The 72,089-nt window shown below is 42.8% G+C and overlaps 2 pseudogenes; both read left to right on the plus strand.

The window, feature by feature from the left end:
* The first annotated feature begins 23,787 nt into the window (after positions 1-23,787).
* On the plus strand, positions 23,788-27,087 carry LOC136454282 (probable LRR receptor-like serine/threonine-protein kinase At3g47570; annotated as a pseudogene).
* Positions 27,088-33,326: 6,239 nt separating this feature from the next.
* On the plus strand, positions 33,327-48,764 carry LOC136451586 (receptor kinase-like protein Xa21; annotated as a pseudogene).
* The last annotated feature ends 23,325 nt before the right edge of the window (positions 48,765-72,089 follow it).

Genomic DNA, 72,089 nt, shown 5'->3' on the forward strand with positions numbered 1-72,089 from the left:
GTTATGAGCTTGAAAATGAAAAAATGATTGGGGCTGGGCTAAAACTGGCAGTGAAGGACCACATCACTGCCAGTTTGTTGCTTGAACCGGCAGTGTTTTGGCGGGCACTCATCACTGCCGGTTTAAGCCAAGAGCCGATAGTGATAGGGCTCTATCACTGTCGGTTCTAGCCAAGAAGCGACGGTGATAAGCCTACAACACAAAAGGCTGCAGCCGTCCTCTCCTTTCTCCTCTCTTCCATCCCGAGAACAGAGGCACGCGTTTGGACCCTTCCCTCCATTGTTGCGGCTGCTCTTCACCATGAAGCTAGTGCTTGGATTTTGAAGAATGGCTTGATCTTTTTGCTTTATGGTTAGTAACAAACATCGACTCCTTTGATTTTGTTGCTTAATTAGCTTCGTTTTGATGGCTACATTGCTTGATTCTCATTCTAATTCTTTCTCCATTCTAGAGAGCACTTTTCCAATTGGACATTTGTGCCAGGCTCAAATTGTGGTGAATCCATCATCCAAAAGGTTGGTGTCTATGAACACATTTAAATTCCTAGCTAATTATTCCATGTTGGTCAAGATCATCATTGTTAGTATGTGATGCTATAATTAGTTCTTAGAAGTAGAGTAGAATAGTTGTTCTTCAATATTGTGCAATAATTGTTTTTTACTATGATTTTCAATTTACAGGGCCGTGGCTACCAATTTCAATTTTTCAATAATTAGTGTACAATAATGTTTTCCAAAAATGGTACTTTCGAGCTACAATTGTTGTTCATGAAGCTCGATTTCTTATTAATTCTTTGTAATTACTGTCTCAGTATTTTTTTGTGCAGAGATGGATCGAGAGTGGATGTATCTGTCCCGAACGGACAAGCGGTACATGCATGGCGTCAGCCAGTTTATCACCGATGCCAAAGCCCATGCTGGGAATGGGAACCCTGTCTTCTAGCCATGCAAAGATTGCAAGAATTATAGGAACTTTCGTCAAATTGAGTCTATACGATCGCACTTGATTACCAGGGGGTTCATGCCAAACTATACAATATGGACTATGCATGGCGAGGTTGGTGTGAATGTTCTGTGGAAAAACGATGATGATGTGGACATGCCTAACGTAGCCATCCACGATGCTGACGAGGAACCCGGTGTCAACACGAAACCTATGGGCATAGTTAATAATGTGTTTAGGAACACGCTAGCTGATGACACCGAGGATAACGATGGCATTTCTTAGCTGCTACGTAATGTAGAGATCGAATGTCTTAGTGAAAGACAGCTGAGAAAGCTAGAGAAAATGAGACAAGATGGCAAAACACCATTGTATAGAAATTGTCCAATGAGCAAACTGGAAGCTGACATCATGCTGTTAGAGTTTAAATCGACAAACGGATTGAGCGATAAAGGCTTCGATCAGTTGTTAGGTATAATAAGGAAAATGCTCTTAGAAAAAAACAAGTTGCCAGAAAAGACATACTTGGCCAAGCAAATGATCTGCCCCATCGACCTCGAGGTTGAAAAAATCCACGCGTGTTCCAATGATTGCATATTGTACCGTGGAGAAAAATACAAAGACTTGGACAAGTGCCCCAAGTGTGAAGCTCCACGGTACAAGGAAGGGCTGTCAGATGAGGGTACCAAGACCAGAGGAGGTCCCATAAAGGTCGTTTGGTATTTTCCTATAGCTCCCCGGGTGCATAGACTGGTTGCATGTGCAAAGTTAGCCAAGCTATTGAGCTGGCATGGCGAAGAGCGTAAGAAAGATACAATGATGAGGTGCCCCGCCGATGGGCATGACTGGAGGACTGTCAATACTATGTTCTATAAGGACATCAGTGGAGAGGTAAGGCACCTTTGGTTTGCTTTGAGCACAGATGGGATGAATCCTTTTGACCAAGTTAGAAGCAATCATAGCACCTAACCAGTGACGCTCTGTATATACAACCTTCCACCTTGGGTCTATATGAAACGGTCGTACATCCAGATGCCACTACTGATCCAAGGGCCAAGACAGCCTGGGAATGACATCGATGTGTTTCTGGAACCAGTGATCGATGAACTAGTGGAGATGTTTGAAAAGGGTGTGCCGGATGTTTGGGACGAGTACAAAAAGGAACATGTCATGATCAAGGGAGTACTTATCGCTACAATCACCGACCTGCCAGGTCGAGGTTCATTGTCCGGAGAGAAGACAAAAGGCTATATTGGATGTGTCGAGTGCTTGGACGACACCGATGCGGTAAATCTGCCAAATAACTTAAAGATAGTTTATATGGGACACCGTAGGTTCCTACCTAAGGATCACCCTTACCGTAGGAACAGAAAAGATTTCAATGGTACTATTGAGAAACGTCTTAGCTCCAAAATATCAAGACAGGCCTACGATACTTCGAGAACTCAACAAACTGGAGGTTGTCCTTGGGAAGGGGGACAATATAGTAGCAGCGCCTGATGGGAGCGTTTGGAAGAAAAAATCAGTTTTCTGGAAACTACCTTACTGGCCATTTCTGAGTGTACGCCACTGTCTTGATCCCATGCACATCACTAAAAACCTGTGCGCTAACACTCTTAACACCTTGATGGACACCGGGGGGACATCGAAGGATTCACTAGCCACACGCCTGGACATGCAACATTTGGGAATCAGGATGGAGCTGCATCCCGTGGAGCTAGAGAATGGCCAGTTTGAACTTTTGGTTGCGTCATGGACATTGAAGAAGGAAGAAAAGTGTGCGCTTATTTCTTTCTTCAATGAACTCAAAGTCCCAACGGGCTACTGTGCGAACCCGAAGAGGCTAGTGAACATGAGAGAACTCAAGTTCAACTATGGCCCTATGAAGGCCCATGACTGTCATGTCATTATGACTCAGCTACTCCCTGTTGCCCTGTGTGGTATCCTTCCCCAAAGGTCCGCGCCCCAATCATAAAGCTTTGCTCGTTCTTCAACGCGATCTCAAAAAAGGTCATTGATGTGTCCACGCTAGAGCAGCTGCAGTGGGACATAGCCGAAACTCTCATTAGGCTTGAGATGTATTTCCTGTCGACTTACTTTGATATCTCATTACATCTGCTCATTCATCTTGTTGACTAAATTAGAGCCCTTGGCCCAATGTACCTGCATCAGATGTTTCCTTTCAAAAGATTGATGAAAGTTTTCAGGAGGTAAGTTAGGAACAGATTCAGGTTAGAAGGGGGCATGGTTGAAGGATGATCAATGGAGGAGGCCATTGAGTTCTACACATATTATCTAGACATCAAAAGGGTCGGAGTTCCAGAATCTCATCATGAGGGAAGACTACGTGGCAAAGGAACGATCGGGGAGAAATCTGTTACAGTAGACGACCCTGTTTCTTTTAGACAGGCATATTTCGCTGTTCTCCAGCAAGCCGAGGGTGTGATGCCATACATTGATGAGCACAGGCAATCGCTGCAAACTCTGTATCCGAGCAGGTCACGGGCTTGGCTGGATAAAAAACATAAGGAGGAATTTGTCAGCTAGTTGCGACGTCACTTGCTTGGAATAAAGTTGGGTAATCAACTGGATGACTTAGCCAAGGGACCTTCGAGTACATATCTTAAGTACCAAGGGTATGAGATCAATGGATTCACATTTTACACAAAAAAGCAAGATAGAAAGAGCACATACCAAAATTGTGGTGTTTGTTTTGATGCTCACTACGAGAATGGCAACGTGCAGGCGACATACTACGGTTTCATAGAGGAGATATGGGAGCTAGCCTACGGTCCGTTGAAGGCAGCTCTTTTTCGCTACCAGTGGGTCCGGCTCGAGGAAATCAACACTAACAGTGAAGGGTTCACTACCGTTGATCTCACTAAGACCGCATACAGAGATGACCCCTTCGTCCTTGCAAGAGATGTTATGCAAGTCTTCTATGCAAGGGACAACAAGACAAAAGGAAGGCTAAAAGTAGTCCTAGAAGGGAAAAGGAAGATTGTCGATGTCGATGGAGTGACGGACGAAGAAGACTACAAGGGCTATCAGGAAATGCCTCCATTTGGGGTGAACGTACCCCTACCTATCCTTCAAGAGGGTGACGAACCTGCTTACGTACGAATTGATCACAATGAGGCCCTCATTGTTGATGGACCTAAAGATAGTTAGATTATTGTTAACTATGTAATCATTATGCAGACATTGTATCAGTAATTCGCACTGAATATTTAATTTATATTTTGTGCGCATCTCTACAATTTAATTATTGACTATGTAATCAAATATTAAGATGATGTTCACAAATACTATTATTTGATAATTATAGACCATTTATTCATTATCATAGAATTAAATAATTAAGACACAATTTTTTGTGTTATTTTAGAATATAAACTAATTGCATTATTTCTATTAATAAATAAAGAAAGAAAAGCAAAATAAGTGAACTCCCTATTCTAGCTCAGCAGTTAAGGCCACGCACTCTGTACTCTGAGACCCACGCTCGAATCCTAGGCGGGCCAAACTTTTTTGATTTTGCATTTATTATTTAGTAGTGCATTACAATGGGATAAAAGAAAAAATAAAACCATTCTAACCGAACTCCCTATCCTAACTCAGTGGTTAAGGCCCTGCACTCTCGACCCCGTGACCCGCGCTCGAATCTCAGGCGGGCCAAACTTTTTTATATTTTTTACAAAAGGCTGCAATGGTAGGCTCCAAACCGACACTGTTTTTTTTATATTTTTTTACCTAAAGTTGGCGGCAGGGACCTTCACTGCCAGTTTTGGTTTTAAAACCGGCAGTGATAATTTCTATCACAGTCGGTTGCTCAAACCGACACGGAAGGACCCATTCACTGTCGGTTTTTAAACTAAAACCGACAGTGATATGTAGATGCTCCTCACATGCCAACAGTGCTCCCATGACCACAACCACGACTGCTAGCCCCTATAAAATGGCTCTCGGCCAAGAGCTAGCCTCTCCATGCATGTTGGTTTCAGCCAGGCCTTATCAGCCATGATACAATGTTTTCCTCTCACAATAAACCACAGATATCATTATGCATCGTAGTCCACCAAAATGGTGCACACATGAGGTACTAGAAGAATGCTACTGAAAATAGAGCAACGCCAAAGATTGGAGATGCCACGAGGTTCACAAAGCCATCCGCTGTGGTGCCGAGCTAAATCCGATGTGCTCTGGACTGTACCAAGAAAAAGGCCATGTTCAGCAGAGGCATGGATTCATCGATACCACTTATCATCTCCAACTGGTATAGCTCATAGACCACCTCGATGTTGTCGTTTGACCCTAGTTAGTGCTAGAAGAATGCTACTGAGGTGGTTAAATTATAATGTGTTGATACACATTGATGGTAACATTGACCTGTATGCAAATAGGTCTTTGTTATCGTATATGTAATTTTAGTGTAAGGTCTTTGTTATCGTATATGTAACTTATTTCTAATTTTTTGATGTATTTCATTACTATCTAAATAAATATATTGTTGTTGTTAAAACTTTCCCACTGTAGTATCTAAATAAATATATCCTTCACATATATGCACCTTCACTGTCGGTTCTATTTAGAAACTGGCAGTGATAGTCACCTTCACTGTCGGTTCTATTTAAAAACCGGCAGTGATAGTAACTTTCAGTGTCGGTTCTGTTTAAAAACCGGCAGTGATGTCCATGTCTCCCTATATAAAACAAACTGCCGGACACATACATCGATCCCACCCACCCACAAACTCTCTCAGTCTCATTTCTCACATTTCACTCTCACTTCTCAAGACATCCACTCTCTCTCTACGCGATTTGGTCATGGCTCCTGCATTTTTCAATGGTATTGATATGTTGTCTTCTCCAATATTCTATCTATATTCATTTGATCTATATTTATATTCATGTTTCTTTGCATTCTACATTTATATATATTCTTATTCCTTGCATTCGATCTATATTTAATTATGTTGCCACATTTTACTTGGAAGAATTTTTTGTGCATATATTTTATGTTCATATTTTTTTTGCATTTTATCGATCAGGTGGTATGAACAACGGACCTCCCCCACCACAAGAACCAGGTTTCCACCCTGGCGATGAGCCATTCGCTCCTAATGTGGCCATTCCACGGTTCCCTGTTCCAGCTATTGTATTAAATATTTTCCAACATCTTTTATTTTTTGATGCTAACAAATAACTGTAATTAGTTTAATATCATTGTTGCATGCATATATGTCGCAGACTATACCCCCAATAGATTGGCTGCGAACAGCACTTAGTTGGTTCTTTATCTCGGATATCGTCGAGAACACGGCATCTAATGCAAGTAGTCGGCTATGGACATGTGAACTCAGTTTTTTCATCCCTGTGAGGGATTCAAATCATCGGAACCATATCCATGGGACAGGAATATAGAGCCCGGACGTGATAAGCGCCCAATTAAGTGCCATGCGCATTTGTTTAGAGGCACTTCGACGTATTTGCTATGATGTGCCTGATTTCTCGCACTTCAAGGCACTTGCTTTGCTGGTGATATTCCCGTCCCGCAAGCAAGCGAATGGTTTGCGAGCTACAACCATGCGGAAGTGGTAAAATGGTCACTTATACCTGAGTCGTGGTTATTTGTTGTTTATTATTGTAATAACATTCTCCAATTTTTTTCTTTTTCTCCACATGCAGATTGCGCTATAGGACCTTACCTATGCTGCATGTGGCTTGTGGGCCGTTCTAGACCAAGCTACTGAGCAACTCGGGTATGATTGGAACTTCTGCAATGGAAACCTCGGCCAGCTCACTATAGAAGGACGCCAGTACTGCATAAGAATTACTAACAGGGGCAGTGGTCGTTCAGAAGATTACATCTATGGCCAACCATTCTTTCGGTATTGTGAGGCACGAGAGAGTGCACTCATTAGGGCATTGGACTTCATCGATACAAGCGGATACATAATCCGTGACATCAATTACCATATATGGCTATAGAGGCATGTTAGTGTGCGTGGCCCGATCGATCCCGGTAGTGTTTCCGACAGTAATTAATGTTTATTTAGCTAGGTTTTCAAGGTCGTAGTTTAATTGAGTTCTAATTTTAATATGTACGGCTTTGTGTGTTTAATTATTGTCATGCATGTAATTCGTGTAACATTCCGGTGTCGTATTGGTCTCAAACTTTTTCTCAGGCTTGCACTTGCCACGTGTGAAGGAAACACCAAGTTTGGGATTTTCCGGAGATGGTTTGCTACTTTCTAAGGTTTAATTGAATTTCCGCGCGACAAAACCGTTTAATTATAGGTTGAACTGAGTCTACCCATGAAAAGATCCGGAATGGTGCCAATCTTTTACACAGGCTCTAATGTGCCCTAGGGATAAGAGTTTTGTGGAGGTGGATGGAAAAATCTATTGGTTCCAAGATGAAATTCACCCTCTTTTGTCTTATTTGGCACGGAGAAAAATATAATAAATAAAAAAATGAACAGAAAAAACCTAAGATCATGTGTGGGGTCTTAATTTGGGTGTACATGCTTGCCAAAAAAATTTCAAGCCATTTCGACATAGGCGGAGTATACATGCTTCACAGAGGTACACGTGCCGTTTCATCGAACCATGACTATACACATAGATTATCAAGGTTTCTGTGGTTCATAGGCATTCCGATGTCGTATTGGTCTCAAACTTTTTCTCAGGCTTGCACTTGCCACGTGTGAAGGAAAGACCAAGTTTGGGATTTTCCGGAGATGGTTTGCTACTTTCTGAGGTTTAATTGAATTTCCACGCGACGAGACCGTTTAATTATAGGTTGAACTGAGTCTACCTATGAAAAGATCCAGAATGGTGCCAAACTTTTACATAGGCTCTAATGTACCCTAGGGATAAGAATTTTGTGGAGGTGGATGGAAAAATCTATTGGGTCCAAGATGAAATCACCCTCTTTTGTCTCATTTGGCATGGAGAAAAATATAATAAATAAAAAATGAATAGAAAAACCTAAGATCATATGTGGGGTCTTAATTTGGGTGTACATGCTTACCAAAAAAATTTCAAGCCATTTCAACATAGGCGGAGTATACATGCTTCACAGAGGTACCTGTGCCCTTTCATCGAACCATGACTATACACATAGGTTATCAAGGTTTCTGTGGTTCATAGGTATTCCGGTGTCGTATTGGCCTCAAACTTTTTCTCAGGCTTGCACTTGCCACATGTGAAGGAAACACCAAGTTTGAAATTTTCCGAAGATGGTTTGCTACTTTCTGAGGTTTAATTGAATTTCCACGCGATGAGACCGTTTAATTATAGGTTGAACTGAGTCTACCCACGAAAAGATCCGGAATGGTGCCAAACTTTGACACAGACTCTAATGTGCCCTAGGGATAAGAATTTTGTGGAGGTGGATGGAAAAATCTATTGGGTCCAAGATGAAATTCACCCTCTTTTGTCTCATTTGGCACGGAGAAAAATATAATAAATAAAAAAATGAATAGAAAAACCTAAGATCCTGTGTGGGGTCTTAATTTGGGTGTACATGCTTGCCAAAAACATTTCAAGCCATTTCGACATAGGCGGAGTATACATGCTTCACAGAGGTACATGTGCCCTTTCATCGAACCATGACTATACACATAGGTTATCAAGGTTTCTGTGGTTCATAGGCATTCCGGTGTCGTATTGGTCTCAAACTTTTTCTCAGGCTTGCACTTGCCACGTGTGAAGGAAACACCAAGTTTGGGATTTTCCAGAGATGGTTTGCTACTTTCTGAGGTTTAATTGAATTTCCGCGCGACGAGACCGTTTAATTATAGGTTGAACTGAGTCTACCCACGAAAAGATCTGGAATGGTGCCAAACTTTTACACAGGCTCTAATGTGCCCTAGGGATAAGAATTTTGTGGAGGTGGATGGAAAAATCTATTGGGTCCAAGATGAAATTCACCCTCTTTTATCTCATTTGGCACGGAGAAAAATATAATAAATAAAAAAATGAACAACAAAACCTAAGATCCTGTGTGGGGTCTTAATTTGGGTCTACATGCTTGCCAAAAACATTTCAAGCCATTTCGACATAGGCGGAGTATACATGCTTCACAGAGGTACATGTACCCTTTCATCGAACCATGACTATACACATAGGTTATCAAGGTTTCTGTGGTTCATAGGCATTCCGGTGTCGTATTTCTCTCAAACTTTTTCTTAGGCTTGCACTTACCACGAGTGAAGGAAACACCAAGTTTGGGATTTTCCGGAGATGGTTTGCTACTTTCTGAGGTTTAATTGAATTTCCGCGTGACGAGACCGTTTAATTATAGGTTGAACTGAGTCTACCCACGAAAAGATCTGGAATGGTGCCAAACTTTTACATAGGCTCTAATGTGCCCTAAGGATAAAAATCTTGTAGAGGTGGATAGAAAAATCTATTGGGTCCAAGATGAAATTCAGCCTCTTTTGTCTTATTTGGCACGGAGAAAAATATAATAAATAAAAAAATGAACAGAAAACCCTAAGATCTTATGTGGGGTCTTAATTTGGGTGTATATGCTTGCCAAAAAATTTTCAAGCTATTTCGACATAGGCGGAGTATACATGCTTCACAGAGGTACATGTGCTCTTTCATCGAACCATGACTATACACATAGGTTATCAAGGTTTCTGTGGTTCATAGGCATTCTTGTGTCGTATTGGTCTCAAACTTTTTCTCAGCTTGCACTTGTCATGTGTGAAGGAAACACCAAGTTTAGGATTTGTCTGGAGATGGTTTGCTACTTTCTGAGGTTTAATTGAATTTCCGCGCGACGAGACCGTTTATTTATAGGTTGAACCGAGTCTACCTACGAAAAGATCCGGAATTGTTCCAAACTTTTACACTGGCTCTAATGTGCCCTAGGGATAAGAATTTTGTGGAGGTGGATGGAAAAATCTATTGGGTCCAAGATGAAATTCACCCTCTTTTATCTCATTTGGCACGAAGAAAAATATAATAAATAAAAAATGAACAGAAAAACCTAAGATCCTAAGTGGGGTCTTAATTTGGGTGTACATGTTTGCCAAAAAAATTTCAAGCCATTTCGACATAGGCGGAGTATACATGCTTCACAGAGATACATGTGCCCTTTCATCGAACTATGACTATACACATAGGTTATCAAGGTTTCTATGGTTCATAGGCATTCCGGTGTCGTATTGGTCTCAAACTTTTTCTCTGGCTTGCACTTGCCACGTGTGAAGGAAACACCAAGTTTGGGATTTTCCAGAGATGGTTTGCTACTTTCTGAGGTTTAATTGAATTTTCGCGCGATGAGACTGTTTAATTATATGTTGAACTGAGTCTATCCACGAAAAGATCCAGAATGGTGCCAAACTTTTACACAGGCTCTAATGTGCCCTAGGGATAAGAATTTTGTGGAGGTGGATGGAAAAATCTATTGGGTCCAAGATGAAATTCACCCTCTTTTGTCTCATTCAGCACACAGAAAAATATAATTAATAAAAAAATGATTAGAAAAACCTAAGATCCTGTGTGGGATCTTAATTTGGGTGTACACGCTTGTCAAAAACAATTTAAGCCATTTCGACATAGGAATACATATGCTTCTATTTATTCAGTATATAAAAGATTTTTTTAATATATATAAACATCACTGTTGGTTTCAAGAAACCGACAGTGATGAGAAGAAACCGAGAGTGATGCTTGTTATCACTGTTGGTTTATTTTGAAAACCGGCAGTGATATATAAAAAATTAAAAAAAATTGTGCCAGCCCTCGGGTTTGAGCTTGGGTCTCGGGCTACAGAGTTTAGACTCTTAACCGCTGCACTAGTATAGGATGTGTGCCATGGTTTATTTATTTTATCATTTTGACCTTTAGACCGCTTAATAAATTATAAAATTAAACCAAAAAAATTGGGTCGCCCGGGATTCGAACACGGGTATCGGGGGCTAAGTTGCGGGGTCTTAACCGTTGAGCCAATAGGAGGTGTTTGAAAGATGTGGAAAAGATAATTTACTTATGCTGTAACCACACACGGAAATCACTGTCGGTTTAAAGAATGGCCCCGCAATGATGTGACAGATGACAGACATGCTGCAACACGGTATTATCTATAAGAGCAACAGTCCTGTTGGCCCCCTCGATCTCTGGTACGTAGCATATCATATACTACGATCTTCGTGACAACGAGGTAAGCAAAATGAGGTCATACAAAATGCAACATCCAATATGTAAGCAAATAAAATGAGAGGTCATATGCAATGCAAAGTATCAACCCAAGGTGATGATGATCAAACAAAGGATTTGACGACACGGTTTTTTTCAGCACCAGTAAATTATTACATCGACCTAACGCATTGATTAATCAGTAGTGCTACTACTAATTACTACCGGTGCTGCCGCATGCGTCGTCCCCCTACTGCCGGTCCTCTTCACGCTTCTTGCGCTCAGCCCTGCGCCGGCGCCGTTCCGCGTCCATCGCGAGACGCCGCTCGGTCTCCTCCTGGCGGCGGCGCTCTTCCTCCTCGTGGTGGCGCTTCTCCTCCTCCTCGCGGTGGCGCTCCTCCTCCTTGGAGATCTCGACGACACGCTTCACGATGCAGTCGTCGGTCTCCTTCTATGTGATGGCGCGGAGGTGCCGGTCCTCCTCCTCCTTTCGAACCGTCTCCAACGAGTTGAAGACAACCTCCTCCACTAGAAGAGGTTCTGGTTCCTCCTCCAATGCGGTCTCACGGTCCGGATCGTCCTCGAGGTTCACCTCGAGGTCCGATTCGGACGACGGCGTCGGTGGAGGCGTCAGGGGGCGATGTGAGGACGATGGGTTCAGCTTCGCCCATCTTGTCTTCAAGCAGCGAGGCATTATGCGTGGCGGTGGGTCGACGGCCAGGGCGAGGTGTGTGTGGGAAGGGCGGCGGTGCTTCGCTTTCTTGATGTGCGGTGGTGTGGCGGCCGACTGTGTGCATGGGGGGGCTTATATAGGCGTGTCGGTGGTGGAACTAATCATGGTGCAATAACTTGCACCCCTCGGAAGACGGAGCGCGTCTGCGTTAGGAACAGTTGAACCGCCATTGCACCTGCGTTAGGAAGATGGAGCGCGCCTATGTTGGGAAGACGGAGCGTGCCTACGTTTAGGAACCGGCGCGAGCAGCTACCCGATGGACGGGTAAATGTGGCGTCTCTTCATGGGGAACTGAAGGGCTCTTCGTGGGAACCGCGCTTCATGGACCGGGTAATTAAAATAGCGGCTCTTCATATGGGAACCGCGCGACCAGCGTGGCCGGGGAGTTGAAGGGCCTACGCGCAAAACAGGGATAGATAATCACTCAAAGGAATAAATTCCTTCAAACTTTCCAAAATCAGGTGATAGCTCAATGGTGAGTGCGTGGCTCACTGCCCGCTACGTGTCTGATGAAATGCCCCACAGCTGCTTACTTGAATCAGTTTGATCATGCAGTGTGTGCTGTCATACAGTTTGATCATGCAGCTGTGAATGCTAGAACCTAGGTTTGCCACACAGTGTGTGCTATCTGTTTCTTTGTGTTTCTGGACGCATTGCTAGTAAGTATTACATTGTTACTTAGTAGCACATTGCTCAGCTCTATTCATCAGTATACTGATAAGAACAAAAGCGTAATTTTATTTTTGGTTACCAGGACAAACATAGCAGGGACTCGTAATACTTGACAGAAATTGCTCTCTGAATGTTAATGGTAGTTTGTTTTCGGAGTAGTTGCATTTTCTCTGTGAAACAAACTTACGTTTTCTCTATGAAACCATCTTGTGCATCATTGGAGCTTGGCCAGATACATATGTGAAACCAATGGCTAGCCTCACCTCGTAGCTTGCAATTGCAACTGTGCTCCCATCAGGCAGGTACTCAATGTTTTTGGAACTATGCCACCGATGCTCGATGTTTTTGGATGTGAGGATGGAGTATATATACTTTAGACCTATAGAACTAATATATGTCCAAACTAATATAGCGTATTTATCCATGTCGTAAATATATTAAATTGTATAAGAATACATCATGTTTGAATGACAACCTAATTTACTTAAATGTATAGGCAACCATGGCATGGTATGTAGTGCATGTTGGTCACATGCCTGGGATTTATCGAACCTAGGAAGATTGCTATGCTCAAGTCAATCGCTACCCTGGTAATTTGCACAAAAAATACAACACAGAAGCTAAAGCTTTGAGGGCCTACTATAGTCATCCAGCCTACCTTGCAAACCATGGGCAACTGGCCTACTATGGTCCAATGAATGCAAACCATGGCCATCCGCTAGCACTGGAGATCGAAGAGAAGCCACCCGCCGGAGATGTGAAGATTAGGAGAATTGCTCCTTGGTCTTGGAAAGATGTCATGCTTTTATTTATGGCTATGGTCATCGCTTTTCTTATTTGGAAGTTGATGTAGGCTTAGTTTCGTAGAAGAGTAGGTGGACTTTGTTGTATGTGGTCAATCAAACAATGAATTTGTTCTAGGTGAACATATGCTATTATTTGACTTTGTTGTATGTGGACTTATTATTAGACTTTGCATTAAACATATTATATATATGAACATATGCTATTAGTAGTTGTCCGCAGCAAAAACTAACCACGATCGTGTCACAGCCATGACTCATCGTCGCCTGTTACCCCGTCGCCGAAGAACTGATCGGCAACAAGAAGCGGCTGATATCGCTGGGATGGGAGAGCCGCATGATCCGACAAACGGTGACGGTGTCAATCAGGTCGGTGAGAACGAGCAGCCATGGACCCTGTCCGGCCTGCTCGATCTAGGTCAAAATGACCAAGATGGTCAGGTAACTTTGGTATCATGTCACTATGTAGCCACACACGCTAATCAATTGAGATTGTCATAGCTTACTTAGTGTCTCTAGCAGGAGCCTCCGCCGGTCGAGGAGCCAGAGGGTTCGGGTAGCAGGAAGGCCAGATCCAAGCGAGGCATGTCAAAGATTCCTGTTGGTAGGAATGCACACTGGCACATTACTGAGTTCGATGAATTCGGGGATCCACTCTCACCACCTATAGCTTTAACCAAATACAAGACTATCCTCAGGTTACTTGTTAGGGACTTCATCCCGATTAAGTACAGGAAGTGGATTGGGAAAGATGATGACCGATGGAGGGTTCTCGAAAGCGAGAAGGATTACATATGGGATGTCAAGATCCTAGAGTATTTCACTTTCCTAGCTGAGTATGACAGGGAGTTAGTTAAGAAAAAAGCAAAAGAAATCATGGGGACATGCTTCAAGAATTTCAAGGGGACATTGTACAAGAATTTTGTCCTCTAAAATAAAGAGCCAGATTTCGATGGTGGACAGTTTAGCAAGTAGAAGGACTTCTGATAGGATTTCAAGGAATACAGGTTATCCGAGGAGTACTTAGAACTGAGCAGGAAGAATAAGGAGAATTCGCAGAAAGCGATGAATCCTCATCATCTCGGCTCTCGTGGCTACGCCAAAAAGATGCCAGAATTTGAAGCAGAACTTCCATGATGATGAGGACGACTGCGAGTCTTCGCCCACCCCCGATGATCACTCACCATCTCCCAATAGATATCACTTCCCTCCTCATTCGGAGCCATCACCCCTGAGAAGACAGAGGTCTCCTTCTATTCCTCCTCGTCCGACTCCATCTTCATCAGCCCCGAGAAAAGAGACTCCTCCTCCTCCTCCTCCCCCTCCTCCTCCATCTTCATCAGCGCTGGGAAAATAGAATTCTCATCGTCATCCTCCTCCTCCACCTCAGCCCAAAACAAGATCAAGGATATCCTCGCAGTCGCAGAAAAGGTCCTTGGATTCGATCGCTAACGCTCCCAAAGTGGACCAACAGAAAAGAAAAAGGCCGTTCAGTGGTAGCGTTACCACCTTGATGAAAGAAAAATTTACAGCACACATCTTAAAGGAAGATTGTGTTAGTTTCTTCAATCTCTGTGCCTCACTGCCTTCGTATATGTTGAAGTCTAAATTCGAAAGGCAAACACAGAATAAATACGCTACAACAAGAGATGAAGAAATACACAATAAAGATTTAAGGAACATACAGAAGTACTTCGAAGACAACCCAGGATTAACCATGGAAGAGGCCACGAACATCTATTATGATGTACAAGGGATGGGAACACCGGCAATGAAGTATGAAAGGGGCAATCTTTTGGTTCCCGATGACGAGTATAAAAATCTGACAACATATATGCGCCAGTTGCATGAATATTATATGGCTCTAGCAACAAAGATGGACGACTTTGGTTTTGAGGTTATTATCCATTCGCCACATGTTTTCCATTATCCCGAAGAAGAGAAGTTCGATGTCGAGTGGGAGTGCTTGTTCCAGCTATACCAGAAACGCGATCTCGATGTTCAAATGTTGACGCTGTGGACTATGTAAGTACCCTACACGCGCGATATTACAATTAACTACTCTCCCGAGACAAATTGTTGACTTTTGAGCACTTCCCATAATTTTATGTAGGTGTATATCAAAATTTTGCATTGTAAAAAGCAAATGGGATTACATAGGCTTCTTGGACCCCTTGCGAGTCAATGAGAGGACATGTCTAGGCCTCTATGGATGTGACGTGGAAGACCTGAAACAGAGATTGATTGCTATTTTCGACGAATTCACGATGAAGAAGAAAACCCACATACTTCTAGCCTACAACTGCGAGTATGTGTTTTTGGCTTTTAATTTTATGCTTCTTTTTCGTTAAGATTATTCGATAATTAGGATTCTGTGATTGCAGCAACCATTTCGTCTTCATTTGTGTCAATGTTGCCAAAAATCTAATCGAGGTGTGGGACTCGAAGAAAAAACCATTTCATCATCTGGATGCACTGGTGGCAGTGCTGAATTAGTAAGCGATCCTAATAACTATTATTTTCTAGTCACACATACCACTTTCTAATGTTTCTCCTTTTAATGTTGCTCAGTGTCCGAAGAAGACATATCGGTGGGACGCCGGTCCCATTCAAGGTTGTCAAAATGGAGGGGAAGTACCTATCACAGCCGGCGGAAAACAATGAATGCTGGTTTTATGTAATGTGGGCAATGCTTCGCTACATCGGCGGGAAATCGGAAGAAGCCGATAAGTTGGTGTGTATAATCTCCATTTCATTTATGTCTGTTAATAATTCAACAAAATGATTTACTGTTCCTCTTTGGATATCATCTTTTTTGAACGACAGCGCAAGAAATTTAAGCACGAAAGGCTGCTAGACATGGAGATCGTCGCACTACAATCGGAGCTCACAAAATTCATCTTAGCCGAGGTATTGGAAAAAGATGGAGTATTTTTCATTGCACAATCCGTGAGGTACAAGGACCAGTATGGCCCAGAGCGGCTTGCCAGATTATTGTAGGAAGTCCGAGAAGCATGTGTGAAGTCCAAGAACATTTCTTTTTTATTTTGAGGGATCGAGATGTGGATAAGAACATTTGAATTGTAATCGTAACATTTGTAATGTTTAATATTGATGGACCTGTCGTCTACGTAGCGTATATAAAACGAAACCCGATTCCATGAAAAAATATAAATTAAAATAAATTATAAAACAATAAAATATGAACGGGCCATCTCCGCCGGTTAGCAACAAACCGGCAGTGTTGTCGTAACTATCACTGCCGGTTAGAAGGAAACCGACAGTGTTGGCTTGCTCAACACTGCCGGCTTTAACCATGAACCGACACTGATAGTTATGAGAACACTGCCGGTTTGATCCATGAACCGACACTGATATTTACTACAACACTGCCAGTTTGAACCATGAACCGATAGTGTTGGCTTGCTCAACACTACCGGCTTGGACCATGAACCGACACTGATAGTTACGAGAACACTGCCGGTTTGATCCATGAACCGACACTAATATTTACTACAACACTGCCGGTTTGATCCATGAACCGACAATGTAGGCTTGCTCAACACTGCTGGCTTGAGCCAAGAACCGACACTCTTGAAGCAACAGTCACTGTCGGTTGGCTCTACAAACTGGCAGTGTTGTTCAACTGGACACTGCCGGGTGGAGCCAGGAACCAACACTGTTTCCTGTAGATCAGTGTCGGTTTTTAAGGACCGACAGTGATGTCAACCCCTCATCACTGTCGGTATGCCACTGTCGGTTCAAAATCCGGCAGTGAAGTGGGTTTTTGAACCGGCAGTGATGTCCAGATCTGGGGTAGTGAAAGTCTACAGACCAGCAGTAGAAGATGACTAAGTCCTTTTGTGCTTTTGTGTAGTCCTTCTGTGCTTTTGTTCAGCACCAGCATAAGGCTTTAGATTGTGTTGTACAATCTTTTGTAAAGCTTATCATGGCCCCAGAACAATGTTTGAGATGGTGGCAATAGTCTTTTGTTTAGATCATCACATGAATCACTGACCAAAACAATGTATGTGCACATGGATGCTATTACTGCTATCAGGTGAACTATGAAATAGATGGAAAATTGAGATAAAAATGATGGTTTCCATTGCTTTTGATGTTCACATTACACAATGAGTACTCTTACACAGTTGTGACTGAGTTTATTTACACAACTGAACAACCACAACTAACACAAGTGTTAACACTGTACACACATAGAGAACACATATCACATTTAGCAAACGAACTACGTCTTGGTCCTTCCCTTGATTTCCTTGAGCTTTGTTGGCCACTGCATTGTCTATCATGCCAGCATAGGGACGTAGGTTTGATTCTCTTTCGGACTGGGCTTCACATGTGCCATTGTCGCCTTCCTTCAGCATCTTTAAGATGTGCTTGATGTAGTCTGCTTCCCAGTAGAAAAATGGACACCCTCTGCCATCCCTCTGCCAAGATAACCAAATCCAACTCAATTGCAACAAGGACACAGCAATCCAAGTGCCAAAGATTTGAATCATCAAACCCTAACTCACCTTATGGTCTGGGCAACAGTAGAATACCTTCCCTGCACCCCATGGCTGCGTGGAAACATGCCTCACTGCCATTCGACCGCCGCATTCAGTGCACAGGATGAGGGGAAGGCCGCCCGCATGCCTATTGGAGCATGACGTGCTCCCTGATGGCGCCATGGAGTAGATCGACAAGGCGGCGGCAACGGTGGCTTGGAGAGTGAGTTCGGGCAGAGAGACGGAGACAGAGTAGAGAGGAGGGGAAATGGAGGATATGAAAAGAACCGGGTGGCATCTATGCTTATTTGCACGCCCCAAATCAGGCTCATGTGTGACTCACGTGCGCTTGGACACAGTCAGCGCCACGCTGTCCACGCCACATCGGCCAAAACCTTGTTCCGATGAGTTATAGACCTAAGTGGCATACTTAAACAATATTAGGATGCCATAAGTACGATTTGAGAGTTTGTGAATCTAAGTGGCACCCTAAGACAAGTTCAAGGACCTACGATGCATTTAACACATCCTGCAATATGCCACGCGGCTGTCTTTACTAACGCCGGGATCGATATGATCCGACAGGTTCAATTACGGTGAACTACTAGTACTCCAGTGCTAGGCCAAGCACACCGCACAGCAGCGGTAGGGGAAGGGAGATTTGCTGCGGTCTGTCGAGAATGTTTGCTTGGTTTGGGGACGGACAGCAGCCGAAGCCTAGGACGACGACACCACACCACAGACACAGAGGCACACAGATGACAGACCACACACCATCGGAGTCGAAGCAGAGTATGCAGGCCAGCAACATGTTCGTTTGACTTATAAGCTGTATTTTTTCAACCAATAAATAATATTTTTTTCTTACACCAAATTAGTCATTTATATTTTCAGCCATGGCTTATCAGTCAAATGAATAGTGCATGCGTTCACGTCCCCTGGTACACATGTATGCACGCCCTGTCACGTTTTTACTGCCCGCACGCGGCAGCTTGCAGCAGCAGAGCCGTGTGATGCCGTGTGTCACTGTAATAGTGTGCGTCGTCCGACGTCCGGGCTGGGCATCTGTTTGACTTGGGAGCCCCGGCATTGATCGCCTCCTAATTTTACGGTGAAACTAAACCGTGGTGTTTGGATCACTGGTCCAAGGATCAGTTCTGCTGGGCTGTTTGGATCTATAAGCTAAACTTTAGTCTCTAATTTACAATGACTGATTTACCCCCATTTAACTATCCATGCACAACCATGCATGTGAGCGGCAAGGGGTATGGGGCGTCTAACGCCCGCCCCGAGGGAGTTTAGCCCAGTTTAGAGCCTCTTTGGGAGCAAAAGTTTTAGCCTAGTTTTTAGCCACCTACTCACTTTTAGCCCCCCTATTTGATCCCCATAGCAAAAAAAAAAAAAAAAAAGAGGAGGCTAAAAGTGCAGGGCTAAAGTTTTGCCATGGATCCAACACAGGACCTAAATTAATTCCTTGCCCCTGCCCTTTGCCCCTTGCCACCAGAATGCAGACACACTCCTATGATACTCGTAGGAGGTTACTAGGACACTTTTGTTAAGCAAGGTATGACGGTATGTAGGTGAAAAAAAAGGTACGGTTGTTACACACAGTGTTGTTGTTGTTTCCTCCTATTTTTCTTTGCAATCTTCTGCTCACCAACTCCTAGTGAAGGAATGAATCTTTGGTGTGGACCCGGCAGCCTGATCCGCTATCAGCCGATCGCCATTTCTGTTATACTAGTACAAGATTGTTTCGACCTTTGCACTTGCACGTTACAAAAATCTTTAAAATGCTGATTCTGAATTTCTTTTCAACAGGGACCAACTGCCCGTCTGCCCCTACCAAAAAAATGAAGAGGAAAATCATACGCTTTCCTTCTCTTACAGAAAATAAGTATGGTTGAGTCAGCACATATAGATTTTCTTCCTCCCTTTTCTTTAAAGAAGAATGCCTTCAATTCGTACCCGCGTGATACTTCTTCCAACAGGCTTTAATTTTTTTGGTAGACACTTCAGTTGATGCTAAGGGCACCCACAATAACAAAGTCAATTTACTCTCTATAGTGATATCCATGTAGGATATACACAATATTGTAGATCACTTGTCCAACAATCTATCTATAACTCTCATTTCTTAAATTAGTGTAGGACCCACAAGTAAATTTTTTAATACTCCACTATCACTGGAACATCTAGGCCCCTAATACGGTTTTGGCGAATAATGGCGACACAATTATTGTGACTAACATGTGTTTTGCAGAGGAATTAAAAGTTAGGTCACAATAATGATTGAGTAATGGGCAATCAAAGGTTTCATGACCCTACTGATGGACTTTGTTTCGGTTTTCAAAGGGATCGACAGGGTTAAGGACGGACTAGTTCTAAGTGTCGTTTGGCGGAGTGCCGAAGAATCAACCCGTAGAGAGCACTTGGTCCTTGCGCGAATCAAAGGAGAGCTACATCCTTGCGTGGGTACTTCAATGAGGATTAGTGGGGATTGCTGGTTCTCCGATACCTCAGAAAAACATCGTCGTATTTCTAACCCTATCTTTACTTTGAGCATTTACATTTGTTCAATTACTTACATGTTTTTACGTTCCTAGAATTGCCATGTTAGCTTCGGGTTAGAACTAGGTTGCAAAACTTTATGCGTAGGCTAGAAACACATTAGGCACAAGTAGTGAAATGGACCAAGTGCTAGATTTTAATTTCGTGAGAATTTTAGATTAGCTCAATTCAGCCCCATGGATATCTTGATCCTTTCAATCACCATCTCTCCAATTGTGAGATGGCTAGACAAATCATGGGACCCATTCGTCATCAAATTGGAGTGTAAATTTTGGTGAAATGTATCCATTGTGCCTCCTGCATACCTGCCATGGATAGTTGCCATATGTCCAGTCTTCCGATCCAACAACGTGCGGCAAAGGCGGAAAAGCAGCGACATGGGTGGCCAAGGGTCATGTGCCAGCCCAAGCATGCGGATCTTGAGAGGAACTCTCCTAGGCGTGCCATTGGATCGTGAGACTGGACACATGACAACTATCTATAGCATGAGTAGGTCGGTATGTTCCTAAGGGCTCTTTTGGTCCATCAAAGGCGCGTACATACACACTCTAAAAGAAGTCAAAGTCTTTCGGTTGTGGCTAGTGGTGCGTGTAATCAGTGTTGCGTGCAATTATATTATTGAGATTATTTAGGCCAGCGTCATGATCACAGTGATTAGCAGACGTGCAAAAGTGTTTGGTGTGATGCGGTGGTGCCCTTGATCACCATCAAGCACCAGCAATATGCACCGAATTTTTTTTCCACCAAAGTTGCCAGACGTAGCGACATGATATTCTCTCTTCTGCTCCCTCTCTTCTACGTGGACATGTTAAAGAGGGCACTAAGGCTATTCCCGGTGCTAATTTCTTTACACCGTTTTCAAAAGTGAGATATGGACTATTAAATAAAACAAAATCCACAGTGTACAATTCCATTTACAGTTTCGTAGGTGTTATGAAATGGAATGCTCTCGGTAAAGTTTCACTTAGTTTCCAACATGTGGGAATGAAACAAAACAATCCCAGTGGAGTTTCATTCAGCTTCCAATGCATTAATAACAGTGCGCGCTAGGTTTCATCCAGATGAAACTCATGTCCTCTCTTTTTCTTTAGAATTTCGGATGTCATGCCATTATATTTTTTTTCTGATGTGTCACCTTATTCAGTGAGAATGAATTTGCATGCAGGTGTCCTAACAATGGTGACAATGATACGCTCATGCGTCAACTACGTGGTTTTTGCATATCGTTCGTTAGTGGGTGTGGGATGTGGTCTGGTCGTGCTCCATTACTAACGATCCGAGGACTAGAGTAATGATGTTTGCACCACAATACTAAAGGAAAGGGAATCCTCGCAAAGAAGAACAAAAAGAGCAGGTCGGTGAAAATCCTCGCAAAGAAGAACAAAAAGAGCAGGTCGGTGAAAATCCTCGCAAAAAAGAACAAAAAGAGTAGGTCGGTATGTTCCTAAGGACTCTTTTGGTCCATCAAAGGCGCGTACATACACACTCTAAAAGAAGTCAAAGTCTTTCGGTCGTGGCTAGTGGTGCGCGTAATCAGTGTTGCGTTCAATTATATTATTGAGATTATTTAGGCCAGCGTCATGATCACGGTGATTAGCAGCCGTGCAAAAGTGTTTGGTGTGGTGCGGTGGTGCCCTTGATCACCATGAAGCACCAGCAATATGCACCGAATTTTTTTTCTGCCAAAGTTGCCAGACGTAGCGACATGATATTCTCTCTTCTGCTCCCTCTCTTCTACGTGGACATGTTAAAGAGGGCACTAAGGCTATTCCCAGTGCTAATTTCTTTACACCGTTTTCAAAAGTGAGATATGGACTATTAAATAAAACAAAATCAACAGTGTACAATTCCATTTACAGTTTCGTAGGTGTTATGAAATGAAATGCTCTCGGTAAAGTTTCACTTAGTTTCCAACATGTGGGAATGAAACAAAACAATCCCAGTGGAGTTTCATTCAGCTTCCAATGCATTAATAACAGTGCGCGCTAGGTTTCATCCAGATGAAACTCATCTCCTCTCTTTTTCTTTAGAATTTCGGATGTCATGTCATTATATTTTTTTTTCGATGTGTCACCTTATTCAGTGAGAATGAATTTGCATGCAGGTGTCCTAACAGTGGTGACAATGATACGCTCATGCGTCAACTACGTGGTTTTCGCATATCGTTCGTTAGTGGGTGTGGGACGTGGTCTGGTCGTGCTCCATTACTAACGATCCGAGGACTAGAGTAATGATGTTTGCACCACAATACTAAAGGAAAGGGAGAAAATCCTCGCAAAGAAGAACAAAAAGAGCAGGTCGGTGAAAATCCTCACAAAAAAGAACAAAAAGAGTAGGTCGGTATGTTCCTAAGGACTCTTTTGGTCCATCAAAGGCGCATACATACACACTCTAAAAGAAGTCAAAGTCTTTCGGTTGTGGCTAGTGGTGCGCGTAATCAGTGTTGCGTTCAAGACTGGTGAGTGGTCGACTCACCTGAGCCGTGGTCAGCAAGACTGGTGAGTGATCAACTCACCTGAGTCGGTTCGACTCACCTGAGTCGGTGATCCTGTGTGGGCCAATATTTTTCTCTCACAGCGAAACAGCACCAGCCGGGCTTATCAGTCCAGAAATCAACCAGCGAACATGTCTCACGGTAAAAGATATCAGTATAATAATAAATTAATAAAGGAAAGTTGTATGGTCACCAATCAGTATCAGGCCAAGGAATTTCCACACGAGGTGCCATCGAGGACGACTGCAGTCTACGTATGCGATAGTGAATCGCGGCAGGACAGAGCCATGGCTCCGCGTTTGGCAGGTGTTGACCAACTCGGTATTGACTTGAAGTCAACTAAGAACGCTGACGTAGAATGCAACCCCACATGTACTCCTACATGTCATGGCGCGCGGCAATGATAACTTCGCTGTTAGTGTTTTTAACTAGATAATGTAAATATGGCATCAGCAAGCTGTGGGCTCATTAGAAAGGCGCAGAGCGCACATTCTTTTGAGTTTTGAGGAGGCGAAAGAAAGAAAGACGAGAGCAGCTGGGCACTCATTTAGTCGGCTGTGTCTTTCAGTCGGCTTCCACTCATTTACAGCTGCAGCAGCTGCGAGCCAGAGAGCAAAACTCTGTAGAAAAAGCAAAAGAAGCAGCTGCAGCGCTGAAAAAAAGAAGAGCCGAGTCAAGTCTTCCCGGTCGTCTCTGGACCCTGGTCTTCAGTCTTCACAGTACAATCAATCAGTCATGGCTATAGTTGTACTATACAGTGAGAGCAGCTGTGCACCAGCCAGCATTAACCACTGGCTCATCGCCGCCTTCTTGACCGTTCGTTCGCCTCTGCATGCCCCAACCAAAACGTCTTTATATATTACAGCCGGGATTCGCAGTATAAATAACACCGCCAACTACCATTCTACTTATCAAAAACCTAGGAGTCGTTGTTTACACTCACCACGTACCAACTACCAAAGCAGCCGACATGGCGCTGCGCTCGCTGAGCTTGCTACTCCTGCTGCTATCCTCCTCGGTCACCATCTCGGCACTCACTGCCGCCGCAGAAGGCGACGAGGAGGTGGCCTCGCTGCTGGCCTTCAAGGCAGCGGCGATCAGCAGCGGTTACAACCACCCGCTTGCTTTGTGGAACCGCAGTACCACAGTGGGTACTGCAGCTGGGAGGGTGTCAGGTGTCGGGGCACAAGCCGCCGAGTGGTGGGCTCACCGGCGTCCTCTCGCCTGCCGTTGGAAACCTATCATCCTTGAGGATTCTGAACCTAAGCTCCAATGGGTTCAGCGGGAACATCCCCGCGAGCCTTGGTCGTCTGCGCCACCTCCATACCATCGACTTGAGCCGAAATGCCTTCGTTGGCCCTCTCCCCACCAACTTGAGCTCTTGTACCAGTCTAACGATCATGGTCATCAGCTTCAACAATCTCAGCGGGAACGTGACCCCTGAGCTCGGTGACAAGCTGAAGCAGCTCAAGGTGCTCCGCCTGCAGAAAAACAGCTTCACTGGAAGGATTCCGGCATCGCTGGCCAACTTGACATCATTGAGTATGCTTAATCTCGCGTTCGACCTGCTCGAGGGTACTATCCCGAATAGCCTTGGCGTCCTCAAGGACCTCTGGTTTCTTGGGCTTGCCTTCAACAACCTCTCTGGCGAGACCCCAATATCCCTTTACAATTTGTCTTCCTTGAAAATATTGCAGATTCAGTGGAACATGCTTAGTGGTAGCATTCCTACTGATATCGGCAGCAGGTTCCCCAGCATAAAACTCCTTGACTTTGGGGCAAACCAGTTCACCGGGACCATCCCTGCTTCAGTCTCAAACCTCACGTTGCTCCAGGTACTCCGCATCCCGCAGAATATGCTTAGTGGATATGTGCCTCGCACCTTGGGGAAACTACGAGCTCTGCAAGACCTAACCTTGTTCAACAACATGTTAGAAGCCAACGATGCGGAGGGTTGGGAATTTGTCACTTCTTTGTCAAACTGCAGCCAGCTCCAACAATTAAATATCGCCAACAACACCGCTTTCACTGGGCACCTACCATACTCACTAGTGAATCTCTCAACAACCCTGCAAAGCCTCTGGTTGGCCAACACTGGGATTTGGGGAAGCATCCCCACCGCGATCGGCAACCTAGTGGGCCTCGAGATCCTTGGTATTTTTAATACTACGATATACGGAGAAATTCCAGAAAGCATCGGCAAACTAGGAAACTTGACTGAGCTTGGTTTGTTCAATACTAACTTGTCAGGACAAATACCTTCGTCTGTTGGAAACCTCTCAATGTTGGCTATGCTTGATGCACATCTTTGCAATCTAGAGGGACCAATTCCACCAAGCATAGGGAAGTTGAAGAGTATATTTTCCGTTGATTTGTCACGGAACCACCTTAACGAATCAATTCCTAGAGAGATTTTTGAACTACCAAGTGTTACTTTAGATTCCTTAGATTTTTCGTACAATTCACTATCAGGACCTCTACCCTCTGAAGTTGGTAGCTTAGTGAACCTTAACACACTGGTTCTATCAGGGAACCAATTATCTGGTGAGATACCTGAAAGTGTTGGGAAGTGCACTGTGCTGCAAGGACTTTGGTTGGACAATAACTTATTTAACGGAAGCATACCCCAACATCTAAACAAGGGTCTAGTTACACTCAACCTGTCAATGAATGAGTTGTCTGGTACTATTCCTGGTACCATTGGAAGTATTCTTGGTCTGGAACAATTGTGCCTGGCACACAACAATTTTTCAGGACAAATCCCTACAGTTCTGCAGAATTTGACATCGTTGTCAAAGTTAGATTTATCCTTCAATGATCTGCAAGGGGAAGTGCCAAAAGAAGGGATTTTTAGAAATTTTGCTAACCTGTCCATCACCGGAAATAACAAGCTTTGTGGAGGAATACCCCAGCTTCATTTAGTTCCATGCAAGACAGATTCTGTGAAAAAGAAGAGAAGAGGGAAATTGAAGGAACTTAAAATAGCACTAGCAACAACCTTTGCACTCTTGTTATTAGCTATTGTTGTTGCACTCGTTCACTTGATCTACAGGAAACAAACACAAATGCAGAAGGGCGCATTTGGACCACCAATGGTTGAGGAACAGTATGAAAGGGTTTCTTATCATGCATTATCAAATGGAACAAATGGATTCTCAGAAGCCAATTTGCTTGGTAAGGGAAGCTTTGGGACAGTGTATAAATGTGTTTTTCAAGCTGAGGGAACTGTTGTAGCTGTAAAGGTTTTTGACCTTGAACAATCCGGTTCTACTAGAAGTTTTGTAGCTGAATGTGAGGCACTAAGAAGGGTGCGCCACCGCTGCCTCATGAAGATCATCACATGCTGCTCAAGCATCAATGAACAAGGTCAGGATTTCAAGGCATTGGTTTTTGAGTTCATGTCAAATGGTAGTTTGAATCGTTGGCTCCATATAGAATCTGGCATGCCCACTTTGAACAATACTCTCAGCCTCGCACAAAGGCTCGATATCGCTGTCAATATCATGGATGCTCTGGATTATCTTCATAATCATTGCCAACCACCAATCATCCACTGTGATCTCAAACCAAGCAACATACTTCTTGCAGACGACATGAGCGCTCGAGTTGGAGATTTTGGCATATCTAGAATCATTTCAGAAAGTGAAAGTATAATTCTGCAAAATTCCAATAGCACAATTGGCATAAGAGGCTCCATTGGCTATGTTGCTCCCGGTAAATGCTATGTTTTTTATGTTTTTCTTTATTCCAAATCTTTCTATATATATATGGCATGGTAATCAATACTTTGTTTTTCTTTTGCACAATAATAGAGTATGGCGAAGGTTCTTCCATCACAACTTTTGGTGATGTTTATAGCCTTGGCATATTGTTGCTCGAGATTTTCACAGGGAGGAGCCCAATAGATGATATGTTTAGAGGTTCAATGGATCTACATAAGTTTTCAGAGGATGCTCTTCCAGATAACTTCTGGGAGATAGCCGATAAGACAATGTGGCTACGCACCGGCACCTATGACAGCAATACAAGAAACATAATTGAGAAATGTTTGGTTCATGTCATTGCTCTTGGGGTATCCTGCTCCAGAAAACAACCTAGAGAGAGGACACTGATACAAGATGCGGTCAATGAGATGCATGCTATCAGAGATTCATACCTCAAGTTTGCCAGAGCTCTTGTGGTGGAAGATGGAGCAGGAATGATTTTGCCGTAATTTTCAAACGGTGGTGAATAAGTAGAGCTGAAAATGGGCAATATGTACAGGTGATAACTTAAATAAAATAATTGAAGGTGTCTATGATGCTTCAGTTCTATTATTCTGTCTTAAAAATCTGCATTTCTTTAGATCAGATTATATGCAAATGGATTGTTATGTGAAATACAACAACTGTAAATGTCTGTAAATCAGATAATAGACACTTTTTAACCTGTACTTTGCTCAATGGTTAAATCAGTTATCTTACAATATTTTGGTTACAAGAATATCATTGTGAAGAGTAGAACCAAGAATTTTATTTCTTTCTACGAATTTCTGTTTTCAAGGCTTGCCATATCCTGCTCAAAGACGGACATGCACGACATCAAAATTCATACCTTGTGTTTCCTGTTACCTTGATAAAATACCAATTGCAGACATTTGATAGAGCGATGATCACAACTGAAGGTAGATTAGAAATTTAGGATATGTTGTCTACTAAAACAACTAAAGGCATATATGCAGTCAGGATTGAAGTCTTTCTCTTTGGATCTATATGTTTATCATAACAGTGTAAAAGGAAAAGTAAAATGCCATGCAAATTTACCTTAAGATATGAAATGCTTGAACTTCAGATCAGCAGCGATTGGTAGTCCTCTAGTGACACCCCATGCACATTGTCAGGGAAACTTCCATGCAGCAGACGTTCAGATCAGCAACAAACAAGCATGCCAATGGGAAAGTGTCAAAAATTATAAAATGTCAGGCGAGTTATACCATATATGTGAAAATTTGTATTTTCACAATAGCAGTACTGCAGTGGCTAAAATACTCAATGGCACTGTAAAATAGCTTCATACACATTCTGAAGATTCAGAATGCAAATGCTGAAGACTTACTTCTCTCATTCCCAAAGCAGTGCAACTGCAAGTTTGACAATAAGTAATTGTCCTCTCCAAGCAGATTAGCACAATTTTTTTTGAACGCAATGGCAGGAGTTCTGCCTTTCAATTAAGATAGGGAGAGAGGGTTTATGTACAAGGAGGAAGACACTTTGAAAAGGGTATTAAGGATCCCATATGCGCATGAAAACACCACGAAAACACATTCCTTGCGGTTAGAGAAGGGAGATTGCTAAGTGTAAGCGAAAGCCATCTCCCTTTGCTCTATGTCCTCTTATTCTTGTGGCCACTTGTGGCACCGTCTCTGCGGTATTGTTAAAAATTCTCCTGTTTATCTCTTTTCAAATATTCCAAAGGCCTCGTTCGGCTGGTATATAAAGTACTATTCACGGTTGATTTTTACTGTTCATGGCTGATTTTGTGAGAGAAAAATACTGTTCCGGATGAAAAAAAGAAGCAGATCAAGCCGGGTATGGTACCAGCCGAACAAGGCCAAAATGTGTAGATCACTACCCCATTGAGCCATCTGTGTTCGGTGGTTGGCACTTTTTTTGCTGCTTCTTCCCACCATGCTCTGATCTCGACGGGGTCCCCCTGAGGCTGTGACTGCAGCACGCTGAAGTTCTCCCAAGAGAGGATTTGGTCCCAGACCTCCTTTGCAAATGGGCAGCACAAACAAAGGTGTAGGGTGGTTTCTAAGGGCCCGTTGTAAAGCACGCAGTGATCTTGATGTGGCCACCCTCTCTTTTGTAGGTTTTGTGCCGTGAGAATTTTGTCCTGCACTAGAATCCAGGCAAAGATCTTGCATTTGTTCTCTACCTGTGCTTTTCAGATTATGTTAGCACGGAAAAATCGGAATGAACCTTGTAATTGGATTCGGTAAGCTGAACGGGTGGAGCAAACCCCATCCGGGGTCTATCGCCAGGTGATGGAGTCCTGAATGCCCTGCTGCAGATGGGCGTCCTGAATTCGTATCCAAAGGGACAGCCGAGGTGATCTTTCCCCTTAGCGAACACATCCAATTGTTGTTCCAGAGTTCATGTTGCACCGATCGGTTCTTTCTTGAAACAAGCCGAAGTAGGTTTGGAGCTAGGTACCTTGAAGCTTCCCCATCTAACCAATTGTGGTGCCAGAAGCGAGTCTTTGCGCTATCACCCAAAGAAATTTTGATCGAAGCGTTGAAAAGGAGGCGATCCACATCACTACATGGGAGTTCAGAGCCTAGCCATGGCTTGGAATCCTCCACCCATTCTTGCCATAGCCAGCGTAATCGGAGAGCTCTTCCAAATCTGTCAAGGTCAGGCACCCCCAGACCTCCTAGGTCTTTGGGTCTGGTTACTGTTGGCCAGTTGACCAAGCAGTGTCCGCCATTTGCGTTGTCTTCCCCCTTCCAAAGGAACGATCTCCTAATTTTATCAATCTTCCTTCTAGCCCATGCTGCCAAGGGAAACACCGTGAGGCGGTAGGTTGGCATGGAGGAGAGGACCGAAGTGACTAAGTGACTAGTGTAAGGCGTCCCGCTTTGTTCAACCATCGCCCTTTCCATTTGGGCAACCTTTGCTGAATTTGCTCAATGAGAGGTTGGACATGGACTTTCTTAAGAAGCATATTAGCACAAATAAAACATAAGAATCTGCTGAGAAATAAAGAATCCAATGCAATTTGTAGAATAAAAAAATGCAAGAGGCATGGACCAGGTTGACAAAGGAACAATAACTGCTGCAGAAATTTCACATGTTTAAGCAGCGCAGGTAGTCGGAGTTCCAACCAAGTAATGCAATTGGTAATTAGCATGCACGCAGCATTCCACAAATTCAACATGAACCTCTTCAAGTATAATAAACAACCGGCATTCCGGCAACAAAGCACAGTCCATCTAATCACAGAGAAAGTAGACCATGTAAACAGGCACCACTAGTATTCCAGATCTATGAAGAAACACTGTTCCCAACCAAAGGCAACACGGCGATTCCGATGGTCCAAACAATACATAAACCATCAATTAGCTGCTCGCACTACCGCTACTGAAGCACAAATATCGAGTTACTGTCTTACTGACATCACCATTACTACTAGTCTAGTACAAACCTTAGAGGAGGTGAACTCCGGGCTGAGACGGCGTGGTTTGTGAGCTCCCGGGGAGGACGAGGCGCATGGAAGTCTGGACCTCAAGGGGGTGACGAACTGACGATGGGCTTCTTGCTGTAGGCGGCGACTTGGACGGCTTACTTCGCGATGGAGCTCGAGAGGCTAAGGCTGTCTCCAGGAGAACCATTAGGGACCTAAATTCAAAATGGTTTCTAACACAATACCTATAATTTTCAACAGAGTACATATATCGAGGATCCATTTTAGGTGTCAGGAGAGATATAACTCAAATCTGAGTATCCTCTCTCCTGAAGACCCATTTGCAGAAATGGTTCTCTTTTGTGTCTTGTTGTTGGAGAAGTCTAAAAATAGGTATTAAACCCTTTGCTTGTAGCGCTACCCAAACATGGAATGAGTCTTGTATTTTGGGTAACGATGGTTGAAGACAGTCTAACGTGCCGAAAAATGGGTGGAAGAAGATGGGAGGTGATGGATATATGGGCTAAAAGGCCCAAAACTGTGGGCTCGGCCTTATTGAAGGCCCCGTCCCATTCGACAGTTCGGTCCATTCCATACACGTCTTAACCTTTGTTAGTGCAAAACTGGTGAAGAAATTGTTGTCCTGTTTTTTTCAACAAAAGGAAAGCATCCTTAAAAAAAGAATAGCAGGAAAGCGGGCGAGACAGAGACTATTCTTTATTCTCTCAATACTGGTAATTACAACATAGAACATATATATAGTCTTGTTATAAGATCTAAGAGTTTGCGAACTGAGCATAGCTCAACTGGTTGGTTCCTTATGATGGAACCTGTCCATCTGGATTCAAGTCACCTACTTGACATAAGTGCTCGTATTTTCCTGAATTTATTTCAGGATTTAACGACGCTATTCTATCAGTGGTAGGCGACGTGCCCGTCGACAACAAGGTGTCTGTAGTGATTTCATCAATCTTGAGATTTGTCGGTTCAACTCAGCTCTTCGGAGGTGCTCGTAGGGGTAGAGTGTGCGTGCATTCGTTCATAGGGGTGAGTGTGCGCTCGTGTATGCGAACGTCTGTGTCTGTAAGTGGGTCTCTCAAAAGAAAGATCTAAGGGCCGTTTGGATCCTTGGAATTGAATTCATTCTAATAATTACAATTTAGACATAGATTAATTAAACTAATATAGTTGTATATGAAATATATTTGTATATTTAATTTTAGGTATACGAGAGACATACTTATATGTTGTATTTTTATTATAGGGAAGTGAGTTGAAGAGTATGCTATAAGTTGAAGAATGGAATTATAGTATAGTGATCTATAGAATCTATTTCCATCTCCCACCCTATAAATTTGAGATAGGCTTATCTATAAGCTTGGGAAAGTTATGAAATGTCAAATTCTAAGCTAAATAGCATAATCCATTATATAGATTTTAATTCCTCCAAAATGAAGAGATCCAAACGATCCCTGAGAGTTAGGTAAAAATTCACATACAAATGGACTAAGATTATGATTTCTCCTTCTCATTTTTTTTAATAGAGTCGGTACGTTTTACATAACTATGCGCTCACGCGTCAACTACGTGGTCCTCACACCTTTTGGTGGACGTGGGACGTGGTCTCATCACCGACAACCCCAAGGATGGTGTTTTCAGTTTGCACCACTATTATACTAAAAGAAAGGGAGAAAAATCCTAAAAAAACGAAACGGGAAAAAGAGCAGGTCGGTATGTTCCTATGGACTCTTTTGGTCCATCAAAGGCGTATACACTAAAAGAAGTCAAGTCTTTCAGTCACTGCTGGTGCGCGTAATCACTGTCGCGTGCAATTATATATACATTGGAGATTAGTTAGGCCAACGCCATGATCATGGTGAACATGGCAGCCGTGCATAAGTGTTTGGTGGTGCTAATTGACCGTCAAGCACCAGCACAGCTCAAGAACGCACTTAACTGGGCATTATTAGAGACGTTAAAGGGTGATAGAGCAAAGTGCCAAGGAGTATATATTATATAAAAGTTGCTTGGTGGCAACTGGTGACCGGCAAGGCTCATTCAGCTCAAGTAGTGAAATGGGTCAAGTGCTAGGTTTTAATTTCAGGAGGATTTTATATTAGCTTAATTCAGCCTCCTGGACATCTTACCCTTTCGATCACCATCTCTCCAATCGTGAGACGGCTAGACAAATCATGGGACCCATTCGTCATCAAATGGCGTGTAGCCAGAGTTGCCGACATGATATTCTCCCTCCTGCTCCCTCTCTCCTACGTGGACATATTAAAGAGAGCACTAAGGCTATTCTCAGTGCTAATTTCTTTACACAGTTTCCAAAAGTGAGATTTGGATGATTAAATAAAATAAAATCAAGAGTGTACAATTCCATTTACAGTTTCGTAGGTGTTATGAAATGAAATGCTCTCGGTAAAGTTTCACTTATTTTCCAACATATGGGAGTGAAACAAAACAATCCCAGTGGAGTTTCATTCAGCGTCCAATGCATTAATAACAGTGCACACTGAGTTTTATCCGGATGAAATGAAACTCATCTCCTCTCTCTTCTTATAATTTCTGTGTCACGTCATTATATTTTTTTCCTAATGTGTCTCCTTATTGAGTGAGAATGAATTTGCATGCATGTGCCCTAACTATGTGGTCTTCGCACATCGTTAGCAGGTGTGGGACCTGGTCTGGTCGTGCCCCATTACTAACGACCCAAAGGACTAGAATAATGATATGTTTGCACCACAATACTAAAGGAAAGGGAGAAAATCCTCGCAAAAAGAACAAAAAGAGTAGGTCGGTGAAAATCCTCGCAAAAAAAGAACAAAAAGAGTAGGTCGGTATGTTTCTAAGGACTCTTTTGCTCCATCAAAGGCGCGTAAATACACACACTAAAAGAAGTCAAGTCTTTCAGTCGTCGCTACTGATGCGTGTAACCAGTGTTGCGTGCAATTATATATTGAGATTATTTAGGCCAGCGTCATGATCATGGTGATTAGCAGCCGTGCAAAAGTGTATGATATGGTGCGGTGGTGCCTGGACCACCAGCACAGCTGAGGAACGCACTTAACAGGGCAATAGAGACGTTACAGGGTTATAGAGCAAAATGCCGAGTATATCTCAAGTTGCTTGGGGCAACCGGCAAGGCTCATTCAGTGTCACTGATGCATCATTAGAGACGTCGCAGTATAAATAGCACCCCCGAGCAGTGTCTACTTAGCAAAAAAGTACTACTGCTGTTTGTTGGTCGATTACAGCATATATAGATACCAAAAACCATCCAACATGGGTGGCATGGCGCAGCGCTCGCCGGGCTTCGTGCTGCTGCTATCCTCCTTGGTCACCGTCTCCGCACTCAGTGCCATAGAAGGTGACGAGGAGGCCACGCTGCTGGCTTTCAAGGCAGCGGCAATCAGCAGCGGGTACAACGACCCGCTTGCTTCATGGAACCGCAATACCACCAGTGGGTACTGCAGCTGGGAGGGGGTCAGGTAACGAGACACAGCGCTATAAGAAGGAGGTGGGGCCAGGGCGCTAGACACGAGGTTCGACGCCACCACTAACTCACCAAAGAAACCCTAGAATGCCCCATCCGATCGCGGGCGCGCTGCAGTGATGGGAAGCACCGCCGGACGCATCGCTGTTCTCAGGACTCCACCGCGCCTACGCTGCTACGACACCGGCGGCCACGTCGCTGCGACGCCATGGCCGCAACTGCCCTAGGGCAAGGTACACTAAGAAAGTTTCCCCATCTAAGTTAAGTTTACCCCCCTGATCTATGATTTTAGAGGTACAAAATCTCTCAATGGTACCAGAGCTAGGCCATCTAGTGCGTAGATCGCGTGTTGGGGTAGAAAAGAAGAACGATTTTAGAAAAAAGATGAACAGTGGGTTCGGATTTGGCCGGTTAGGGTTTGGCCGAACCCTAAGACCTAACCCTAGAGAAAGAAGCAAGGATGGACGAGACAGGGGCCTACCTGGGGCTCACCTGCCGTGGTCACCACCGTCGGCGTTGCTCAGAAGTCGCACGGGAAGAACCACCCAGGCCGGGAGGTCACGCCACTACGCGGTCTACGCCTCGGGCTTCGGGGTCAAGGGCATTGCCACAAGGCCACTCGACCGCGGCGAGCTCACCCTCGGGCGAGCTCACGCGCCGGCGAGGGGCCCCGCGGCGGCGCCGTCACTTTTCCCTGGCGGTCACGGGCAGCCACCGCTGCTCCTCCGTCGCTCGGCTATGATGCTAAGAGAAGAAAGGGGAGAGGGAAGAGAAAGAAACGAGGAAGGAGAGCTGACCGGGATAAGCTCCGGCGGCGCCATCTCCTCACCGACGCCGATGGTCAGCGCGGCTGCCGCCGCTGCCGCTTGCGGCGCTGAAGAAGAGAAGGGTGGGGAAAATGAAATGAGCTAGGGTTTTTGGAACCGGCTGTCTCTCTAGTTTTGTTTAGCCGAAAATGAAGGGCAGCTGTCCGATGCTAATCGACAGCCTGGATCGTCGCGCGCAAGTGGGCTAGCAGGCCGTTCTCCCAGCTGGGCCGGTCTGCACACCTGGGCGCGCGGGAGCTCGCGCAGCGTGCATGGGCCGCAAGCGCAGGCGCTCCTGGGCCGCGCACTGCCACTGCGTTATGGGCCGCGCGCGAGTGCCTGATGGGTCGGGCCGAATGCACGGTTAAGGTTATAAATTTGTTTATTTATTTTCAGAAGTGAATTTTGATGAATTTTGATTAGTTTTTCATCTCTATTCAATTTTGAACCAATGAGATAAATTATTCAGAGAGTAGATGAGTACAATGAGATGCTTCTGAAAAGTAGATAAACAATTTTTCATATTTCCGCTGCAAAGTTTAATGTTGATTATCTTCTAATTAAATTCGAACCAACGGGAGAATTTGATTTGAAGAGCAGTTATATTTAGTAAATTATGTTTATCCTCTAATTAAATTGGAACCAACGGAAAAATTTAATTAGAGTAGGCCATTTTTTGTTTAAGTCAAATTATGGTATTGTCATTTTCTGACCAACGTTGATGATGGCAATATTGTAATGAGTTCAAGTTTGAGGTTTAAATCTCTGATAAATTTCACACCAACATGGCCAATTTTTCAGAGAGTAGATAAGGACCAAGAAATGCTCCTGAACTAATAAAATATATTTTATTAACATGTTTCCGCTGCAATGAAGTTGATTATCTTCCAATTAAATTTGAACCAATGGGAGAATTTAATTTTGAAGAGTAGTTATATGGATTTCAAGTTAATTTCTGAGTTTTATGCATCAATTCTATTTTCCGCCCAACGGTGATGTAGAATTGATGCAGAAGCATATTGTATGTCTTATTTTTTTTAACCGACGAGATCACTCGGCTGCATGCCAACGGGCTGCAATGCTGGGGTATGTGAATGAAAAGGCTTGAGTCAAGCCAGTTCAGGACAATTTTTTGTTAGTTTACTAATTTTCTGATTAAATTGGAACCAACGGGAAAATTTAATTAGAAAATAAAGTATAAGTAAATGTTTTAGTCGTCATGACTAAGTTTTTCGTATAGATGTATCCCGCATGGGGAGAAGTTTTGGCATAGTACTTATGCCAGTCAATCCTACATATTGGGAGAAGTTTTGTGATGATTCACATGTTTTGTATCCCGCATAGCGAGAGAAGTATGGGTAGCTCTTAGGCTATCCTAGTATTGAACATGGCACAATAGAAATGCATCGTCATGGTCAATATTAACCAAAGGATAAGGAAAAGATGCAAGCATGACTTGCAAAAGTACTGCTAATGAAAGACCTCGTTGAGTTCTTAAAGTGAATTAAGAAAAGTGTACTCCTAAATGGATCAAGAAATAACTTTGTTTACATGACACAATCATGTGAATGAAGTAAGTTATAAGTGTCTCCTCGTTTACAGGCTTTCTGAATAGTTATCAAAATTATGGCAGTAAAGTTCATGCCATATTTCGAGGAGGAGAATATAAAGATCAATTAAGAAAGGTACTCTTTATTAAGAGTGAGATAAAGATTAATTAAGATGAATGTGACCGTCGGAGGAGTACAGCGGTTACAAAAATGATACCCCTAAGCAGAGAAATAGCTAAATTCCTAGATTTTTTAAAGTTATGACAGAAAAATAGCGTAGTCAGTCTCAAATATGTTATGGTGGTGCTTAAAGCGCCATATGATTTTTTAACGGATTAAACCCAAAATAAGATATTTGAAGATACACTATCTTTAGAAAAGATGGGAAGATCTGGGGGAGCATGGTATGTAGAGGTATGTAGAGACCTAAGACTTGAAGAGAAGTGGGACTACGTACCCACTTTAGTGATTCAAAATAACGAATTTCTCAATACCTGTTGATGTTGTATGACTTATACAACACCTACTGTTGGCTTTTTGAAGAAGATGAATAATGTAAACAAGGATCTTGTCATACAGGAGCCTGTAGAATCAATTGCCTCTTGGCAATGAAGAGCAACAACAGCCCCATATGAAAGTGCTAGTAGCTGAGGCCCTAGAAGGTCTCAAAGAATTAGTAAACCGGTTTTCTGATGACTATAAAGTCTATGTTAGTAAAGAAATTCAAATGAAGGGTGATCCCACCTCATTTGAAGATGCCATGAGAAGCGTTTACTCGTTTAAATGGGAAGAAGCTATGAAAGTTGAAATGTATTCGATGAGTACCAACGATGTTTGGGACTATGAAGTAATTTCTAATGGAGTCAAAACAGTAGGTTGTTAATGGGTCTACAAGATAAAATGTGACTCCAAAGGGAATGTAGAAAGATATAAAGCATGACTTGTGGCAATATGCTTTACGCAAAGAGAATGAATAGGTTACAATGAGAGTTTTCTCTTTAGTCTTATGTAAGGATTCTTTTAGAATCATAATGGTGTTAATGGCACATTAAGATTTAGAGTTACATCAGATGAATGTAAAGACGACATTCCTTAACGGGGATTTGTATGAAAACATTTACATGGCACAACCCAAAAGGTTTTGTCATGGAAGAAAAGAACATATGGGATGCCACCTGTGGAAATCCATTTATGGGTTAAAAGTAAGTCTCTAGACAGTAATATTTGAAGTTGATGAAATGATAAGAAAGTTTGGGTTTAAAGAAAATGAGAAGGACAATAGCGTTTATACGAAGTTCAAGAATGGAAAATTCATTTTCCACATCCTGTGAATAGATGACATTCTACTAACTAGTAGTGATGTTAATCTGTCATTGGAGAAAAAGAAGTTTTGTCCTCAAGTTTCAATGTGAATGTTCTTGGTGAAGCTTCATTGGTTCTAGAAATTGAAATTCACCGAGATAGAAGATAATGGGGTATTAGGACTATCGCAAAGGCATACTTAGAAAAGATTCTAAAGAAATAAAGTATGCATGCGAGTAAACCTACGCCTGCTCCTAAAGTTAAGGGTAATAGATTGGGAACTTTAAGTGTTCTAGGAACTGATATGAGATCGATCAAAAGAATATGGTTCCATATGCTACAGCTGTTGGAAGCTTGATGTGTGTACAAGTACAAGTAAGAACTTACCCTGATGTAGTTTATGTATCTGGGATATTTTGGCAGAAGTCCAGTTCAGATATAGATCACTAGAATGGAGTTGAGAATGTTTTGCAATTTTGCAAAGTATCATAGGCCTCATGCTGAGTAAGAAAGAACAAGTACTCTCAAATTGTTGAGGGTACAAATGTTAAGTCTTGGCGAGATGTGTAGTGAAATCCACAGCAGTTGCTAACACTTGCAGTTGGAGTATTATTGTCGAGAAGCTCCAAAGAAACAGTTGTGGCGTCATCAGTGATGCATACCATAGTATAGCTTGGCATGAGGCTTAAGGAACATGCAAAAGGAGGTTAAGGAAATATGTACCCGGATTTAACAATGGTAGACATCAGCAATAACCATTTAAAGTAAGTTAACTCCTAAGACAACAAGTCAAGTGTACTGCCAAACACATTGACACTAAGGTATGTGTTGTAAAGGAGAAAATCCAGAATCATTTTGAAAGCATTGAGCACATAAGTACCGAGTAAGTACTTGTGGATCCGCTTACCAAAGGCTAACCACCCAGTGTGTTCAGAGAACACACAGTCGACATGGGTTTATGGGAAAGCCTATGATTTCTGGATACTAAGGGTCTAGTTGAGTATCTGTTTCAAAACAGAGAGGTGCGTTGTAGCTGTTTAATCTAATGGCAACATACCATGACGATGAGGCACGCTCTATGCACTGATCTGTGATGGAATAGGAACAAGATAAAGTAAGTAAGTTAAGTTTAAGTCATAAGGTGAGATCAAGGGGGAGAATGTTAGAATTGATCTCATCCGACTCGGTCCAACGACTGAGTCGGACCCCTTGATCGTGTCCTGATTGGGGGACACACAACCGACCACTGGTCGGTGAGCCCCTGTCACACAGCGCTATAAGAAAGAGGTGGGGGCTAGGGTGCTAGACACGAGGTTCGACGCCGCCACTAACCCACCAAAAAACCCTAGAATGCCCCATCCGATCGTGGGCGCGCTGCAGTGATGGGAAGCACCGCCGGACATGTCGCTGTTCTCAGGACTCCACTGCGCCTGCACTGCTACGACACCAGCGGCCACGTCGCTGCGACGCCATGGCCGCAACTGCCCTAGGGCGAGGTACACTAAGAAAGTTTCCCCATCTAAGTTAAGTTTATCCCCCTGATCTACGATTTTAGAGGTACAAAATCTCTCAGTTGTTTCATATGTTTACATGAATCCCATGGATCCACTTGGTAAACGAACCTTCAACATTGCTGTCTCAACAATATTTTGGCTACATGTGGAACCAAAGAATATCACTGTGAAGAGTAGAACCAAGGATTTTATTTCTTCCTATGAATTTCTGTTTTTAGGCTTGCCATATCCTGACCAAAGAGATGTAGCAGTAGCCAGTAGAGATGCACGACATCAAAGATCCAAACATTGTGTTTCCTATTACCTTTAGAAAGCCCCAATTGCAGACATTTGCTAGAGCAATGATAACAGCAGAAGGTAGATTAGAAATTTAGGATAAGTTGTGAACTAAAACAACTAAAGCCGTATATGCAATCAGGATTGAAGTCTCTCTTTTGGATTTATATGTTTATCATAACAGTGTAAAAGGGAAAGTAAAATGCCATGCAAATTTACCTTCTTAAGATATGAAATGCTTGAACTTCTACAGAAGTGGGCATATCATCCATATATGCTTACTCCACATCCTCACATTATTTTGAGGAAAATGACTGGTGCTCTACCTGTATTAAAGCACATCCTCATATCAATCAAGGATGAAAATATGAAAAATGCTTGGCTTGAAAAAATTAGACATGCATTCCAAACGAATACAGTTTTTTTTAAAAAGCGAATACAGATTCAGAAAAATCACCCAGAACAAAAGAACGATGAAGTTTCCACTGAAATTTAATCAATAAAGAAGCAGGCTACAGCTTAGAGTGACAATGTTTATATGGCAATCGGGGTGCATGCAGATGAGAGCATCGCAAAATCTAGAATTTCAGAAAACATCATATTGTCTTCATTATTGGTAGCCATGCGCTAGTGCCACCCCATGCACATTGTCAGGTAAACCTCCATGCAGCAGACGTTCAGATCAGCAACGAACAAACATGGCAGTAAGACAATGTTGGAAATTATAAAATGCCAAGCAAGTTATACCACATATGTCAAAATTTGTGGCACTGTAAAATACTCAATCGCACTGTAAAACAGCTTCATACACATTCTGAAGATTCAGAACGCAAATGGTGCCCAGACTTACTTCTCGCGTTGCGAAAGCAGTGCGACTGCAACAAATAAGTAATTGTTCTCTCCAGGCAGATCAGCACAAGAATCAACAGAAAAATAAAGAACCTGCTGCAATTTGTAGAATCAACAAATGCAAAGAGACATGGACCAGGTTGGCAGAGTAACTATAATTAGTGCAGAATCAATAAATGCAAAGAGACAAGGACGAGCTTCGCATTCCCAAAGACCAAAGTAGTGTATAACTGCAAGAAAATTCAGAGTTCCAACCAAACAATGCAATTAGCAAATAGCAATCACAACATTCTGTTTGAGAAATTGATCATATGTATAAGTAATAATCAATTGACAACAAAGCACAATTCAATCATACAGATCATGTAAACAGAAACCACTAGTATCCTATATCGACGAAAAGACATTGCTCCAAAACTAGAAGCGGCACTGACGATCCCTGTCTCAACCAAAACAACACACAAACCAACAGCGTACCCCTCACTCCCATCTCTCTGCTGCCGCTGCTACTACGGAAGTTAGAATGACTTCTAATTTGGAATGGAGTATGCAATTTAAAATAGAGGGATTCTAGTTTTCATCTTTCCTAATAATTCTACAAAAGTAGCTCTGTCTACATGGTGGTTCTGATTGTTGGAGCACTAAATTTTAGCCCATGAACAAGTGACCATCATCAGCAAACACTGTAAAAGATGTCAGTATAATAATAAATTAATAATGGAAAGTTGTATGGTCACCAATCAGTATCAGGCCAAGGAATTTCCACACAAGGTGCCATCGAGGACGACTGCGATAGTGAGTCGCGGTAGGACAGGGCCATGGCTCCGCGTTTGGCAGGTGTTGACCAACTCGGTATTCGGCTTGTTCGCTGGTTGGTTTTTGGGCTAGTTTGAGCTGGCTGGTGCCAGTTTGTTGAGAGAGAAAAACACTATTGGCTGGCTAGTTTGGGCTGGCTAAAACCAACAACCGAATAGGTTGATTGACTTGGAGTCAACAACGAACGCTGACGTAGAATGCAACCCCACATGTACTCCTACATGTCATGGCGCGCGGCAATGATGACTTCGCTGTTAGTGTTTTTAACTAGATAATGTAAATATGGCATCAGCAAGCTGTGGGCTCATTAGAAAGGCGCAGAGCGCACATTCTTTTGAGTTCTGAGGAGGCGAAAGAAAGAAAGAAGAGAGCAGCTGGGCACTCATTTAGTCGGCTATGTATTTCAGTCGGCTTCCACTCATTTACAGCTGCAGCAGCTACGAGCCAGAGAGAAAAACTCTGTAGAAAAAGCAAAAGAAGCAGCTGCAGCGCTGAAAAAAAGAAGAGCCGAGCCAAGTCTTCCCGGTCGTCTCTGGACCCTGGTCTTCAGTCTTCACAGTACAATCAATCAGTCATGGCTATAGTTGTACTATACAGTATACTTGGCCATCAGGCCAGCCCGGCTCGGCACGGCCCAGGCATGGGCCAGGCACGGCCCGGGCACAGGCCAGGCACGGCCTGGAGGATGTCGGGCCAGCACGGCACGCCGTGCCTCCTGTGCCGTGCCGCTGCGGGCCTCGTGCCTTGCCATCAGCCCAAGCACGGGCCTGTGGGCCTAAATCCGTGCCATGCCGGCCTGCTAGGCACGGCCAAATCACCGGCCCGAGGCCCGTAGGATTCAAAACACATCAAAAAATTCATCTCAACAAGAAGTATTCAAATTTGAAGTATTTTTTTCCCAGAAGAGCTTCAAACCAAAACCAAAACCAAAACCATACACACAGAGAACAAGAGGAAATTAAAAGGATAACTAAGCTGTGTGCAATGCTGCCTCATTAAAAACCTTTCTGGATAAAACTCACCCTTGTGAGAAACCCCAAAAAGGGAAAAAGAGTGCAACACAGCTCTAGTTATAAGTCTTAAACATGTTCAAAGGTTTACATGATACATCACAGATACAGATCATAATAAAGTCTTAGGCTCTCAGCTCACCTCTCAAGTCTCAGTCTCTCACTGTCTCAATCTCAACGCTCAACTCAAGAACCACCAGATGCAGAAGCCACAGATGCAGATGTGCTAGCAGAAGAAGCCCCAGAAGTAGATGCATCTTCATCAAGATAGAGATGCTCGAAGGAGTCTACCAGTTCTTGGTTGTCAACATCATGCTACAGTCTTCTTTCACCCAGCTCCCAATCTTTTATGCAAGCAAGCATCTCCACATGTTCAGGCAATAGTCGACGGCACCACTCCTCAAGTATTCTTCCTGTCAAGCTGAACCAAGATTCTAAAGACACTATTGAAATAGGAACTGACATAATGTCTCTAGCCATGATAGAAAGCACTAGATATGTTAGCTTATGGTCACATCACCAGAGAAGTAGATCAAAGTCATCCTCATATGTAGTGACATTGTCACTGTCTAGATAAGTAGATAGCTCACATGCAGTAGCAGAAGTAGATAAAGAAGGACTAGGAGCAAAGGCAGGGGAAGGTTCAACAACACCAGATGCTCTAGGGCCTCCAAAAATTCTTCCCCATGCCTGCTTCCTCTTACCTGTGATGCTTGCAGGATGTGCAGCACTCCTTTGAGACCTAGCTGCACCAAACTTTTCTTCATACTTGTTAAACTACTTGAAAATTTTAGTTTTCACAATACCATAATAAGAACTATAGTCAAAACCAGTTTTTTGTTGCATTATGGTAAGAACATTAAATAAACCTCTTATTTTACCTCTAGGATCAAGAATGAATGCAAATGAATACAGCAGAGGTATGTCCTTCCAGTATTTTAGGTATTTAAGCTTCATAGGATAGACAATAGAAAACAGATTCAGATCCTTTGAACTTTCATGCAAATGAGTTATAATATCTAGCAGATGGTGGTGCAGAATAAGTGGACTAGTTGGATAGTAAACACCAGAAAGAGTGACTGTGGAGTCATAAAAAACTTCTAGGAATTCAAGTATTTTATCAGCAATATACCAGTGACTTGCAGTTAACAACGTTGAGCCATAGTTGGAATTAATGAACACAGAAAAACATCCTTATATGGAAGCAGGTGTTTAAGCATAAGATATGTAGCATTCCATCTAACATCCATATCCAAACCAAACTTTCTAGGTCTAACACCTTAGCAATGCAAAAGTTCTTGAACAAAGCAATCCTTTGATTAGATGAATTCAAAAAGTTAATAGCAGTTCTAAAATCCTCAGTGTAAGGTTTGAACCTTTTTAAGCCAGATTTTACTATCAGATTAATAATATGGCAAGCACAACATTGATGCACAAGATGATACTTAACCTTATTAGGATCTGAAGGTGTAGGTGCAGGTTCAGAACCCAGATAACCAGCAAACATAGGTGTTAATGTTTCCATAGCCTTAGCATTGGAAGAAGCATTGTCAAGAGTAATAGAGAACACCTTGTCAAGCAAACCAAATTCTTCAATCACACAAGCAACTTTTTCTGCAATATTCTCACCAGTATGTTTTACCTCAATCAAGCGAAGACCAATTACCTTTTTCTGCAACTCCCAGTCAGCAGTCACATAATGAGCAACAACACTGATATAGTCTTACTTTGCATTACTAGACCAAATGTCTGATGTCAGACCAACAGAAGAAGCACCAGACAACACACAGTTCTTAATTATATTACGTCATTCATTAAAAAGTTTGCCAAGATCTCTAGTGGTGGTCTATCTAGAGACCTTAACAAACCTAGGATTATGAGCTCTAACAATGTATTCTTCCCAAGCATCAGTCTCACCAATTCCTAAAGGCAAATCAAGCTTAGCAATCAAATGACATAATTCAGATCTAGCAACTTCAGGTTTATAATCCTAGTTATAAACAGAACCATCAGGATTGTATGAAAGCCTAGATTGAACCCTAGCACGTTGATCAATTTTAATCCTACATGATTTTTGGTGCCTTTTTAAGTGACTAGTGCTAGCAGCAGATCTAGCAGACAAGGTAGATTTGCACATCTTACAAACAGCCTTGGTGCAAATTCTAGAACCATTAATAACCTCATAGATCTTCTCAAAATCAGACCACACAGGCGATTTGCGCTTACTAGTGTTACCTGTACCAGCAACCAAAGGAGCAGAGCCATTGGAGTTCGTAGTCACCGTCACCCCTTCGCCACCGTCCGCATCCACATCAATCGGAGCAGTAGAGCCGTCCCCAAGATCGATACCAAACAACGCAGCAGCGTCGGCTTGAGTGTCGTCGTCGTTCTCGCCCTCTAGGGCCAGGCCAACCAGCAGGAGGCCATCCTCATCGGCCATGGTCGCCTCTCCAGCCCTGTTCCTTGATGGTGCGGGTGGCCGCCTTGCTTGCTCTAAGCCGCAGCTAGAAGACGATGCATCGGCTACCGACCTGCGAAACAATGGAAGAAGAAGAAATCAGAAGCATACATTGAAAGAAAAAGAAGAAATTAGAACATGGTTAGGGGTTAGGGTTAGGGTTTCACCTGCGCAGCCGGAGCCTGGTGCCGGAGAAGACGACGAGCACCCAGAGTCTAGAGAAGACGACACTTAGTCAGCAACGACGGCGAACGGTGGAGGAGGGACAAACAGAGACAACCAACTCACATAATCAATGAGATCTAGAGGGGAGATAGGGAGAGGGAGAAGGGAGAGGCAGGGATGGAGGGGAGGACGCTGGCGGGAGGCGGATCATGGTCACCAGAGTCGGCATCGGAGACGGCGAGGCGTCACTGGCCACTGCGTTTGAGAGCGGCGCTGCGGCTGGTGGTGGTGGGATGCGAATGGGCGAATGGGGAATTGGGGATTAGGGTTAGGTTATGAGCGGGAGTGCGGGACTAAGGGGAGGCTAGGAGGGGGGCACCGCATCGGCCGCCTTTTATAGGTGGGGTCTAGGGTGGCGGCGTGGGGGGAGCCGTTGGCGAGCTGGCCTAGGCATGGCATGGCGCTGCGTGCCGGGCCAGCCTGACCTCGGTGGCCTGCGGGCCAGGCTGTGCTCATGTCGGGCCAAAAGGCCGGGCTTTGGGCCAGGCTGCCAGGCCTCGGGCTGCATGGCCAGGTATACTATACAGTGAGAGCAGCTGTGCACCAGCAAGCATTAACCACTAGCTCATCGCCGCCTTCTTGACCATTCGTTCTCCTGCATGCCCCAACCAAAACGTCTTTATATATTACAGCTGGGATTCGCAGTATAAATAACACCGCCAACCACCTTTCTACTTATCAAAGACCTAGGAGTCATTGTTTACACTCACCATGTACCAACTACCAAAGCAGCCGACATGGCACTACGCTCGCTGAGCTTGCTACTCCTGCTGCTATCCTCCTCAGTCACCATCTCGGCACTCACCACCACCGTAGAAGGCGACGTGGAGGAGGCCTCGCTGCTGGCCTTCAAGGTAGCGGCGATCAGCACCGGGCACAACAACCCGCTTGCTTTGTGGAACCGTAGTACCATGGGTGGGTACTGCAGCTGGGAGGGGGTGAGGTGTCGGGGCATAGACCGCCGAGTGGTGGTGTTGAGCCTCCCGTCCCATGGGCTCACCGGCATCCTATCGCCTGCCATTGGAAACCTATCGTCCTTGAGGACTCTTGACCTGAGCTCCAATGAAATCAGTGGGAACATCCCTGCGAGCCTCAGTCGTCTGCACCGCCTCCATACACTCAACATGACTTGCAATGCCTTCTCTGTCCCGCTCCCGGCCAACTTGAGCTCTTGCACTAGCCTAATGATCACAAAAATCAGCTTCAACAATCTCAGCGGGAACGTGTCCCCTGGGCTTGGTGACAAGCTGAAGCACCTCCAGCTTCTCAACCTAAAGAACAGCAGCCTCACTGGAGCGATACCGGCATCGCTGTCCAACTTATCATCATTGAGTATTCTAGACCTTGCATTCAACCAGCTTGAGGGTACTATCCCAGCCAGCATTGGCGTCCTCAAGGAACTTCAGTTTCTTGATCTCGGCTTCAACAACCTCTCTGGCGAGCCCCCAATATCCCTTTACAATTTGTCTTCCTTGGAAATGTTGTAGATTCAGTGGAACATGCTTAGTGGTAGCATTCCTACTGATATCGGCAGTAGGTTCCCCAGCATACAACTCCTTGACTTTGGGGCAAACCAGTTCACCAGGACCATCCCTGCTTTAGTCTCAAACCTCACGTTGCTCCAGGTACTCCGCATCCCGCAGAATATGCTCAGTGGATATGTGCCTCGCACCTTGGGGAAACTATGAGCTCTGCAAGAGCTAACCTTGTTGAACAACACACTACAAGCTAACGATAGGGAGGGGTGGGAATTTATCACTTCTTTGTCAAACTGCAGTCAGCTCAAAATATTAGAACTCTATCACAACACCGCTTTCACAGGATAGCTACCAAGCTCAATAGTGAATCTCTCAACAACCCTGCAAAGCCTCCGCTTGGACAATACTGGCATTTAGGGAAGCATCCCCTTCGCAATCGGCAATCTATTGGGCCTTGAATTCCTTTGTATTTTTGATACTTCTATAGATGGAGAAATTCCAGATAGCATCGGCAAAGTAGGAAACTTGACCGTGCTTGGTTTGTTTAATACTAACTTGTTAGGACAAATACCTTTGTCTATTGGAAACCTCTCAAAACTAGCTATCCTTGATGCATATCAGTGCAATCTAGAGGGACCGCAATCTAGAGGGACCAATTCCACCAAGCATAGGGAAGTTGAAGAGTATATCATCCCTTGATTTGTCACTGAACCACCTGAATGGCTTGATTCCTATGGAGATTTTCGAACGGCCGCTTCTTACTTTAAGTGACTTAGACTTGTCATACAATTTACTATCAGGACCTCTCCCCTCTCAAGTTGGTAGCTTAGTGAACCTTAACACACTGGTTCTATCAAGGAACCAATTATCTGGCAAGATACCTGAAAGTATTGGGGAGTGCATCGTGCTGCAAGAACTTTGGTTGCACAATAACTTATTTAACAGAAGCATACCTCAATATCTAAACAAGGGTCTAACTACACTCAACCTGTCAGTGAATAAGTTGTCTGGTACTATTCCAGATGCCATTGGAAGTATCAGTGCCTTGGAGCAATTGTGTTTGGCATACAACAATTTTTCAGGACCAATTCCAGCAGTTCTTCATAACTTGACATCATTGTCAAAGTTGGATCTGTCCTTCAATGATCTGCAAGGGGAAGTGCCAGAGGAAGGGATTTTCAGAAATCTAGTTAACCTGTCGATCACCGGAAATAACAAGCTTTGTGGGGGAGTACCCCAGCTTCATTTAGTTCCATGCAAGACAGATTCTGTGAAAAAGAACATAAGAGGGAAATTGAAGTATCTTAAAATAGCACTACCAGCAACCTTTGCACTCTTATTATTAGCTATTGTCATTGCACTCTTGATCTATAGGAAGCAAAGAAGAAAGCAGAAGGGTGCACTCAAACCATCAATGGTTGAGGAACAGTACAAAAGAGTTTCTTATCATGCTTTATCAAACGGAACCAATGGATTCTCAGAAGCCAATTTGCTTGGCAAGGGAAGCTTTGGGACAGTGTATAAATGTGTTTTCAAGCTGAGGGAACTGTTGTAGCTGTAAAGGTTTTTGACCTTGAACAATCTGGTTCTACTAGAAGTTTTGTAGCTGAATGTGAGGCACTAAGAAGGGTGCGCCACCGCTGCCTCATGAAGATCATCACATGCTGCTCAAGCATCAATGAACAAGGTCAGGATTTCAAGTCATTGGTTTTTTAGTTCATGCCAAATGGTAGCTTGAATCATTGGCTCCATATAGAATCTGGCATGCCCACTTTGAACAATACTCTTAGCCTCACACAAAGGCTCGATATCGCTGTCGATATCATGGATGCATTGGACTATCTTCATAATCACTGCCAGCCACCAATCATCCACTGTGATCTCAAACCAAGCAACATCCTTCTTACAGATGACATGAGTGCCCGTGTTGGAGATTTTGGCATATCTAGAATCATTTCAGAAAGTGAAAGTATGATTCTGCAAAATTCCAATAGCACAATTGGCATAAGAGGCTCCATTGGCTATGTCGCTCCTGGTAAATTGTATGTTTTTTATTTTTTCTCGATTCCAAATCCATCTATAAATATGGCATGCTAATCAATACTTCCTTTTTCTTTTGCACAATAATAGAGTATGGTGAAGGTTCTTCCATCACAACTTTTGGCGATGTTTATAGCCTTGGCATATTGCTGCTCGAGATTTTCATAGGGAGGAGCCCAACATATGATATGTTTAGAGGTTCAATGGATCTACATAAGTTTTCAGAGGATGCTCTTCCAGATAAAATCTGGGAGATAGCCAATACGACAATGTGGCTGCACACTGGCACCTAGGACAACAATACAAGAAACATAATTGAGAAATGTTTGGTTCTTGTCATTTCTCTTGGGGTATCCTGCTCAAGAAAACAACCTAGAGAGAGGACACTCATACATGATGCGGTCAATGAGATGCATGCTATTAGAGATTCATACCTCAAGTTTGCCAGAACTCTTGTGGTGCAGGATGGAGTAGGAACGATTTTTCTGTAATTTTTAAACAATAGTGAATACAGTAGAGCTAAAGATGGGCAAGATGTTTGCAGGTGATAATTAAATAAATTAATTGAATGTGTCTATGATGCTTCAATTCTATTCTGTTGTCCTTACAAATCTGCATTTCTTAATATCAGATTTAATGCAAATGGATTATTATGTGAAATACAACAATTGGTACATAAATCAAATAATAGAAACTTTTTCGCCTGTAGTTTGCTCAATGGTATAGTTGAACTCTAAAATCAGTTATCTCTGGACATTTTATAGAGTATGGGGGTGTTCTGGTGCTATTGTTTGATATGTTTACATGAAGCCCAATGAGTCCACTTGGTCAAAGAACCTTTAACACTGCTGTCTCAACAATATTTTGGCTACATGTGGAATCAAAGGATATCGTTGTGAAGAGTAGAACAAAGGATTTTATTTCTTTCTATGAATTTCTGTTTTTAGGCTTGCCATATCCTGCTCAAAGAGAGATGTAGCAGTAGACAGTAGAGATGCACGACATCAAAGATTCATACGTCGTGTTTCATGTTACCGTGACGTGAGAAAACACCAATTGTAGACATTTGCTAGAGCAATGATCACAACTGAAGGTAGATTAGAATTTAGGATATGTTGTTAACTAAAAGAACTAAGCTGTATATGCAGTCAAGATTGAAGGCTTATCACAACAGTGTAAAAGGGAAAGTAAAAGGCCATGTAAATTTACCTTCTTAAGATATGTAATGCTTGAACATCTACAGAAGTGGGCATATCATCCATATATGCTTACTCCACATCCTCACATTATTTTGAGGAAAATGGCTGGTGCTCTGCCTGTATTAAAGCACATCCTCATATCAATCAAGGATGAAAATATGAAAAATGCTTGGCTTGAGAAAGTAGACATGCATTTCAAATGAATAGTTGGAAGCACACACAGAACCGGAAGCAGGTTCAGAATAATCACACAGAACAAAAGAACGATGAAGTTTCCACCGAAATTTAATCAATAAAGGAGCAAGCCATAGCTCAAACTGACTATGTTTATATGGCCATCAGGGTGCATGTAGATGAGAGCATCACAAAATCTAGAAATTCAGAAAACATTGTCTTCATTATTGTTAGCCATGCTCTAGTGGCACCCCATGCACATTGTCAGGGAAACCTCCATGCAGCAGACGTTCAGATCAGCAACGAACAAACATGGTAGTTGGACAATGTCAGAAATTATAAAATGCAAAGCAAGTTATACCACAGATGCCAAAATTTGTGGCACTATAAAATACTCAATGGCACTGTTAAACAACTTCATACACATTCTGAAGATTCAGAACACAAATGCTGCCCAGACTTACTTCTCGCATTGCGAAAGTAGTGCGACTACAACAAATAAGTAATTGTCCTCTCTAGGCAGATCACCACCAGAATCATCAACAGATAAATAAAGAACCCACTGCAATTTGCAGAATCAACAAATGGTTGGCAGAGTAACTATAATTAGTGCAGAATCAACAAATGCAAAGAGACATGGACCAGCACCGCATTCCCAAAGTAGTGTATAACTACAAGAAAATTCAGGGTTCCAACCAGACAATGCAATTAGCAAATAGCAACCACAACATTCTGTTCCATATATTGATCATATGTATCATTGCATAATAAAATAAATTGACAACAAAGCTCAATCCAATCATACAGATCATGTAAACAGAAACCACTAGGATTCTAGATCGACGAAGAGACATTGCACCAAAACCAAAAGCGGCACTGATGATCCCTGTCGCAACCAACCAAAACAGCAAACAAACCATCAGCGCACCCCTCCCTCCCATCTCTTTGCTGCTGCTACTACTACCGCTACCGCGTCACAACTGCCAACACTAGTAATTGTTGTACTAGTACGAGCCTGAGCCCGAGGGGAGGTGGATTAGTCGGCAGCCCTGGTACCCTCGGAGGCGACGAGCTTCCCTAATTATGACGAGACGAGCTAAGGCTGGTCTGGAGGTGATGAGGCGAGGTGTGTAACACCCTAGGTGTTAGCATTGCATAAATTGACTTGCATTGCATGAGCATGAGCATCAAGCATTCATATTAAGCTTTTACAATTGAAACATGTGATTGAAACATATGCAACATTGCTTGTTATTTCATGTCTCCTTGTATCTAAGCATATGATCATGAGTGAATACATGTAAATGGTTGATGTGAGTCACTAAAACATCATAGCTATACTTAGGATAACTAATGGAACATAGTTCATGAAGATCACCTTGCATGATCAAGTACTTAAGTGATGTTGTATGTGTTGACCTGGATAGCTTTATGTGTGACCAACGCATGAAATGAGTGTGTGACCTTACAAATAGCTTAAACATGTTTAGAAGATCATTATGAACAACTTTGGTATTCATGGTTAGGGGTAATTTGGTCACTAAGCCATAGTTTAAGTGTATACCATCATTTGAATGTAGCATGTTTGACCAAGTTTGAACTATGTGATAGAGACCTTGCATGGATGTGGTCACTAAAGCAAAGTTGTAGTATTTGAGTAGAGCAACAACTTTTATTTTTGGGTCATAGACTAGTTTAGCTCCTAACATGCTTGAATTGGACTCACAAAAATCATCAATTCACTATTTTTTAGCACTTAGAAAATTTTTACAAGTGTTTGCGCTGACAGTTCTGACACGCTCACCTTTGAGCTGATTTTTCTCTTCGACCTTTGAGAATTGGGTCTTGATCGTTTAAGAAGATTTGTAGGTGGTATGTAGGTCTACCACTTTGGTTTAGATCGTAGGCACTAATTCTTCACGGTTTCGAAGATCAAGCTTCATGAATTACCGCTGTCAGGCTCGGGTTCGGCGCTAATGACTGAATCGATTCAACCTTCAGTGGCCGACCGACGCCAGCATTTGGCCGCTGCGTGGATGTCGGTGGAGGTCGCGCATCGCCGTTGCTCTGCCTGGTTGGGCCACGTTGAGCCGCAGCACGCCTTCACCCTCCCCAGCGTCCGCCCGTCACTCCTCGCTCTTCCATTTCATCGCCTGCCTCCTCCTTTGCCGTAGCACTCGCCCGCAGCAGCGCCAATCTCATGCCGTCGCCATTGCCGGCCACCCCGCTCGCCTTGCGCTACGCCACTTCATTCCACCGCCACCGCATAAGCTCTGTCGTGCTCCCACCGTCGCACTGCACCTGTTTTGTTCGCTAGAAGCGCATGGTAAGCCGCCCCGCCCCACGCGAACCTCGCCATGTTCCGCCGCCGCGTTCCGTCACCGCAGCCGCACCGCCTCCGACCACCTCCGGTCACGATAGTGGGTGCTTTAGAACCACCGTAGTAGGTAGAAGCTCGGCATAGCTCTGGATTGCGTCGTCTTGCTTAGCTCCGGCATCTCACCGTCGTCCCGCTCTGCCGCACTGCCCTGCTCGCCGCTGTCTTGCTTAGCTCCGGCCATCGGTCCAATTAGTGACACCAGCGTCGCGGGAGGTCATGGGGATCCTTTGTGTGTCAGTGCCATCGCAGGCGAGGCTCGCCATCGGTGAACTTTAGCCGTGCAGCGTCGAAGCAACTCTGTGCTCTATTTTGTCTCGCTGACCGGTGGGGTCAACTGACCAGCGGGTCTCGCCTGTCAGTGACTGTGGAGTTATAGGATAGCTCGGTTATTTTAGTTTTTCATGCAAACTTTGAAAAATGATAAGTTGAGCTATAGAGGTCCAAAATTTGTGAACCAAATTTTGTAGTGTTCCTTAGGAAGTGTAGTATTTATTAAAAATATGATATTAGCATTCGTATAGAGTTTCTGGAAGATTTAAAATGAAACTTGAAATGTGTTTTTAAATGTATGTAAACTTATTTAATTTATATATAGAGTTCCCGCGCTCCAAAAATTATGAAATTTATGTGGTGAGCTGTTCTCGACAAGTATAAGCTCTGGTAAATATTTGAGGGTCATTGCATGTATGGATTTGTAGTTATAGATTTTCCTTTTATAATTAGGTGATCCTTGTATGAACTTTTATAAATTATTTATGAATCCAATATTCATGAAATTTGTTGGAGGTTGTCCTAGTACCATATGGATGCTAAGAAAAATATAAAATCTGTTGCTTGACACTTTTCACTAGGGTTTTCTATTTATGCTATTTTAAGCCTTTATGCCTTGTCATTTTTGTGTAGGGTGTTTTACTTGCTAAAATGGAATGAAACTTTTACAGTAGTCTATTCATAGTACTAGTAAGCCACTGTAAATTTTTGAGAATTTATGATGCACCTTTGGTATATGTTTATTATTTACCCTAATTATTTAATTAAATTAAGAAGGGCAATTAAATAATTAGATTATGATTAAGCATAATGTTTTCTATGGTTCTTATGTTGCATAGTAACTGTTGATATCAGTGGTTAGGCTTAGAAGCCATTGATTGTATACAAATGACTAATTATCGCTTTATCATTCAAATACAAGACTGCATGTATAGTTTTGATTGCGTGGATGATTTCATATAGATAATGGTCTCTACTGTAAAACTTGTTAATAAGAAAGTTGTAGATAACTTGCTAATCTACCTGGTGTTAAATTTTCACAGTTATAGGACTTAGGGTTTTCGAGTTCGAGCTATTGCAAGTTTGCTGTCCGAAAGGTTTACTTTCTGGACAGATTTGATTAAATGATTTGTTTGCCCAATTTAACTCCTGAATCACAGTGAGAGTATTAAAGGAAAGTTGTATATAATTTTATAAGCTTTCCAGAAAGTCCAAGATAACCACATTTGGATAAGTAGAACTTCAGTTATGAGTAAAACAAGTAGCTACTGTTTTGTGATATAGTAAATGCATTGTTGAAGTAGTTGGTTAAATAAGCAAGATGAGATATGCACATACTCAGTAAATGTGATGCACTTGTTATTTCTTTAACACCATGTTGTTAAGAATGCTTGCAAGAATCCATTCATCATGTATCGTCATACTATACTTGCCAACATGAATGCATTCGCATTATCTCATGTCACACTCATGCATCTAGGATCGACGGAAGAGATAACGTTGCTGGAGTTCGATGAAGGAGAGGAAGGGGACCAGCAGGAGATTCCTCAAGCCACAGCTCCCGAAGGCAAGGAGCAGATCCCAGAAGAGCTTCCAAAGTGCCCTGACCACCGCCCCACTTCCTTTCTGAAAGGCAAGCCCCGGAGCATTCTAAGTCTCCCAATGTTTTATAAAATATTACACGAGTCCTTATGATTGATGCATTAGGTTATAAAAGTTGATTGGAACCACTTGATGCATATAAATTCCTTGTCCAGAAATACTACCTTTAACCCTATATAGGTCCAGGATCGAATATATGCTTAGCCATGCTTAGACCGGTAGAAGTCGGGTGATTTCCTGTCACCTGCGAGATATAGGTGGATACCGAAGCACGGTTGGCTATATTTGCTATTGTGGAAAAGAACCACAGGGTAAAAGAAAATCAAGGCCGGGCAGAGCCTGTGCGTAGGTTGACTCATGTGATTCTGTCTGTGCTGATTAAGGACCGTACCGTTGTTGGCGCTGTTTGACAAGATTGAACGTATGCCTATCACTTAGCTGGCCAGATAACTCATTCCGACCGCGAAGCCGAGTAGCTCAACTCTGGCCGGACCCCACTCTATAAGAGTGCGCACTCTGGATGGTAGTAAGGATGTGTGAGGAGCCATACTGAGCCCAAGGGCAGGCTGGGCCTGAACGTCCTAGCATTTGGTTGTCCCTGATTGTGCGGCGCTGGGCGAACCCGCGAAATGTGTACTTGAGTTGTACCAAAGGTGACCTAAGGCTACCGTGGCTGGTAGACCTGGGTTTGTGTTAGGAATAAATTCCTAGCTGGTTGAAAATCGATTCGAATAGCCGTCTCTCCCGGATAGTGAGAAACTTGGCTAGTACCAACATCGTAGTAATTGTATTATGGAATATGATGGTTCGAATGAACATGGAATTATGATACCTGCTATGGTTACTATTATATGCTCTTAAAAGGATATACAACATGTTTGGCACAGGATAGTCGCTAATTTAGAGATGGATAGTCATAATTAACTTGATAACAGAATTATAATTGTATAATTGATTTAATTGCTTTTTATGCAAAATGTTGTCAAGCTATCTCCACTTATACAACCTTGCATGATCCTTGGAGTCATTTTATTTCTAGTTTATGACGGGTAAGTCTAGCTGAGTACCTTCTCGTACTCAGGGTTTATTTCCCATTGTTGTAAATGACACTGTGTATCATGGTTATTGCAAGAGTTGCTTCTGTCCCGCTGTGGATGAGGAGTAAGCCTTGGGCAGGCTTCTTTATTAATCCCTCTACATGCTTTTGTGGACGATGATCGTATGTTGGCACTGCATCAAACTATGTTGGCAAATGCTACTTTCAAACTTAATTTGCTTCCGCTTTTGTTTATCAAACTTGGTTTGTAATAACTTTGTTTCATACTCTGATGATGGAAATGTATCTGTGAACTTTATGTAATATGTGACATGTATGTTGAATCATGTACGATCTTGGTTGTTGTAAATCGTTTATCGGGACCCGTCGTGGTACTCGACGGACTACCAGGTTTATATGGGTTCAAGTATGACAGTGCGACCGCTTGCGGGCTGCCATTGTACTTGTACTCTTATAAATTGGTCGGTTCTGCAACAACTGGTATCAGAGCAAGATTCAATGTTAATTGTCACATGTGTATTTAAAACAAAAGTTTTTGTTTTCCAAAACCTTTTCTAGCAACTAATAGCTATATAAATAGGTATTTAAAATCTAAAGTGTGCTAGTGATCACTTTCCCTATGCCCAAATTAAGGACTATTAGGTGGCTAATTAAGTACTAACATGGGGGTTTTTACTTTCGTCGTCCATACGGCATGCAATTGTATGGGTGCCATTCATTTGATTGGTAATGTATGGATCAAATGCCTCTACGCTAAGGTAAGTGGATGAGCGGCATGACCGTAAGATGTGAGCATGCGGTCGGGGAGAGTTAGCTTTGGTACGACTATGTATGCATGCTTGCATGTGTATGTGGTGCGTATTTAATTGTGGGTATAAACTGTTATCGGGTAGCTTTGATACGGAAGTATATGTATGGGTATACATATATGGAAGTATTTAGATTTACATTTTTGCATATTTAATTCTGGGTTTGGGCTGAAATTGAAACTCTTATGCAGGTACACTAACAACGAAATGTGTAGCTCGACTAGTTACGCTATATATGAGAGAACGTATGTATGCCACCGTGTCTACTGTTAGAAATAATTTTTCCTAAGTTTGTGAGGACGTACGGAACATGCATGCATCATGAAAATAATTATAAAATACTTGCATTGTTCCTCCCTTTATAAATTTCTTACTCGGTTATGTAACTCTTATCCATTATGGCCTTGTCTCACCAAAGTTGTACATGTTGATGGTACAGATGGCAGCACCAGTTGGATGTGAGAATTTCCTGATGGTTTTCAGAACTCCTACTTTGCTTTGGAGAGTTTTGCACTTTGCGGGGTACCATGAACCGCCCCTTTATCATTGGAATGAGGAGTACTTGGAGGGACAGCCATGGTACGAGGTGCTGCTAACTATACCAGCCCGCACACAAATGCCCTTCTGGCAGGAGTGGAAGGCGGAATTAGAAGGGAAAACTCCTTGGGAGGCTACCCGAGTTGTGGCCTTTGAGGTTTTTAGTCAAATCTACCAGCAGCATGGGGATGCACTTACCGGCAGTGCAGCGGGTATGTTTCCTTGGGTGGACCAGTCCACAACAATATGGGAACAACGTAACCAAAATGCACTGATCAGAGATCGGGATGAGTGGGCAAATAGCTCTAGTCCCGCTATGAGTGCAATGTTTGTGGTGATGAAGATGTTTTGTACACGCCAGGACACCAGGGATTTTTGACAGGAATCATACACCACTTGCATGGACAAGCTCATGAGAGCTGAAGCCGCACATCATAAGCTCAAGAAGTGTGTGCGCAAGCAAAAGAAAGCCACAAGTAAAGCTCGATGGGAATCTAACCAAGCCTATGCAGCTTTGGGCACTCTCCATGCCCAAATGGAGCAAGTGGATCAATAGAGAGTAGCAGCCCAAGAAGCAAGAGCTAATGACCAAGCATTGCTTGCAGGATTTCAGGAGCAGTTGGAGGTCACCCGTGCCGAGGTGTCCATAGCTAGACGCCAGTGAGATGCTGAAGAGAACCGTGTTGCTGCAGTAAGGATAGAATGAGATAGGCACTGTGACATGACTAACGCGCAGGACAGTGCCAAAAGGGGCTTACGTTAGCAGCTTGCACAGGCTCAACTTCAAGTGATGAACCTTCAGCATGAAGTGCACTATTTGAACAACCAGCTGAACCCAATCCTGGATGGGGAAGAAGATGGTCCAAATATGGAGGAAGATGAAGATGAGGATGAGGAAGAGGAAGAAGTGGAGCCTGAGGAAGGAGATGATCCTATCTCTGACCTCGATAGTGATCATGATGAGGATTAGATCGCTTAGCACTTAGTAGAAGTGCTTAATGTATCATCGTTGGTTATGTAATGGACCTGTAGTTTGAATTTGGTGTTGGTGATTGGACTATCATGTAATATTGTTATTTGCATGACTATCGCACGTTTGGTCAAACGCTAATGCAAATTCCAGTTGATTTATCAGAGATCATGATTCGAATATTAATGTGCTATGAGTCCAATAAGTGATCAAATTGGTGGTGTCATGTTGCGAGAATGAATTATTATGCCTCTGTTTTTATTGTATGAATTTGAGATTTTCTCTAGTAATTTCAGTTTGGCATGATTATAAATTCATCTGCAATCTTTTGACATCAACCAATAATCGCTTATTGTTGCAACTTCATAGATGACTCGCACCCGTGAGCTAGTAGCAGCCATGATGGCAATGATGGTGACTTACCACCACCACCACCACCGTATGCTCAGGAGTTCTTTGCCCAATTCTTGGGGAGCCAAAGGACAATGGAGGAAGCTCTGCGCCTCATCGCGCAGAACACCGCTCGTGGCCACCCATAGCAACAAGGTCCCGAGCCAAATCAGCACAATACCTTCAAGGAATTTCTAGATACAAAGCCTCCCATCTTCAAGGTGGCAGAGGAACCACTATAGGCGGACGAGTGGCTCAACACCATTGAGCAGAAGTTTCATCTGCTAAGAGTCACCGAGCACTTGAAGGCTAAGTATGCGTCCCACCAGTTGCAGGGACCAGCAGGGATCTGGTGGACACATTTCTTGTCCTCTCTACCTGCTAAGGCGCGAGTAACATGGGAGCAGTTCAAGTTGGCTTTTCGGGGGCATCACATTCCTCCAGGCCTAATGCGCATGAAAGCGGCTGTATTTATGAGGCTAACCCAAGGGACAAAGACCCTCCCAGAATATATGCATGCATTCAATAACCTGTCTAGGTATGCTCCAGGTTTTGTGGATACCGAGGAGAAGAAGATAGAGAGCTTCAAGCGGGGTCTGGGCACCAAACTGATGAAGACTATGGCAAATTCCAAGTGCACCACCTATAACGAGTTTATTAGTGATGCTCTGACCTAGAAAAACCATAACAACATGCATGCGACAGCTAAAGGTTGCAAGAGGGCCTTTGAGGCAGGTGCCTCTGGATCTTCGCAGTCCAAAGCTCCTATCATAGCTAGGCCACAGTTCCGTCCACCTGCACCTAAGTTCAGGCCTCCACCACCAAAAGTTCATAACAGCAGGCCTCAGAAAGCATTTTGTAAGGCATTCACTATTGCCTTACCTAAAGGAAATGGCAGTCAGGGAAGCTCCACATGACCTAGGAGTAATCAACCCTGTTTTAACTACAATTAGGTAGGGCATTGGGCCAAGGAATGCCCCCACCCAAAGAAGAATGCCAATCAGAATCAGAACAATTAGAGGCAGGCGAACTCAAGGGCACGTCCAGGGTACATTCACTATACCACTGTTGAGGAGGTGCCCACTGGAGAAGTTGTCACGGCTGGTATGTTTCTTGTCAACAAGCATCCCGCTATTGTTTTATTTGATTCGGGAGCTTCTCATTAATTTATGAGCTAAGCATTTGCATCTAGACATGATCAGAAAATCATTGAAGTAAGCAAGGGTGGTTTTAATATAAGTTCGGCTGGGGCTACTATTTCTACAAATAAGATAGTCAGAAATGTGCTCATCTCTATACTAGAGAGGGAGTATACAACAGATTTGATAATATTGCCTGGGTTATCCATAAGTGTAATCTTAGGCATGAATTGGATGAAGGATCATGGTGTTCTCATTGACACTAGCACTCGTACTATTATGTTGAGAGAACCCAGGGGAGGGAATGCTTTTCTAGTACCACTCTCCCGCAACTTTGAACTCCAACACTTAGCTTGTGCTATCCAAACCACTACCCTTTGTGATATCCATGTGGTTTGTGAGTTTTGGATGTATTTCCAGAGGAGTTACCAGGTTTACCACCTGATAGAGATGTGGAATTTAAGATTGAGTTAGTGCTAGGTACGACACCCATCTCTAGAAGGCCCTATAGAATGCCACCAAATGAGTTAGTAGAACTTAAGATTCAGTTATAGGATCTATTGGACAAGGGTCTTATTCAACCTAGTTCATCTCTGTGGGGATGTCCAGCATTATTTGTGAAAAAGAAGGACAAATCCTTGAGAATGTGTGTAGATTACAGACCACTCAATGCTGTGACCATCAAGAACATGTACCCGTTGCCTCGCATAGACATCTTGTTCGATCAGTTGGCAAAGGCAAAGGTATTCTCCAAGATTGACTTGAGATCAGGCTATCATTAGATAAAAATTAGGCTAGAGGATATACCTAAGACTGCTTTCTCCACTAGGTATGGCTTATATGAGTATTTGGTTATGTCTTTTGGACTAACGAATGCTCCTACTTACTTCATGTACCTGATGAATTCGGTATTCATGCCCGAGCTTGACAAGTTCGTGGTCATGTTTATCGATGATATATTGATTTATTCAGAAAATGAGGCGGATCATGAAGAGCATCTGAGGATTGTTCTATCTAGATTGAGGGAGCATAAGCTATATGCAAAATTTAGCAAGTGTGAATTTTGGTTGAGCAAAGTACCGTTCTTAGGTCATATCTTATCAAGAGATGGAATCTCTGTAGACCCATCAAAAGTACAAGAGGTCATGGGTTGGAAGGCCCCAACTTCGGTTCATGAAGTTCAGAGTTTTCTAGGGTTAGCAGGATATTATCGTCGTTTCATCCCAGATTTCTCAAAGATAGCTAAGCCCATGACTAGGCTACTTCAGAAAGATGAAAAGTTCAATTGGACACCAGAGTGTGAAGCAGCTTTTCACACCCTTAGGACTCTGTTAACTACAACCCCTGTTTTAGCACAACCCGACATTGGGAAGCCTTTTGATGTATTTTGTGATGCATCAGGTATAGGTTTCGGGTGTGTGCTCATGCAAGAAGGGAGAGTTATTGCATATGCTTCTCGGCAGTTGAGAAAACATGAAGTCAACTACCCTACACATGATTTAGAACTCGCAGCAGTGGTACATGCATTAAAGATATGGAGACATTATTTGTTGGGCAATATATGTCATATATATACTGACCACAAAAGTCTCAAGTATATCTTTATCCAACCAAAACCGAACATGAGACAACGAAGATGGCTAGAGCTGATTAAGGATTACAATTTGGAAGTGCATTACCATCCTGGGAAAGCCAATGTTGTAGCCGATGCACTCAGTCGGAAGTCTCATTGCAACACTATGGAAGCATTGTTGGAAGATGGCTTCAATTTATTACATCATGTTGTACTGCACAATATCACTATCAGTTGTTCACTTGAGAGCAAAATCATAGAGCTGCAGCAAATGGATGTAGGTATAAGTCACGTCAAGAGAAAGATGCAAGAGCAAGAAACCAAGCATTTCAGATTAGATGAAAAGGGTGTACTTTGGTTTGAGGACCGACTTATGGTACCGAAAGACCGTGAGCTTAGAAATCAAATTCTAGAGGAAGCTCATTCGTCCAAATTGTCTATCCATCCGGGTAGTAGTAAGATGTATCAAGATTTGAAAACCCGTTTTTGGTGGACTAAGATGAAGAAAGAGATAGCAACCTACGTCGCTAGGTGTGATAACTACAGTAGAGTAAAAGCTATTCATATGAAATCTACCGGATTACTTCAGCCATTGCCTATTCTAGGTTGGAAATGGGAAGAAATAAGTATGGACTTTATCATAGGCCTTCCAATGACACAGCAAGGTCATGATTCAATATGGGTCATTATAGATCGCCTCACCAAGTCAGCACATTTTATACCGGTGAACACAGGGTATGTAGCTAAGAGGTACGCCGAACTATATGTTTCTCAGATTGTGAGATTACATGGGGTACCTAGGACCATAATCTCAGATCAAGGACCACAATTATAGCTTGTTTCTGGGAACACTTGCATCAGGCTTTGGGGACTAAATTGATCAGAAGTTCAGCATACCATCCACAAACTTCAGGATAGACTGAACGAGTGAACCAGATCTTAGAAGATTTACTAAGGGCTTGTGTTATATCTTTGAAAGGTTCATGGGAGAAATGGTTACCTTTAGCTGAGTTCTCCTACAACAACAGTTATCAAGCAAGCATCAAGATGGCTCCGTTTGAAGCCTTGTACGGCAGAAAATGTAGAACTCCGTTGAATTGGATTGAGCCCGGTGAAAGGAGATACTTTGGTATTGACTTTGTAACTGAAGCTGAAGAGCAAGTGCGTATTATCCAACAGCATATGAAGGCAGCTCAATCAAGACAAAAGAGTTATGCCGATAGAAGAAGACGACCACTAATTTTTGAAGTGGGTGACTATGTATACTTGAAAGTATCACCCATGAAAGGGGTGAAGAGATTTGGAATAAAAAAGAAGCTTGTGCCTAGATATGTAGGACCATACAAGATTCTGGAATGAAAAGGGAATGTTGCTTATAAGTTACAACTTCCACCAGAGATGAGTTCAATATTCGATGTCTTCCATGTTTCTCAGTTGAAGAAATGTCTTCGTGTACCTGAAGAAGCTATTGCACCCACCAACATACAGCTTCAATCGGATTTGACCTATGAAGAAAAGCCAATTCGAGTGTTAGAAGAGATAGAAAGAGTAACATAGAGTAAGATCATTAAGTTCTATAAGGTGGTGTGGAACAATCACAGTGAACAGGATGCTACGTGGGAACGAGAGGATTATTTACGAGAGGTTTATCCTGCCTTTTTCCAAGAAGATAGGTCTTGCAAATCTCAGGACAAGATTTTTATAAGGGGGAGGGGCTGTAACACCCTAGGTGTTAGCCTTGCATAAATTGACTTGCATTGCATGAGCATGAGCATCAAGCATTCATATTAAGCTTTTACAATTGAAACATGTGATTGAAACATATGCAACATTGCTTGTTATTTCATGTCTCCTTGTATCTAAGCATATGATCATGAGTGAATACATGTAAATGGTTGATGTGAGTCACTAAAACATCATAGCTATACTTAGGATAACTAATGGAACATAGTTCATGAAGATCACCTTGCATGATCAAGTACTTAAGTGATGTTGTATGTGTTGACCTGGATAGCTTTATGTGTGACCAACGCATGAAATGAGTGTGTGACCTTACAAATAGCTTAAACATGTTTAGAAGATCATTGTGAACAACTTTGGTATTCATGGTTAGGGGTATTTTGGTCACTAAGCCATAGTTTAAGTGTATACCATCATTTGAATGTAGCACGTTTGACCAAGTTTGAACTATGTGATAGAGACCTTGCATGGATGTGGTCACTAAAGCAAAGTTGTAGTATTTGAGTAGAGCAACAACTTTTATTTTTGGGTTATAGACTAGTTTAGCTCCTAACATGCTTGAATTGGACTCACAAAAATCATCAATTCACTGTTTTTAAGCACTTAGACAAATTTTACAAGTGTTTGCGCTGACAGTTCTGACATGCTCACCTTTGAGCTGATTTTTCTCTTCGACCTTTGAGAATTGGGTCTTGATCATTTAAGAAGATTTGTAGGTGGTATGTAGGTCTACCACTTTGGTTTAGATCGTAGGCGCTAATTCTTCACGGTTTCGAAGATCAAGCTTCATGAATTACCGCTGTTAGGCTTAGGTTCGGCGCTGATGACTGAATCGATTCAACCTTTAGTGGCCGACCGACGCCAGCGTTTGGCCGCCATGTGGATGCCGGTGGAGGCCACGCATCGCTGTTGCTCTGCCTGGTCGGGCCACATTGAGCCGCAGCACGCCTTCACCCTCCCCAGCGTCCACCCGTCACTCCTCGCTCTTCCATTTCATCGCCTGCCTCCTCCTTCACCGTAGCACTCGCCCGCAGCAGCGCCAAACTCACGCTGTCGCCATTGCCGGCCACCCCGCTCACCTTGCGCTGCGCCACTTCGTTCCACCGCCACCGCATAAGCTCTGTCGTGCTCCCACCATCGCACCACACCCATTTTGTTCGCTAGAAGCACACGGTAAGCCACCTAGCCACACGTGGACCTCGCCGTGTTCTGCCGCCGCATTCCGTCACAACGGCCGCACCGCCTCCGACCACCTCCGGACACGATAGTGGGTGCTTTAGAACCACCGTAGTAGGTAGAAGCTCGGCATAGCTCTGGATTGCGTCATCTTGCTTAGCTCCGGTGTCTCGCCGTCGTCCTGCTCTGCCGCACCGCCCTGCTCACCGCCGTCTTGTTTAGCTCCGGCCATCGGTCCAATTAGTGACACCAGCGTCGCGGGAGGTCATGGGGATCCTTTGTGTGTCGGTGCCATCGCCGGCGAGGCTCGCCGTCGGCGAACTTTGGCCGCGCAGCGTCGAAGCAACGCCGTGCTCTATTTTGTCTCGCTGACCGGTGGGGTCAACTGACCAGCGGGTCCCGCCTGTCAGTGACTGTGGAGTTATAGGATAGCTCGGTTATTTCAGTTTTTCATGCAAACTTTGAAAAATGATAAGTTGAGCTATAGAGGTCCAAAATTTGTGAACCAAATTTTGTAGTGTTCCTTAGGAAGTGTAGTATTTATGAAAAATATGATTTTAGCATTCGTAGTAGAGTTTCTGGAAGATTTAAAATGAAACTTGAAATGTGTTTTTAAATGTATGTAAACTTATTTAATTTATATAGAGTTCCTGCACTCCAAAAATTATGAAATTTATGTGGTGAGCTGTTCTTGACAAGTATAAGCTCTGGTAAATATTTGAGGGTCAGTGCATGTATGGATTTGTAGTTATAGATTTTCCTTTTATAATTTGGTGATCCTTGTATGAATTTTTATAAATTATTTATGAATCCAATATTCATGAAATTTGTTGGAGGTTGTCCTAGTACCATATGGATGCTAAGAAAAATATAAAATCTGTTGCTTGACACTTTTCACTAGGGTTTTCTATTTATGCTATTTTAAGCCTTTATGCCTTGTCATTTTTGTGTAGGGTGTTTTACTTGCTAAAATGGAATGAAACTTTTACAGTAGTCTATTCATAGAACTAGTAAGCCACTGTAAATATTTGAGAATTTATAATGCACCTTTAGTATATGTTTATTATTTACCCTAATTATTTAATTAAATTAAGAAGGGCAATTAAATAATTAGATTATGATTAAGCATAATGTTTTCTATGGTTCTTATGTTGCATAGTAACTGTTGATATCAGTGGTAAGGCTTAGAAGCCATTGATTGTATACAAATGACTAATTATCGCTTTATCATTCAAATACAAGACTGCATGTATAGTTTTGATCGCGTGGATGATTTCATATAGATAATGGTCTCTACTGTAAAACTTGTTAATAAGAAAGTTGTAGATAACTTGCAAATCTACCTGGTGTTAAATTTTCACAGTTATAGGACTTAGGGTTTCGAGTTCGAGCTGTTGCAAGTTTGCTGTCCGAAAGGTTTACTTTCTGGACAGATTTGATTGAATGATTTGTTTGCCCAATTTAACTCCTGAATCACAGTGAGAGTATTAAAGGAAAGTTGTATATAATTTTATAAGCTTTCCAGAAAGTCCAAGATAACCACATTTGGATAAGTAGAACTTCAGTTATGAGTAAAACAAGTAGCTGCTGTTTTGTGATATAGTAAATGCATTGTTGAAGTAGTTGGTTAAATAAGCAAGATGAGATATGCACATACTCAGTAAATGTGATGCTCTTGTTATTTCTTTAACACCATGTTGTTAAGAATGCTTGCAAGAATCCATTCATCATGTATCATCATACTATACTTGCCAACATGAATGCATTCGCATTATCTCATGTCACACTCATGCATCTAGGATCGACGGAAGAGATAACATTGCTGGAGTTCGACGAAGGAGAGGAAGGGGACCAGTAGGAGATTCCTCAAGCCACAGCTCCCAAAGGTGAGGAGCAGATCCCAGAAGAGCTTCCGGAGTGCCCTGACCACCGCCCCACTTCCTTTCTAAAAGGCAAGCCCCGGAGCATTCTAAGTCTCCCTGTTTTACAAAATATTACTCGAGTACTTTTGATTGATGCATTAGGTTATAAAAGTTGATTGGAACCACTTGATGCATATAAATTCCTTGTCCAGAAATACTACCTTTAACCCTATATAGGTCCAGGATCGAATATATGCTTAGCCATGCTTAGACCGGTAGAAGTCGGGTGATTTCCTGTCACCTACGAGATATAGGTGGATATTGAAGCACGGTTGGCTATATTTGCTATCGTGGAAAAGAACCACAGGGTAAAAGAAAATCAAGGCTGGGCAGAGCCTGTGCATAGGTTGACTCATGTGATTCTATCTATGTCGATTAAGGACCGTACCGTTGTTGGCGCTGTTTGACAAGATTGAACGCATGCCTATCACTTAGCTGGCTAGATAACTCATTCTGACCGCGAAGCCGAGTAGCTCAACTCAGGTTGGGCCCCGCTCTGTAAGAGTGCGCACTCTGGATGGTAGTAAGGATGTGCGGGGAGCCAGACTGAGCCCAAGGGTAGGCTGGGCCTGAATGTCCTGGCATTTGGTTGTCCCTGATTGTGCGGCGCTGGGTGAACCCACGAAATGTGTACTTGAGTTGTACCAAAGGTGACCTAAGGCTACCATGGCTAGTAAACCCAGGTTTGTGTTAAGAATAAATTCCCAGCTGGTTGAAAATCGATTCGTATCACCGTCTCTCCCGGATAGTGAGAAACTTGGCTAGTACCAACATCGTAGTAATTGTATTATGGAATATGATGGTTCGAATGAACATGGAATTACGATACCTGCTATGGTTACTATTATATGCTCTTAAAAGGATATACAACATGTTTGGCATAGGATAGTCGCTAATTTAGAGATGGATAGTCATAATTAACTTGATAACAGAATTATAATTGTATAATTGATTTAATTGCTTTTTATGCAAAATGTTGTCAAGCTATCTCCACTTATACAACCTTGCATGATCCTTGGAGTCATTTTATTTCCGGTTTATGACGGGTAAGTCTAGCTGAGTACCTTCTCGTACTCAGGGTTTATTTTCCCATTGTTGCAGATGGCATTGTGTATCATGGTTATTGCAAGAGTTGCCTCTATCCCGCTGTGGATGAGGAGTATGCCTTAGGCAGGCTTCTTTATTAATCCCTCTACATGCTTTTGTGGACTATGATCATATGTTGGCACTATATCAAACTATCTGAGGGCGCCTAGCAACTCTCTCTTTTTTTAGCACCAACCATTAGGAAGAAGACGCCGGATGATGGGTGTGGGCCTTATGCATGAAAGGCCCAGGTCCATTAGGAAGACCAGCCCAATTTGTCATTCACAACTCCTTGTGTCGAGCTACTAGCCGCCGGGCTCCTTTGGTCCTTCGGATGAGATCACAAGTCAGCCCGTGTAAGACACGCATCTAGTGTTTCGGTCATGGTTGTTGGTCGATATAGTCATTGCTGCTTTAGCGTACGAGTGTTCTAATTCTAAAAAAATGAGTGTTTCAGGATGTTGCAGCTAGCATTAGCCAATGGGGGAAAATCCATTTTGACATTGTTATAAAATATGTTGCCAGTAGTTAGGACCTTTTTATGACAGAATCGTCCGAAATAACACGTTTTCAGAGGCGTTCGTCTTCCACTAGACACTAAGCACCTCGAAAGGGAGCTATATCGGATAGTTCCGTCGAGCACACCCCAAGGGAGAACTCAAAAATCCACCTTTTTCCATCAGGGTCATAAATGAGAGGATAAAGCTTACAACATTCTAAAGTCATTTCTTACATCACTTATTACAGTAGTAGAAAATTTCCTCAATTGATTATAACAGCGGAATTTAACAATGTTACCAGAGTTACAGAGGAAACAAAGATTAATTTAACGACATGGTGAATCATTAACATAGTGGACATTTATATACAAGAGATGCTAGCAGATTTTATATTTTTTCTTATAAAAACCTTTAGTAAGGGTTATAAATAAACACTACGGTCGTAGCGTGAAAGGAATCCTCTCTAAGCCCACCAGGAGGTTTCCACACACAAGAGTCAGCTCTAAGTATTCTCCAATCACCTGCAACAGGGAAAATAAAACCCTGAGTACTCGATTGTACTCAGCAAGACATACCTGATAGGAGGAAAATAAAAGACTCCAAGGATATGCAAGGCTTATTTGGCTTGTGGTTTGTTGCATTTGCGGAAGCATTACTAAACGTGCGTCCTTATATTCAATTTTATTAGCAGTCATCATTAGTTCATTAACTAAACATTCTATATAAGCACCTATGCTACTTTCAAGTAGGTGGTAAGCAATCAGAACCATTTTACCATCTTTCATATTTCAGTTCTTACTACGGTGCTAGACCATAGCCAATCCATACCGTCTCACAGAAACAGCGATTGGCGATTCAATGTATTCTAGCTAGGTACCCGAAACACACGCCCCCCTTGTACCCCAGTGTTTACACCAAAATTTAGGAAGAAGAATTGCAGGAACTCAAAGCTAAGCTTCCAAGATCGTGTCATCAAGGAATCGATTGCATGGAGACGATATCAGCTGATTCAAATGCAGCGTTGGAATTGGCTCTCTTCAGATAGCGACAGCAGATAACGACAAAAGCTACGGTTGGCGTCGGGAGAAACATGTTGGACTCTACGAAAAGGGAAAGATTAGGGTCCAAGTTATCTTAAATTAGGAATATTTTTCTCTTATACCAAAGATTATAATAAGTCGTGCATAAGTAGGACTCATGTTTAGATTCCGGATATAAACATTGGACCCCGGCTATTGTAAAGACACACAATCAATCAAATACAAGTTATTTACTTTTTTGGTCTGGCCAACCCTTAGGAGTAGGAGTAGAGTAGATCTCGGCGAGTTCTTCAATGAGCAGGGCTGTATCGGTCCATCCGACCTCCATCTTGTCTGCAAGTACCGTCATGGCTTATACTTTTATTCATATAGCTACATCGATCCTGTTGACCTCCACTGCGACTCTAGTATAAGATAGTTATCGACTCTTATCTAGTTCAAGTACAGATGCATCGATCCGGTCGACCTCCACTGCTCGAATTAGATTAAGGTCAAGTTATCAGCTCTACCTAAGGGTGGCGTCCTTCGGGTAGATTCATTAAGTTACCGATCTTGCTGATGTTCTTACTGTTACTAATGTTCAGCAACATCAACCTGCCTGGTCGAGATCGATCTAGATTAGCCTCATATCCTTTTATTCCATCGTTTGATTTGTTACACCATGATATTTCTTACTTTAAGCGACGGGTTACGTTTTATCGGCTGTTCTACTTCGATCTTGATCGCGCATAGTACGCGGTTAAGGCACGAATGTTCTTGAAGAGGTTTGCTGGCTAGTTAAATCTGATCTACGATTCACTATTATGGCTGTAACGATCCGGTCGATCCCCACTGATAGCACTTTAGATTGGAGGATGCTAGTTAGTAGATTTGTTCTCGATCAAGCGCGACCTTAACTGTTTACTATACCTGCATCGGCTAAATAGCCGATCGCCTATGCTTTAACGCCTACAGTGTGTTTACATGATTCTATTAAGCGTAAATAGATCTGTTTACTTTAAAGGTTTGATTTGTTGTCTTTATCATGGCTGCATCGATTCGGTCAAACCCCACTATTAGAGATAGCAGGTTAGGTCTGATAAGTCCATAGGTTTGTCTATGTGAAACAGTCGATTGTTCACACTCTATAGTTCTCTTCACCTGAATCGGCCATTTTAGCCAATTCATCCAAGCCTTCACGAATAGCATGTCTTTCGGAAAGCTTGTCGAAGTATGGATGTCTTTACGGATTCTTCGATTTTAGTTTGTTATTATCATCATAGCTGCCATCGATCTAGTCGAACCTCACTGTTGATGGTAACAGATTAGATTCAAAGCGTTTGTAGGTCCATTAGTATCAGATAGTCGATTTGTTTGCGTGCTATATCCTTTCTCATTAGATTCATCGGCTCAATGATTCACACTAGTAGTATCTACCTAGCTGATGATCTTATTTACATCTACGTGTACTGTACCTACCAACATAAAATCAATCGTTGCCCATGAGCTTTACAGTCTGTAACAGCCAATTTCTGTGTGTATCAGCTATTTAGTCGTTTTCCCATCTGGCTGCTCCTGTAGTGGCACACTTGGAACTGTCTAGGCATAGACTAACATGTTCCACCTTAAATTACTGATAAACTTTCTCTCCTTGTCAATTGCAGGGTCAAATTGACTGGCACACCTCGGGAGGAATACGTAGGATCGATTATCCCTGCGTTGAAGCTAAGCGGATCTCTAGCTCCATCAAGCAGATCCTTCCGGCTTGCTCATGTGCCGGCGTGATACGCGTTTTCATGCCGACACATGTTTTTGGCACGCCTGGTGGGACCCCACAATCGTCATGGCGGCTTACAACAACAACGACATCCTTATGGTGCCTTATGAAGACCTACCTGATGGAGATAAAGATGTCATCAGTAAAGCTATAGAAGAATTTCAGAACAAGTGTTTGTTGTCCTACACGAAGACACGTGACAATATAATTGTTCAAAAATATCCACTACCAAGAGTTCTATTGCATGGGCAAACAGATGCAGATGAAGCTAAAGACAGACGTTTCTTCGTGGAAGCTGTAAACAAATATGTTCATGATGCCATATCGAACCATAATGAAATTTTCTTGAACACATTCCACAACACCATGAAAGAGGTGTTTCATGGGTTTCCAGTTGATCAGGTTGGGCCGGCTTATTATAACATTCCACATCCGTCGACTCAGGGGACTAATCAAGTCGGTACTAGCCATCAAGAAGCAACACCAGCCAATAATGATGATGTCCATGTAATTTAGAGTTCATCTGAGCAAGTTCAAGGTGCTACTATGAATTAGATACATCCTAATCCTAGATCATTAGTATAGCATGTGCAATAGCCGGTGGGGTAAGGTCAGAACTAGATGATTAATTTGGGAACATTAGGCCAGATACCGCCATCAGCTCAAAAAATAGCCCATCAATTCAAAGGATCCATAGAGATATAGATCCTAACGTCTTTAACCAGAGATTTCAAGCAGCAAACCAGCAAAGGACCCAGCAGATAGAGATTCTATGAGGATATCATTATGGCATGGATTACAACACCCTTCACATGATTTAGAATCTAGGGTATCAAGGTACATGGGATCAAGGTGCAGAGAAATCCAAATTCAAATGCTGATGAATTGTTGCTGAGAGTGACCGAGATGATGAAGAATCAGTTTGGTTTGAAGCTAAAAGGGCAGACCTTCTCATATAAACAACCATATCCAGAATGGTATGATTTGGTCACTCTTCCTATAAATTATAGGCTCCTAGAGTTTGCTAAGTTCACTGGCCAAGACAACACAAGCACAATAGAATATGTCAGTCGGTATCTTACATAGTTGGGTGAAGCATCCATTGAAGAGGCCCATCGAGTTCGTTTCTTCTCCTTGTCCCTGTCAGGACCATCATTCACTTGGTTTTCATTGTTGCTAGTTAACTTCATTGCCAATTGGGCTGACCTAGAGAAGAAATTTTATACATACTTTTACACTGGGACAAGAGAAAAGAAGATTACCGATTTGACAACTATAAGGCAGAGAACTAATGAATCGGGCATCGAGTTTCTTTAGAGATTCCGAGAGACCAGAAATTTGTGCTTCTCACTGAACTTAACTGATGATCAGCTAGCTGCTTTGGCCGTTCAAGGAATGTTGCCAACATGGGGAGAGAAGCTGCTGGGACAAGAATTTGACAACTTGGGTCAATTGGTTCAACGAGTGGCAGTGCTCAATAGCCAATTTCAGAATATGTATAGAGATACCCGATTCCATAAGAGTACCACAATGGCTGAAGCCTATAATCCATATTCAGTCGATGACGGCTATGAAGACGATGAAGAAGAAGAGGTTGCCACGGCTAAATGGAATTGGGGTAAGAAAATGGTAATGGTGCCAAATCCTTGGGGGAGGGGAGTCAAAGAGAGCTATGATTTCGATGTTACAAAGTCAGACAAACTCTTTGATTTTTTGCTGGAGAAGGGACAGATCAAGTTGCCCGATAATCATATTATGTTGTCCCCTGATCAGTTGAAGAACAAGAAGTTCTACAAATTTCACAACGCCACCTCGCATTCTACTAATGAGTGCAGAGTTTTTCGACAGCATATACAGAGGGCTATTCAGCAAGGAAGGCTCAAATTTGATACACCTCAAAAGATCAAAGTTGATGATAATCCTATCCTGAGAGATCAGAACATGGTTGATGCTAGGTTGCTCAAAGGAAAGACTAAAATCCTAACATCAATTAGATTAAGAGAAATTGGAACAGTCGATCCAGAGACGTAAATATCAGCTGATGAATATAGAGAGATTACAAGGTGCCGTGACAAGCAAAAGAGCCGATATGAGTAGGGAGAGACATCAAAGGATGGGGCGACAAGGCCGCGTATTACATCTAAGATTTTGTTGAATAAATGGCAATGGCAGAAGAAAAAGGATTATCAGCGTTGGTTAGAAGAGCAAGAGTACCAGCGTCAATAGGAAAAAGAGAGGTATGAAAGAAAGAAAGCTGAATCACATTGGAATTGTCCTTTCTTCAGACATTGCTGGAACGAAGGCTTGAAATTGCCTACCAGAAATAACTATCCGAAGTGCAGCGAGCAATATTGGGAGTTCAGGCAATCTCAAGCCAACCGCTGGTCTATCTATGCTCAAGATGAGTGTCATCATAATTACATGGATCGGTGCTTAAAAAATAGAAGTGTTCATGATCGGCTTGGAAAGCGAGTTGGTGATCAAACTAGGTTGATTATGAAGAAGAAAGTAATGAAGAAGAATATATTTGGTAGAAAGGCCAATGGTGTCCAGGAGGTTTGACAAGAAGCCAGAAAAGAAGGGTGCAACACCTAAGGAACAGAGAGCTAGAACAGGCTTAGGTATCTGGTAGATCTCAAGCATGGCGTGCTAAACAAACAGCCGATAGAGGGCAACCATCAGCTAATATTCAAATGGCTTTTCTGTTGCCATCAGAATTCAGAGCTCCGATGGGTCAAGAAGTTTATTAAAATTTTGATGAATCGGAGTATAAAGAAATAGTTGCCAAGTTGACAGTCATACAACAGGCTATATTTGATAAGCTAGTCAAGCATCAGCACTTAAAGGCTTTATATGTAAAAGGTTTTATTGATGGGAAGCCGATGAACAAGATGTTGGTGGATGGAGG

Source organism: Miscanthus floridulus, chromosome 5 (assembly GCF_019320115.1).
Source record: "Miscanthus floridulus cultivar M001 chromosome 5, ASM1932011v1, whole genome shotgun sequence".
Classification (NCBI taxonomy): domain Eukaryota; kingdom Viridiplantae; phylum Streptophyta; class Magnoliopsida; order Poales; family Poaceae; genus Miscanthus; species Miscanthus floridulus.